A 59,625-nucleotide genomic window follows, 5' to 3' on the forward strand; every position below is an offset into this window, starting at 1 on the left:
AGAGTTCTGTGCGACCTGGAGTCCGTGTGGGGCGTGGTGCTGGAGGCCGTAGCGTGCGGTGGGACCATATCCGCTTTGACCCTGGTCATGATTCTGTTAGCCAAGCTGAAAACGGTAACGGAACCGGAGAAACGGTGTGGCGTTGGTCCCCTCCTCCTCCTATTGGGCGGAACGGTTGGTCTCTTCTGCCTATCACTGGTGTTCTTGGTGGGACGTGACGAAGTGCTCTGCATAGTGCGGCGTGGTCTGTGGGGGGCGCTGTTCGCCATGTGTTTCTCGTGTTTGCTAGTGCAGGGAGTGCGACTGAAGAAGCTAGCCGGAGGAAGGCGGAGCCTAGCGGGGAGTTCTCTCGCGGGATTGGCTGTCGCACTCACCATGGTTCAAGGCATCATCGCTGGAGAGTGGCTGCTGCTTACGGTGGTCCGCGAGGGACACGCCGCCTGCGATTACCTGCCTTTAGACTTCGTGTTGGTGTGTAGCTACGCTCTAGTGTTGTTACTAGCCGCCACTGTGTTGTCGTTAGCCGTCGTGTTGTGCGGCGGGAGCAACCGAGAGGAGTCGAGCAGGAAGTGGATGAAGTGGAGGTGTAACGCCGTCTGGCTTTTTCTCTCATGTCTCTCTTCGCTTCTACTCTGGGTCGCCTGGCTCGGTCTCTATCTCTACGGCAACGCTGGCATCATGACCGCTGCCAAGGATTGGGATGAGCCGGCATTGGCGGTTGCCTTGGTGACCGAGGGTTGGATACTGTTGTTGTTTCACGCTATCCCAGAAACGCACCTGTGTTTGCGTCCGTCTGGTCAGAGGAACGCAGACTCCGGGCAGAACTACTACGACACCCCTCAGCCCCCGGCCGCGCAAAGTTACCATGACGACGAGCGGCCAGCCAATCCCAGAGCTCCGTTCACAGAGAGTCAGGCGTACACTGTAGAGGAGCACAGCGCAGGTGGGTCGTTAAACAAAAACATGTGCAACGTTATGGGGAGGTTAGGTTTTAGACAGCAACATAGTGTCGGCCCAGATCCGGGCCTCATCTATGTTGCTGTGTGAGATTAGAGAATATAGGTTCTCTTTAGGTTGTTACAAAAACCTACCTGCAACGTTCTGGGAAGGTTAGGTTTTGGTTACAAAAAAGAAGCTACAAAGAATGTTTCTAGAACGTTATTATTTGGTTCTCAAAAAAATAACCAAATGGCAAGTTTGGCAATATGGGAATGTTAGGGAGAAACATGCAAAACTTTTAAAGCTCATTTAATTGCCCATATGTTTAAATAATTAATATTTTTTCTTTCAGCTTTATGCTGTATGGACAGATTAGTGTTATTTCACAGATTTCTTATCGTTTTTTTTTTTGTTTGTTTTATATAATAATATACATATTTAATATATATTGTTGTGGTTTTCACAGTTCTGCAGGCTGGAGGTTATCATAACGGACTGATCCGGCCCGCAATACCCTTCAGGAGTCACGTTTACCAGCCCACTGAGATGACACTGCTCATGAATGCAGGACCGGTGAGATACAATACTATACATTAACAATACGTTTAGATACTGAATGAGTGTCTCAGTCTCACACACACGACTCACCTCCCGCTCTGTGTTTCAGATCCCAACCGCCCCTCCAAACTTCACAGGGAGGCATCTGTGGTGAGACCGGCTAACATGGCAATAATGTCCTCACAGGGTCAAAAGGCACTTTATTAAGGTTCCATGTTAATAATTTGGGAACGCTCCACTAATAAAAAGACCTAAAGTAAAGCTGTTTTAATTTAACGGGCATTTTCAACATGGGAGCAGGCTAATTTTGCACATGATCTCTTTTAAGTGCTTAATACAAAATACAGGAAGCATTACATATTTGATATCACACTGATGATCTCTGTTTAGATTAAATGAATCAGACAAATCATGAGCTGATGAGGACCTGTCAGAATTTACATAAAAAGATAAGTCCGTACGAAACGCCATTCACAAGCCCATTTTACTTACATAATGCGACATTTCTGAGCGTAAGAGAATAATTGTTTATATGAATGAATGATTTTAATCATTGTGAATTGATTGGCTGTTTAAAAGTGTCACTATATGGCAAGTGATTGGAACATGTTCTAAGCATGTTTTGCTAATGTTCTCATTAAGTTATGAAAACGTTTTTTTTTTCTTTCTGAATGTTAGCTGAACGTTCAAAGCGTCCAGGTTTTAAATGTTCACTTTTTCTTGGGAATATAATTTTTGAATATTCTCCGAACATTCTGAAACAAGTAGCAGCATTTAAAAAATATTATTTTTGTACTAACATTTTGAGAACATTATTAAAGACCAGATAACACTGAACGAATATTCTATAGAGAGCAAAGGTTGGGTTCTGGAAGTTAAAACTTCATTCATTTTCTCCATAGGGAAATTGATTTTTAACGATAACTTATAAATGTGCAAAGACATCCTTACTGTGAGCTGTGAGGTTGTTAATAAATGGTGTTTGTTTCTGTTGAAGATGTCAGCCCACATTATTTCAGCTTATTTTAAAAATAATCGTGTTTAACAGTGGAACTCCTGGTGAAAAACTACATTACCCATAATGCTGTTCAAAAAAGTCAAAACAAGCAACAGGCGCCAAAATAGCTCTTTAGCTCGGCCCACTACCATGAAGCGCTGCTAATGTGCTTTTATATTTGTATAGATATATGCATATTTTGCAATAAAACTTAAAATATATTGTTTATATACAATCAACATTTGTAAACGAGAAGTTTTAAATTTCTCCTTTGTTTTTAATTAAATCATATTTCATGGGATTGTAGTTCTTGACCTCACCAAAGCTGTTAAGTAGGCTACACAGTCTTTTGCTTCATATCGAAGTTTGTAGTGTTGTGATTCACCCTATAGCTGACGCTTTATCAAATACTTTTTTTAAATCCCAATGGGAGAAATAAATGGAAAAAATACTTCCGGAACTAGCGGGCGCTGTTGCACTCAATTACCATTACTGGAATAACATTTGTTCATAACTTTGAGAGAACCTTGCCAGAACGTTCTGAGAACGTTCCTTTAGCTGGGTGGGGATTTGTGATGTCAGTCAATAAGGCCTGTTTACAAAGAATAACATGCACAAAATTGTGTATTAAGGAAGTAAATAGGGGTTTTCATGTGATTTCATGTTGACTTTACAGAGAGATTGTGTGAGAGAGAATGAAAATTGTATTATCTCATTAATTTCTAGCCTTAGCAAATCTTCTGCCTGCATTCCACTGTAAATAATCAAAATCTCTAACTTTGAAATTTATTAAAATGTATTTAATTTACTTAAACTGTTTTGTATAAATTGTCCAATTGTTAAACCTTTTTAAAATGTTTATCTTTATGTTTGTTTTGATATCACATCAGCGTTTGGTGTTTTTTCCCCCAAACTTTGCACGCTTGATTGCCAGTCTTCATGATGCAGTTGATGCTATTCATCTATGAATTTTACGCCGTGTTTGATCTTGTAAGGCAATACTGTGTTCTTTGGAGTAATGAATGTGTATGAATGCTGCAGTCTCACAGAATGAGACACTTTCAACAGGGTCGGTGGAAAAGGGAAATTCGCTCTTTATTATGCTCATGATGTTCAGATCTATCGCACAGAATGGTTGTATTTTCCCCTATATTTGATGTCTCTATATTTGAAATAAATTATAATAAACATTCCTACCGTGTTTTCAAATCGCCTCCTATCACTGTTCGCAAACTGCGTTGTGCGCATGCGCACACGCGTTCTTCTGCTCTTGTTTAAAAATGGCGGTTGGCAAAACATTTTCTAGCGGACGCGTTCAGTTGCTGTTACCAAGGAAGTGGACGAGCGATTTCTTCCGGATTAAGAGTCAAAAGGAAAGCTTTCCCACGTGTGGCGAATGTGTAAGTAATAAAACACACATGTAACTCAAATAATACAGTGCGTTAAACGAGTAATAATATTAACCTGCTGTTAGCGAAGCGCTCGCTCGCTGCATGTACTTATGCACGTCATTTAACTGCGTTTTAGCGATACAAGTTGTTTGAATAATGTTGTTATAATAAGATGCTTCTGTATTTTACAAATTAAAAGATATAAAAAAAATAAATAACCCAGCAGTCATGGCATACAGATATCAACCTAATATCATTTTTATGTTTTTCCTTCTCGACACAAACAGCCTAGAGCTGAATAACGTTAAGTTAATGAAAATACATTCACGCTAAATAATTAAAGGGTTAACTTAGTTCACGCCAAAATGAAAATTATACCATAATACACTCACCCTCAAGCCATCCTAGGTGTAAATGAGTTTCTTCTTTCAGCCAAACATAGTCAATCGGAGTTATATTTAAAAAATATCCTGGCTCTTCCCATCTTATAATGGGAGTGAATGGGACATTAGATTTTGAAGCCCACAAAGCATATCCATCCATCATAAAATATATCCATATGGCTCCAGGGGGTTAATAAAGGCCTTATGAAGCAAAGTGATGCATTTTTGTGAGAAAAATATCCATATTTATAACTTCATAATCACTGGCTAGTTCCGGTGCAAGAGTGACCTAAAAATAGTTTACTTCTTATAACTTATGAATATACATTTGAATGTTACTTATAAATATGAATGTCATTTATCTGTCCCAAATAATGTTGTGTTTTCCTGCGTTTGCAGATGGTGAAGGCTTATTCAGAATCCGAAATCTGAGAAAAATCAACAAACAGAACCAATGAAAAGCAACTCAAGGATGCAAAAAGGAAGAACAACAAAGAGAAGAGGTTTTTGAGAAATCCGCTGACGGTTTCATTCATCTCAGGAGAACATGGCTGTTGATGGGGCGACCAAAGAGAAGAAGAAAAAGCCGAAAATAAAGGTGAAGGAAGAAGTCGTCGTTCAGGATGCGGGAAACACAAATGTGATGCAGTGTCACGATGTGTCCGTTCAGACTGTTGTGAAAAAAGAACCGCTGAACGTAAACGCCAGAGATGAGGAGAAGAGGAGGAAGAAGAAGAAAAAGAAAGTGAAGGAGGAGGTGGAAGCAAATAGCCCCGTGACGGTGTGTCACGATGTGTCCGTCCAGACTACCGTCAAAGCTGAACGCTCAGAAATCACTATCAGTGATGCTCCTGAAAAGACCATCAAGAAGAAAAAGAGGAAGATGGAGGAGGAGGTGCCAGAACCGGAAGGGGAAGAGGAAGAGGATGGAGAGCATTTAGTGTCCAAGAAAAAGAAAGCCAAGAAAAAAGGATATGAAGATGAGGTGGACGGTATTAAAAATAAAAAGACGAAAAAGGAGGTGGAGGTCAAAGAAGAAGAAGAGGTTGACATAGGACACGGTGTAGAGACGGTGAAAAAGAAAAAGAATAAAAAAAGAAAACCATACACAGAATTGGAGGACGGAGAAACAAAGAAGAAAAGTAAAAAGATTAAGAAGAAACCTTCTGCAGAAGAAGAGCCGGATGTCGGCATCAGCTCAAAGAAAAAGCCGGAGAAGAAGAGCAAAAAGAAGAAGAAGAATTTAAAATGCGCGGATGAAGGTGAGAGTCTTCCTCACGCGAACGGAGGACCCGTCAGCTCGCCGGATAAGAAGACGAAAAAGAACGTCAAGCTGAAGGCTGATGATGTCATCGAGATGATGGAGGCGGAGCCGGCGGGAAAGGAGGAGAGGAAAGAAGTGCAGAACAAGACGCCGAAAAAAATTAAAAAGGAGGACATTAAAGAAGAGCGCCGTGAAGCGCTGAGGGCAAGTAAAGCGGTGAGTCTCGTTGAGTTTTATTCGGAGGCTCGTGATTGGCTGTTGACAATGTGACATCACTGTCATGATAATTACGTTTACTTTTAGTGTGGATATTTAACTTTTGTGGTACTTTCACTCATTTCAGTGTTATTATGTGTATACTTATATAGTATTTAATCATATTTTTTAATATTTTTTTTATTTTTATATTTTCAGTTTTCATTTTAGTCTTTTTCAGGTACCATTTATTTTATTTTTCAAGTAACAAAAATCTTTTGTTACGCTTTAAGTTTCAGTTTCAATTTTAGTTAACTATAGTAACCCTGCTTCATATCAATGTATTTTAGTATTATTTATATACTAATATAGCACAGTAGTCAACATTTGAAGTGGATCAAAACCTTTCATCAAAGTTATACATGAATTTTGAAAAATACACGTTCATGTCTTTGGACAACTTTGATGAACTTTTTTGACCCACTTCAAATGTTGTCTACTGTATATTAATATTTGAATATTTTTTTTTATTTACATTTTTCTTGTAATTTTGTTAAGTATTTTTGCCCTGCTTTAATCATTTTTATTTGTTGTTTGTATATATATATTTATTTATCTTTAATTTATTACTTAAACTTTTAACAGTTGTTAAAAAATATTTTTAATAGTTATAGTTGACAATAAAAACACTGCTTCATATTAGGGTCAATATCCAGGTTAACATCAAAAGAATAACAGGATTTATTTACACTGTGATATTTTCTCTATGGCAATCAATAAAATTAATATTTATTTATTTTATATAATATTTCTATTGTTAAAAAATCACACTGTCCTATAAATAAGCTATTTTATTTATGCAAAGTATAATGTCATATCTTATTTTATGATGCATAACTTGGACATTTTAAGGTTTTTTCTGTACACTGAAAGAAGAAACGCTCCAAGAAAGCAAGAAAATCCACAGCAAATCAGATCAGAAGTCATTTAATATCCCGCTATGGGGAAGCAGGAATTTCCCTCATGTCTGATAAAGAAAGTGTACTGCGTTTAAAACACTGGCTAGTAGTTTTATCTGACATTAAAGTGCATCACACAGTCATTTCTCCATCTGCACTCAGAGGGATATCGTGTTCCTGTCGGCAAAGCCTGGAAATCAGGACGAAGTTTCAATAGATCAGGTAAAGCGCCACATCACCAATTATGTTTTACATATGATATTCCTCATGTTGAGATGTGATTAAAACACTGTTTTATTCCCCAGGCGCGCCGTCTCGCCCTACAGATGGACATCGACAAGGAGTCGCAGCCGAAGCCGGTCAGTTTCCACATGCGTTGAGTATATATTTCAGTCCTGAAGCAGCTTTGCAATCAGTACTAATGTGAATGTGAATTGTTTTGATCTGTCTGTAGACTCTGGGCCAGTGGGGCACGGCACAGTTCGACAGCCCCGACAGACAGACCAAGTTCCTGCGCTTGATGGGCGGCTTTAAGAAGAGCAGCCAACCCGTCGCGGGATCCCCCGGCTCGGCCAACATGGCGCTGGGGAAAGAAGGCCAGCAGACTTTGCAGCAAGGCCTTCTGGGACAGTTTGAGCGCGCTCAGAGCCACCACATGGACTTCAAAATGAAAGGAGCCGGATTGGGGTTCGCAGCGCCGTCCAATAAGAAGTTTGCGATCGATGCTAACGCAAGGAAATCAGTGCGATTCGACGACTGAGGGAGAGTTCGCCTGAAAGTGAACGCTCTGTCAACATTTATGAGAATCAATTACTCTTGTGCTGGGATGTGTCAGGAATCATATAAGGCACTTCTGCCAAGCTGAAAAAAAAAAAAAACTACAGAAAAATATGATATATTTTTTAAAATGTATGGAAGCTTGTTTCCACCATGGAATAGAAAAGAAGGTACTTGCGACTTTTGATCTCACAATTCGGACTTTTTTTGTTGTTGTTGCAATGGCGAAAATATCTCGTAATTCTGACTTTTTGGGGGTTTTTTGCTGCAATGGCGAAAATATCTCGTAATTCTGACTTTTTTCCTCAGAAATGCGAGATTTAGTCAGAATTGCGAGTTATAAAGTGTAATTCTGAGGATTTTTCTAAAATTATTATTACACTTTATAACTCGCAATTCTGACTACATCTCGCATTTCTGACGAAAAAATTCTGAATTACGAGATATTTTCGCCATTGCAACTAATAAAAAAGTCAGAATTGTGAGATCAAAAGTCGCAATTAACTTTTTATATTTTTTCTCAGTATTTTGAGTTTAGATTCCACAAATCTAAACTTGCAATTATCTTTTACATTTTTTTTATTCCGTGACGGAAACAAGCTTCCATAGAAATGACAGGATGTTGAGTAAATGATGGCAGAATGTTAATTTCTAGGCAAACTGCTTCCTTTAATGTATGAATCCACATGGGTTTATAAAATACTTGTGTATTTGACAGATTGAAATCTTTTTTTATTTTTATTTTTTGGTCCTAAGAGATGTTGTACTCAGGTGAAATATCAGGAGACGCATTTGAGTTCATCATGGGATTTTGCCATGAAAGTGATACTAAAAGAGAAGGACAGCAGGAAAGGCTGAATAAAGACACTGGATTAGAGCTGTCATGGTGGTTATGTGATGGTTATCATTATTGGCATTGCATTATTGATGTTTTTGAGGTTTATGAGCAGTGTTTGTTATGCTGCTTTTGTCATTTCGCTGAGACTTTTGACTTGCGTTGCATTCAAGGTATATATGCAAGATCTTAAAGTCTGGGGTCTGTAAGATTTTATGATCATCATGGCTGCATTTATTTGATCAGTAAAAACAGTAATATTGTGAAATATTATTGCAATTTCAAAGAACTGTTTTCTATGTGACTACATGTTCAAATGTACGGTAATTAATTTCTGAGATCAAAGCTGAATTTTCAGCATCATTACTGCAGTCTTCAGTGTCACATGATCCTTCAGAAATCACTCTAATATGATGATTTGATGCTGAAGAAACATTTCTGATTATTATTCATGTTGAAAGCAGTTGTGCTGCTTCAGATTTTTGTGGAAACTTTGATGAATAGAAAGTTCAAAAGAACAGCATTTATTTGAAATAGAACATTATAAATGTCTATCACTTTTGATCCAGTTAAATCATCCCTACTGAATCCAAGAATTAATTTCTTTAGAAAACGTTAATCTTAAAGACCCCAAACTTTTTAATAGTAGTGCATTTCTATCAGTTCTTGCAATCCTGGGATTCAAACACAAGTAAATCCTCCAGTGTCTGTGTTGAGTCTATAGCAAACTACAATGAAACATTAAGGCAAAATTGAGCAGAGCTTGTGTTGTTAAACACTTTATTTTTTTTCTTCTTTTAAACACATGACCTCTAAAAACAGTTACAGACAAAAGGACAGAATAAGGAAAAGGTATCAGATAAGACATTTCCAGATATTCTGAATAAAAGCAGCAAGAGGTAAAAGTAAATTCATCTCTGAGTGACTATTTTTGTGGTTCATGTGCTTTTAAGAGTTAGACAACCGAATGTTATTGCTCTATAAACTTCAAATCTCATTGTGAAAGACTGAAAAATCTGTTGCAGAGACTGTGATTGTGACATTTGCACAGTTCCAGTTCTCTACTGCTGGTTTTCATCAAATGGCCTGGATGAGACAAAGAACATACTTCCATAGTTTATGTTGTTGATTTCTGTCAACATCCACACCAGCATGTAACAGATTCGGCCAATGACAGACTCAACACTAACCTTTAATCCTATGCAGTTTGGTTTAATATAAACATGAAGCTATTAAGAGTGAATCTCAAAAACCTCGCTAGAACATCAAGGTCATATTTCACCCACAATTACAGAGGAAAAATATATATTTTGCCTATTTTATATGCATTGCGTTTCTGCATTTTCTTGATCCACATTTCACAACATTCTCATTACCATAAAATGTCGTTCATGTGTCTCTCTCTATATATATATATACACATACAGTATGTTTACATCATGTAATATTTGTTGTACTATCTTCAATCAATGCTGATGTAAAAAGTACTTTCATTGCAGTAATGAGAATTATTTTTGAGAATAAAATGAATTACAAAAATAAAGCTAAACTTTCACATGCATTACAGTAATGAGAAATTGTAACTAAATGTGCTTTATTGTCAAGAAAATACAACAAATTGCAAAAAAATGTTGGCCTCTGTGGGTTTACCTTACACAAAAAATTATTTCTTATTTTCTTCTTTTTGATTTTGCACTTAAAATGTGACCCAGCAACATTGTTTACTTCAGATTCACTCATAATTTGTTCAATGTTTAAAAAAGCTGAATAATATGACATTCCCGCTCATGTTTCAGAGCTTCCAAAAGCATTGCAAGATTGATCATTGAATATGTGATATCAGAATCCAAGTGTGTCAGAGCACCTAGAGCGTCATGAATGCCAGAATACTGCTTAGTAATGCAACTACACTCGGATTATGGTCATGTGATCGGCTGTCGACGGGTTCTTTGCATTGACAGGCAGAGTGGAATGTGACAGGAGATTAAACCATCAAGATTCACACCTAGAATTCCGAACATACACGAGAGTTCCGTGAGAGAAGGGGGCGTGTCTTTGAAGCTGTGTGTTCCAGTGGGTGTGGTCTAGGGTTCCGGTGGGCGTGGCTTAGGCCTGCAGGTACTCCGGCTGTACCCGCGCGACCTTGCGAAACTCTTTGGCGTGTGTGCGAGGACACTGCATCTCACACCAGCTGATGGGCACCATCTGAGCCCCTGCGGGAAGAGATTTCACACGGCATGAGTGACACGAGCGAGGGCAGCACTTCATTAAAGGGATAGTTCACCCAAAAATTAAAATTAGCTCATGATTTATTTGGTCGCAAGTCATCCTAGGTGTATATGACTCAAAACTTTAAAATACAATCGGAGTTATATTAAAAAAATGTGGTCCTGGTTCTTCCAAGCTTTATAATGGCAGTGAATGGCCGTTTCTGTTTTGAAGTCCAAAAGTGTCAATTAAAGTGCATCTATCCCTGATTAAAGTGCTCCACACTGCTCTGGGGGGTTAATAAAGGCCTCCTGAAGCGAAGCAATGCATTTGTGTAAGAAAATATTTATATTTAAAACTTTATAAAATAAAATAACTAGATTCCGGCCAAACAACATACGGATTCCACTTAAGCCTAAAGCACAACTTACGCGAGTAATGCGTCACACTGATATTTACGCTACGCCATGACGTCACAAGTTGCGTAAGTTGTGCTTTTGGCGTAAGTAGACTACGTTTGGCCGTAAGCTAGAATTTTACTTTGTAAAGTGTTAAATATGGATATTTTTCTTACACAAACACATCACTTCGCTTCAGGAGGTCTTTATTAACCCCCCGGAGCAGTGTGGAGCACTTTTATCATGGATAGATGCACTTTGATGGACACTTTTGGACTTTAAAACAGAAACAGCAATTCACTGCCATTATAAAGCATTTTTTAATATAACTCTGAATGTATTCGCCTGAAAGAAGAAACTCATATACACCTGGGATGACTTGAGGGTGAGGCTAATTTTCATTTTTGGGTGAACTATCCCTTTAAAGCGCACTACTGTTGGAACGCTCCCTCACCCGCCTCGCTGTGGGCCACGACGACGCCCAGCTCGTTCTCCGCCGTGGTCAGCAGGTAGTTCGACTGCACGTCGCCCAAAGAGATCTGACAGCCGAGGTCAAGGGTCACGAGCAACATTCAGGGTACTAGAGTTTCATTTTTCATATAGCATAAAGGATACCACTTTTGCAAGGACAATGTCGCCTGGCCTGAAGCTTTTGTACGTCTCCACCTGAAAATAAGAGCCGCAATTCAGCACATATACACGACATTTTACTGAAAACAATCATTTACCACGAACTCACTTTATCTTTCTCTGTCGCTCTCACGTCTTCTCTTCTGGTGAAATCAAAAATGAACAGAATTTTAGTTTTTTATACTATTATTGGTAATAACATGAATGACACTTAAAACTGTTAATGGATATAAATGTAAGTCTTGATTGAAGAATGAAATGTTCATACCTGATAGTGCCTCTGAACCGGTCTTTTAGCGGCGTTGACCCCACATACAAGATGTGGACTTTAGCAAATCGTGGGTTGATACTCGTCACCTGCAAAGAGTGACAATCACACGTCCGATGTGAATTTTAACATAATACATCATGGAGTAAATGACAAAGAAACAAAGAATTTTTAGTTCTTAACCTTTATTAAACCTCAAATAATAAACATGAATTTTCATTTTTAAACACACCCATGATAAATCAAGCAGAATACATTCAAAGACAAATGAATAAAAATATAAACTTGGAGCAACTTTTACAAATCTACATTCGTATACAAAAAACTGACCTAAAATCTAAATATTATTGCACAAAAATTTAACCACTTTGCTTTGAATAAAAACACCAAATCTAAATCCATTTCTCTCTTCTGCTGAACACAAAAGAAGATATTTTGAAGAACGTCGTCTAAACAGTTTTGGATCCCATTGACTTTTTTATCCATACAATTGAAGTCAATGGGGATCAAAACTGTTTTGTTATTAACAATCATCAAAATATAGTTTGTGTTTCAGCAGAGGAAAGAACATCATACCGGTTTGGAAAGACATGAGAAGTAAATTACTCATAGCATTTTCATTTTTATAAGCATCATCAATGATGTCATGTTTAGTCCAGGACACTCACCTTACAGGTGACGATGGCACCGACGTCAGGCAAGAGTTGTGCTTCTGTCTCCCTAACCACTGAGATCACCGGGAGCTATAAAAGAAGAGGTTGGAAGAAAACGTCATGGTTACATTATCAAGAAGCAGGAACGTTTAAGTTTTACAAACGAGTAAAATTGTTGCGTTCAAAGTCAAACCAAAATCTCCACGAAAGTGAACTGACCTCCTCGCCCTCGTTCTTTCTCAGCACGTATCCCGCGAGCGTAGCGAAGATATATCCGTGCCGCAGATCCGTGCCGGTACCGGGAATACAGTCCTCTGTGCTGCAGAGCCTTTCACCTGCGTGAAGAGCACAAAACAGCCATCAAACTTCACATCATCTACAGGAGGGCGGGGCAACCTGTCACTCACATGAGATCAACCAATAGCAAACCACAACCGTCCAATCAATTCCCAATGGACAAAATTAAGCCCCGTCCTTCATTTGCTCTTGTTTGAGAAGCAGTTTCACTCGGATATACGACATAGGGAAGAAAAGTCCCCATGTGGTGAAAATAAAGCTTTTAATGTTGTTTATGTTTATGTGGTGTTTTTAATATGCTTTAAGACAAACCATGTGCAAATTCACAAGTCGACACCATTGCTGAGTATTTTCTCTTTAAAACCGCAGTGAACCAAAGACAGTCTCAAAAACACAGTTTGAAATCGCTGGTGTTTCTGACGTCACAAACTACCTTGTAACCAATCAGATCAACGTGTGATCGTCAACAAATGTGAGTGAGTGGAGGCGGGTCTAATTTGCATAAACGAGGCAAGGCAAGGCCAAGGGTGTGGTTACATTCCAGATATTTTAAGGCATGAAGACATTTTTTCCAAGAAAAAAAAACGTTTAAATGTGTCATTTTGGTGATCAAATATGAGTTTTACGATATGGGGGAATTTAAAACTGGATCTCTCGGACTTGAAGCATTTTAGGGAATCCAAGTGATTTAAGCAACCCGCGTCGTTCGTGTAGAGGCACATATGTATGTGTGTGTGTGTGTGTGTGTGTGTGTTTCAGAGCAGGTGTGTATGACAGCAACGCTCGCGCCCCGGGCGGGGGTGGGCAGGGCTCGCCAAACGAGTCTTTAAACCCTGCAAACAGCTCCAGAGACACGCTTATTTACATCACATCAACTATACAGTATGGTTAACCAACAGTTAAACCAACATCAGCTGTTTTTGACATAAGTTGACTGAAGCTGAACATACCTATATGCGTTTATAACGTCATCATTATGCTGCGCGTGCTGATGATTCAGCCCTACAGAAACGCACGCTGACCGTAATGCAAGTGAGAGATTAACTGTCCTAAACTTTTACCAACCACATCAAAGTTTACAAAATGTCATTATGTGTACAAGCCAAGCCTTGCAGCGATTATGTCGATAAAACCAAAGGAAAGTGCAAATAGTATGATAATAACAGCGACCCACCTGGAACACACAGCTTCATGGGCGACATGTTTTCAAGAAGCGAGAGACGCATTTTGATTGGCTATTAGTCAGTGGGCAACTCGTGCTCTGATTGGCCACTGCATCATATGCGGTTCAAGTAAACCGCCATATTTGTTGTGGCTGTAAATGCACTTTACCTATTTGTATTAACTATAACCGTTAACAAAATACCCAACTCTTTAACTTTTAAAATCTAAAATTCATTATATATTGAAAAAGTATATTTCTTAATAATTCAACGTCATGTCAAAAATTGTAACATTCACTCAAACCAGAACAGTAATTAAAAATGTACTTAATTGTAATTAAAAGACGATTTCCACTTATTTTAAAATATTCTCCATATCGCTACACTTTACACTTAAAGGATTAAAAAGAAAAGAAAAGAATGTAATAGCATTATTTCTGGTTCAGTAAGCCAACATTTATTAGGGATTGCACATCAACTCACACTACTGTACATAGAACTCTTGTCTTTCAGTCAAGCAAAATAATTTCAACATTTGTTGTACAAGTGAAATGTAAAGGAACGGACAACATGAGCATTTCTTTTCTGGGGAACAATGTTCATTATTTACGTCATGGAGAATGTTTGCAGGGTCAAAATGCTTTATACTTTGACATGGACATCACACATCAGCAGGATTTCAAAATTCAGTGACATTTACCACAGTGAGGAAAAAAAAGACCATAAACATTCCCAAAAAAGCCCACAGGAATATAATCTGCTGTGATTCACCAACAAAAAAAAATCGACTCTAGATGTAGGAGAATCCTAAAAACGAACCGTGTTACAGAGATCTTCTTGTGTTGGATATTTCAGGAGCGTGTCTGTGGGCGAGCAGAGATCTAGAGCAGCGGGACAATGCATGAATCACAGGAAGATGGGGAAAACGCAGCACTTCTGCAGCCCAACCAACCATTAATATATGCTGTCGCCTGGCAACAGTCATCAAAGCGATGCCATCGCAGACAAACACGTGTGCCATCTTCTGAAATGTGCGGTCGTGGATTTTCAGTGCAGAGACTATAAACACACTGTGGCCCAGTTTCACTGCATATACACACATTCAAGCAGTAACGGTTGAACTTTATTAGCATGGTCCCGATTGAGAGCATTAGGAAATAAATGATTGGTCACTGGTTTGGTTCTAGGCTCATGGTAAAACACTGATTGTGGGAAATAAGAGACCGAATACGGGACGTCTCGGACTACTTCTTGGCTTTGCCCTGAGCGGCGACGGCCTCCATGGCTTTGCGCACGGTCTCTTCATCTCCCAGGAACTGCATGGGCTTCACGGGCTTCAGGTTCTTGTCCAGCTCATAAAGGATGGGGATTCCCGTGGGAAGGTTCAGCTCCATAATCGCCTCCTCTGACATTCCTGGAACAAACACATCAGAAGCATCCAATCAAACAGATGCAGATATAAAACACTGATGGTTGACAGGTGTTTCCGTGTTTAATTTATTATTTTTTTTTTTATGGGCATTTTACCTTTATAAAGGCATTTTTAAACCTAATTAAGTGTATGCATCATATTTTGTGTCAAATTCTTACATTTAATCAATACATTCAGTTAATAATAAGACACAATAGGGCTGTTACCAATCAAATTAAATCAGTATCAACAAAACACAGAAGCTGCATCTAAAGTGACATTTAGATGCCTTTACACCGACTGTTCAGAAGGACATGAATGCATTTAACCTGCACTTACAAATGTTTTGATGTGTTAAACATAAAACATTGAATATTGATATTAGAAAAGATACTCTAAAAGTGAAATTAAAACCGCCAGTAGGTGGCAGCAAGTCACTGTTAATGAGTTTCAACCAATTCATTCAAACGGCTAATTCATTCAGGAACAACACATCTGACTGTCTTAAAGCTACACTGTGTAGGATTTTCTCCCATCTAGTGGTGAAATTGTTTATGACTACCAACTGAATATTACTTTCTAGCCCCTCCCATTCCGAGGGGCGTTTAACTCCTACGGGGGCCGTATTATTTCAAATCTGCCGGCAGTCGCGAGTAATCTCCCTCTCGCATTCGTCACGGTGCCACTGAGTGTAAAAACGTGAAAGGCGAAGCTTGAATTTCCAGGTATGTCCCTCTATGGCACATGTATTTTCAAGATGGAGGCGCAACATGGCTGCCGCCATTCGAGCGACTCGCTCGTTTGTATTCTAAATGGCAGATTCTACACTTACGAGAATACTTGATTAGTTGGTATAAGTAATTACACATTAATGAGCACATATCATTTTGAAAGAACAAAGTGTTTTTTGCTAAGAATCAACTTAAATTACACAGTGAAGCTTTAATGAGTGTCATTGAATCAAACATTTAATTGATTCATTCATTCAGCGAGGAAACACCGCTGTGTGTTGCTTAACGGAAATTGGGGGGGAAATAAAACAGAATTTTGGGGCGAAAAAAGAGATTTTAAAGAGCCATACGCATAAACCCCCATCAGACTCCTCTTGGTCAGGGTGTTTTTAGGGTGTATATAGTGTGTGGTGAAATATCAGGGTATCTGAGAGGGTTCCTCACCCTCCAGGTGCTTGACGATGCCTCGCAGGCTGTTTCCGTGGGCAGCGATGAGAACCCTCTTGCCCTCCTTGATTTGAGGAACGATTTCCTCGTTCCAGAAGGGCAGAGCTCGAGCGATAGTGTCCTTCAGGCTCTCGCACGAGGGCAGCTGGTCCTCCGTCAGGTCCCCGTAGCGCCGGTCCTGCAGAGACGTGACACTCACAGCTGTTATACTCGCACCAAAATTGCATTTACGTGATCAAAAATACAGTAAAAACAGTAACACTGTAAAATAACTTTTCTATGTAAATAAATATATGTTAAAATGTAATATATTCCTGTGATCAAAGCTGAATTTTCTGCATCAGTCTTCAGTGTCACATGATCCTTCAGAATCATTCTAATATGACGATTTGATGCTTAAGAAACATTTATGATTTTTAGCAATGTTGAAAACAGTTTAACATATTTTTGTGGAAAACGTGATACATTTACTTTCAGGATCTTTTAATGAACAAAGTTCAAAAGAACACCATTTATTTGAAATAGAAAACTTTCGTAACATTATAAATGTCTTTACTGCCACTTTTGATCAATTTAATACATCCTTGCTGAATAAAAGTATTGATTTCTTTTAGTCTTGCTGACAGTTCTGTACACACACTGCGCAACAGATTTCTCACCTTGCTGATGGCCTGGTAGAAGTCGTGGTCGGGGTCCATGGGTGGCGGTGGGATGTCGAAGGAGCGCCTCCAGATCTTCACCTGCGCCTCGCCGTGTTTGGCCGCCGTCTCGGACTTGTTGAGGCCCGTGAGGCCGCCGTAGTGGCGCTCGTTCAGACGCCAGGTGCGGTTCACCGGCAGCCACATCTGATCGATGCCGTCCAGCACCAGCCACAGCGTGCGGATCGCTCGCTTCAGCACGGACGTGTAGCAGATGTCAAACTCATAACCCGCGTCTGGAAGATGGCGGTTATGTTATTCAGGTTGTGTATCAGATATAGATGAGGTCATAATGCCATTAAAAAATATATTATTTTGAAATTAAATCTACATATTGATAATTTAGTTAACGTGTGAGAGCTAATGAGGTTCATTCTGGTGTTACCGGCACGTTTGAGCTTCAGCAAGAACCAATGAGGTTCATCCGCTCGATTCATATGGATTTAGCTTAGAAATCTAGACACCCTAGCGGCAGCAAAATGTATTTTGCAGCCAGTGTGATCTAGCAACCCTCCGTTGATGTTCGAGCTGGAAAAATCAAACTCAGGTCAGGCCAATCACATTGTGTATAGAGTAGGCGGGGCGGGCTTAACATAATGACGACAGAGTTGCGGCGGTTCCCTGCTACTTGAAAACAAATAATGACGGCTGCTAATGCTGGAGAACATCTTTCGAATCGGCTTTGGCCGCGACTCTGAAGGACTTGGAGTTAAGTTTTTCTTTGAGAAGAGAGCAAAGAACAGCACTTAAGTCATATTTAAAAAAGGAAGATGTGTTGGAGTTTTGCCGACTGGATACGGCAAAAGTTTAATATCCCAACTAGCCTTCTTCGTTGCTCTGATTGGTTGTAGCGCTATCCTATTGCGTGAAGAGGGAATTTGAAAGACAACCATATATCCCGCCCCTCGGATTGAACCGTGCCAATGGTCAGTTGCCAGACCTAACATCTTGATGTAGGTCTGGCTTGCCAGGCTAATATGGATTAGTTTTACGATCTCTTTATGAACTTTTTTTAAGCGTCAAAGTGGTAGTTACGTAGCTGTCATTGGAGGGACAGAAATCTCTCAGATTTCATTTCAAATATCTTAATTTGTGTTCTGAAGATGAACAAAAGTCTCGCAGGTTCGGAACGACATGAGGGAGAGTAATTAATGACAGAATTTTCTTTTTAGGGTGAACTATAATCATAAGGATTTGCGGGTGAAATCTTTTGAATTGGGCCAATAAGCAAGCACTACAACATCCTCGCAACCACCAAGCAACGGTTTGACAACATAAGATTCATGCTACAAATAAACTACAGTTGTCAAAAATGAAATGAGGAGGAGCAACAGAAGCTTAACTAATCATGCATTAACAATAATAATACATCATGAGAGAGGAGGTGCATCTCTGCGGGCCTGTGATCTCTGCAGGGCCCTCCACGAATGCAGTGCAGATAAACATAAGAAGATCAGTTTAATACACGGACACCAGATCACCTTTCAGGGCCTGTCCGCCCCTCCTGGCCTCCTCCTCTCCGGTCTCGCTCAGATCGGCATCGAACCAGCCGCAGAATCGGTTCTCCTGGTTCCAGCAACTCTCGCCGTGGCGGATCAGCACCAGCTTGTACGCGGCCATGTCGCGCGGTCTGCAGGCAAACGCTCTCAAACGCAGCGGGAATGTTCGCAAGTAACGGAGACACGGCCCCGGGACACGGATGAGAGATGCGGGCACGGTGAGCGGAAATATCGCACCGATGCTTTTGGAGGTCGTCGCTTGTGAAAGTGAGAAACGCTTCCTGATGCGCGCGACCTATCAGGGGGAAGAGCATGCGCGTGCACGCACGTCACTACGCGACCTTGAGAGCGATTATCATCATCATAATTCTATATTGGACATAATACACATCTTTGTTAAAATAAAAATAGTTTTACGACTATGTGGAAGTGAAATAATATAATATTTCAATGGGATACGTTTTTATACATAAATTATTATTATAAATTATTATTGATATGATCGTGGAAGCTCTATACATCAAATTAAATGTATTTTCACTTTATATATTTTATATGATTTTTTTTTTTAAATGCTGTAGTGCAGGGATTTTCAGTTTTTGATGGACCCCCAAATATAATAATCCTGGTGTGAGTGACACCCATCCTAAATTAAAAAGTCTATAGTTTCATGTATAAACCTAATTTATACTATGAAAAATAAACATTATGTGTAAAATATGATTTGGAAAATTTCTATTAATTTCAATTATCAAATTTTTCTACGAACTATTACAGTGCTGTAGACTACAACGTTAAATCAACTATTAATTATTTAATTGATTTATCTTTTTAGTTTAATCATATTTTTATTATTTATTTATTTTTACATTGTCTTTCTCTAAACTTTTCCACATATCTAGCACTTCCTTTAGTATTATTGTATTAGCAAATAAAATCTAAAGAAAATTTGCAATATTATTAAATATGATCCTGAAAGAAAAGTGATACATCCTTTTCCTTTTTTGTTTGTTTCATCGCTTAAAAAAAAACATCTATAAACCACAGTCAGTGTTTTAAATACTTTATTAAGTGGCCTACAGTATAGCTGACTTGACAGATGCACATGAAAGATCATACAAATAAATACATATATATATATATATATATATATAACATTTAACGCAGGGTTCACCAATCTCGGTCCTGGAGGGCCGCTGTCCTGCAGAGTTTAGCTCCAACACACCTGTTTGAAAGTTTCTAGTATGCCTAGTGAGACCTTGATTAGCTGGTTCAGGTGTGTTTAATTGGGGTTGGAGCTAAACTCTGCAGGACAGCGGCCCTCCAGGACCGAGATTGGTGAACCCTGATTTAACGTGTCGTTCTTTGATGTATTCTGATTGGCCGTCGTCTTCGCTGCCGTGTGGGTCTTGTCCTGCGGAATCCGTGAAGCTGCTCCCGGTACTCGCGCTGACGCATGGGCACGTAACCGCAGGGGTCACACAGATCCTGAGACAGAGAGACACCGGGACTGTCATGCTGCACACACTGTAGCTTTACATGCATCCAAGGTCAAAACACTTAACTTTTGTCATTATATAATACATTACAAGCATCACCTCATTTCTCAAAGAGTCTAAAATAGTTTGTTCAAAGATTCAGTCTCTCAAAACCCCTCCTTTCTGATGGCTCAGTCTGTTGTGATTGGTCTACTCTGCTCTGATTGGTCAGATGACCCAGTCTGTTGTGATTGGTCTACTCTGCTCTGATTGGTCAGATGACCCAGTCTGTTGTGATTGGTCTACTCTGCTCTGATTGGTCAGATGACCCAGTCTGTTGTGATTGGTCTACTCTGCTCTGATTGGTCAGATGACCTAGTCTGTTGTGATTGGTCTACTCTGCTCTGATTGGTCAGATGACCCAGTCTGTTGTGATTGGTCTACTCTGCTCTGATTGGTCAGATGACCCAGTCTGTTGTGATTGGTCTACTCTGCTCTGATTGGTCAGATGACCCAGTCTGTTGTGAAATGGTCTACTCTGCTCTGATTGGTCAGATGGCTCAGTCTGTTGTGATTGGTCTACTCAGCTCTGATTGGTCAGATGACCCAGTCTGTTGTGATTGGTCTACTCTGCTCTGATTGGTCAGATGACCCAGTCTGTTGTGATTGGTCTACTCTGCTCTGATTGGTCAGATGACCCAGTCTGTTGTGATTGGTCTACTCTGCTCTGATTGGTCAGATGACCCAGTCTGTTGTGAAATGGTCTACTCTGCTCTGATTGGTCAGATGACCCAGTCTGTTGTGAAATGGTCTACTCTGCTCTGATTGGTCAGATGGCTCAGTCTGTTGTGATTGGTCTACTCAGCTCTGATTGGTCAGATGACCCAGTCTGTTGTGATTGGTCTACTCTGCTCTGATTGGTCAGATGACCCAGTCTGTTGTGATTGGTCTACTCTGCTCTGATTGGTCAGATGACCCAGTCTGTTGTGAAATGGTCTACTCTGCTCTGATTGGTCAGATAGCTCAGTCTGTTGTGATTGGTCTACTCTGCTCTGATTGGTCAGATGGCCCAGTCTGTTGTGAAATGGTCTACTCTGCTCTGATTGGTCAGATGGCTCAGTCTGTTGTGATTGGTCTACTCAGCTCTGATTGGTCAGATGACCCAGTCTGTTGTGATTGGTCTACTCAGCTCTGATTGGTCAGATGACCCAGTCTGTTGTGTTATTTTAAAAATTTTTACACTGTCTATCTCTAAACCTTTCCACGAACCCCTAAGCACCTTATATTTCGCTAATGTGAGTGCACCTTAAGACAGTGAGACACTGTGTTGTTGTACTGTACCGGATAGGAGGCATGGAAGTGTTTGTAACCCCCCAGCAGCAGGTAGAGCTCAGGATAGTGCAGGTTCGGATACACCTGAGCATTAACACACCTGTCCAGCCTCCTCAGATACTGACACCTGTTGAACGGGTAAAAAAGCTTGAGTAACCATGAACACACTCAGTGAGTGTGTGTGTGTGTGTGTGTAGAGTGTGTTTCTCACAGATGTGGTCCTCGTTCCGATGAGAACTCGCAGTGGAACACTATCAGTTTCCGTGGCGAAGACCCCTCGTCCTCTGGTCGTGAGTCGGACGGATGATCCTGATGAACCGCCTGCTGGATCTGGGACTCCGTGTACAGGTTCACTGCGCCCTGTATGAGTGCAGTACAGTCTAAAGCCCAATTTATACTCCCTCGGGTTTCACATGCTCCCTCTGCATGAGTAATTGCGTGTCAACGCGGACAATGACGCAGAAGTATACATGAAAACCGACGCGTAACCTACAGCATAGAGGATATGGCGTCAGTCCGACTCAGAAGTATAAATTAGGCTTAAGGCCCTGTGTCCACCAAAGCGTTTTTTCATGCTTCCAATTGTTTTCAATGGGAGCGCCACGTTTTTAAAATGCCAGGAGCGTAACAAGGCACTAAGCATCTATTTCACGCTGAAGTGTTTTTTACCGGTCACCGAGAGTTGAATAATCTTCAACTTTGGGTAAAACGCATCGATCATCACTGTCACTTTTTACCCAGCCGTCCAATCAAAGTGGAGGAGGGGCGGGACTAATACCACACTGACCAACCGCCACATTCTGCTTGTACAACATCAACAGATGTTTTCTGTTTCAGGAACAAAATCATTTAAAACAAGAGCCAGATCAAATACTTTGCATTGTATCGATATTTTTTTACAGAAACAATACAGAAACAAACTATCTGTGTAAGGAGATACTATAACACTATAACACAGATATTCAGTATCATAGCAACCAAAGCGTCTCAACTGGAAAAAACAGTGGACACACGGCCTAAAGGTCACGATAGGAAGATCTGTCGGCACAAACATTAGTTCGATAAAACACTCAATATTTTAAGGTACCTTAATGTGTCCTCCTTGGTACTCGTAGGGGTAACGACAGTCGACGATGAGGAAGTCCTCCACTGCAGGACCAAACTGACCTCTGATCAGAGACGCCACCTACAGGTCAGGAGCAGACAATACATCTCGTACATCATTAAAATAAACCCATAAAATAACTGGGTAAGGAACTTATATTTAAGTCTCTCAAAGCTACTTTGTGATTAAGAAAAATAATTAATATGAAACTGAATTAAAGTGTGAATATTTTACCAGCTTTTTATCCACCCTAGCTTCGAGAACAGTCATGATTTCTTACGGTTTGTGCGCTGACACAGTGAAGCTGCTGATGGCCGGCTCTCTCAACAGGAAGCAGGTGTTGCTATGGAAATAATAGCGTCAAGACACAAGACACGACTGACTGGGAATGAGTCACTCTAAAAATGCTAAATATTCACCCTCTGAAGGCATGAAAATTAGTAATCAATAACTTACCGGTGTTTAAAAGATTGAGGTCTCTAAGATTTTTAATGTTTTTGTCTCTTTTGTTCACCAAGGCTGCATTTATATGATCAAAAATACAGTAATATTGTGAAATATTATTAAAAATATTATTCACTATGTGAATATATTTTAAAATGTAATTTATTCCTGTGATCAAAGCTGAATTTTCAGCATCATTACTCCAGTCTTCAGTGTCACATGATCCTTCAGAAATCACTCTAATATGATGATTTGATGATTATTATCCACTATATTTTTTGTGGATTTTTTTTCAGGATTGATTTAATACGTAAATCTTTCGTAACATTATAAATGTCTTCACTGCAACTTTTGACCAATTTAATGTGCTCTTGCTGAATAAAATAATTAATTTCTTAAAAACAATCTTACTGACCCCACTCGTCATCACTTTGAAATATCATATCGGTTTTGCAGAACCGACCTTACTGAAGTCCCCAATGAGTGTGAGGTCAGCGACGTCATCCTGAGTGACGTGTGTGAGCGGGGTGTCCCGCCGTGACCTCAGCTGACTGAACCTCTCAACGGCCTGCAGATGAACAGGGATAGATAGCAGCCTATATAGCAGAATATAATATCATATAGCATGCCAGCCAAAATGATTGACAGGCAGAGAGTGTTTGTGATGTGCATGTTCTGCTCGCTCACCGTTGGGTCGAGCGCGTGCGTCTGGCGCGGGACACTGGCGTCCTCTTCTGGGTCACTGCGGCACTGCCTCCAGCTTCTGCCCGCTGCTTCTGCCTCTTCTCTGGAGGAGAATCTGCTGGACAGACGCACTCGCAGACGCTTCTGATGGACAAATGTTCATGCCTTCACTTTCAGTGCAGGGGAGATTGCAGTAAAACACGCCCTATATATGAGTGTGACCCAGTTTGTGACCCACAACAATACAGTACAAAGTACCATGTCAACATCACACCTGCCAAGATACACACATTATTTTGCACCGCGAAAGTAAGTTTTCTGTGAATCATGTGCTAGACTTTGGATTCATAAGCCGCTAGGGAAAAAGCTAGAAAAAAAGTGCAGTAAAGGGGCAAAATATTTGTGCTACACAACAATGTGTATGGAAGCATAGAAAAAGTCATTGCATACCAATGACACAAAAAAAATCTAATTATTAAAAAGTCGAAATTATGTGATTAAAAACTCGAAATTATGGCATAGGCCCACTATAGGTAGTTAAAAAAAGTTTGTCATAATTATTAATTTTGACTTTTTGTGTCATTATTATATCATAGTTTCAACTTTGAATGTCAATTATGACTTGTAATAATGACTTTGAATGTTATAATTTTGACTTTTTATGTCATCATTTCGATTTAGAATTTCATAATTTCGACTTTTTATGTAATTATTATGACTGGTAGGTCATAATTTTGACTTTTTGTCATAATTGAATAACACCATTACAACTTAGTATGTCATAAATATGACTTTGAATGTCATAATATCGTGGTATGTCATTATTTTGGACTTTTTTGCTCACGATTTCGACTTAGTATGTCATAATTATCATACCATTACCAATCACGAGTTATGATTACGATAATTAATTAAAATAATCTGATGAAAAAATACCAGTTTGCAATGTTTTTGTTCAGTTTTAATAACTGGAAGCCTATGACATCTGTAGCCTTGCACATTTAAGTTACAAATAAGGTGAATAATTAGGTGCATATTACATTTGCATGCATAATTCAAAGGACATTTTGGTTGCATGAATAATAAGTGGGCTAATGTGAGTGAGAGTGTATGGAAGCGTTACTGACAAAGGCTCGCTCAGTCTCTTTGTCGGCAGGAGAATCGTGACGGTCCCTCCACTGACACACGGGCTGAATCATGAGATCAAAATAATGTCAAAATAAAAATAATTCATTCCTTTCCATTTACTGTGTTTGATTGCTGTGTGTGTGTCCTACCGTGTGTGAAGAGGACTCGGGTGACAGGCTTCTGCCAAGACAAACATCACAGATCATCACAGACTATTCATCAACTGCATTATTAATATGAGCTCATGCTTATTTTACCTTGCTCGTCGTCTCCTCACTGCAGAGACTGAGAGAAAATTCACAGTCAATTAAACTGAAATTCAGAACTTTGATCTAGTAATTCTTGAAATGAATATATACGTAAAGAATATGTGCATGCAAATATGCAAATGTATGTTTTCTGTCAGTTTTATCAATTTCCATGACTTTTCCATAAAAATGATCGAATATCCTTATGCTTTTCAACACTTTCAAATCTGGATCTTAAGCAGAAACATTTGAAGAGAAGTGACTAGGCTGTACAAGAAAATACTCAGACTAGTAAAGATAAAACTATTAGATCTGTCAGTTATGCAAAAACAAGGAGCTGGAAGAGCTTGAGTTTAAAGTGTCCTCAGAGGAGAGTTAATTAAGCAGCGTGTGTGTGTGTGTGTGTGTGTGCGCGTGTGTGAGAGGCTCTTGTCCAGACCTGTCGGCGTCTCTCTGTCCCTGGAGAGAGTGTTGCGCGGCGGACTAGTGCATTCAGGCGTCAAAACAAGCTTTCTCCAGGGGGCCGAGCTCTTTGGACTCAGACTTACAGAAAATGGGCATCAAATATAAGTTTTAACATACAACTAACAGTTTGGATAATATGTCATTATCCAAATCATCTAGAAAACGTAAAAATAAACATGTATAAATGCTGAATAAATGATCCCTAATGCTGCCAAACATCCTCAAGTGCACTGTTTAAGTGTCTTGTAAAGAGCAGAGGTCTCTCACCTGTTCAGTTGTTATCTAAATTACAAAATGTTTTTAAGGTTTAATTTTATGGATTTTATATTATTATTAATTATATTCATAATTATACATTTTGTGTTCATAAATATTATTTGTATTATTATTATTATCATTGGACAATCATGTAGTAATATAAACAATATGATGAAGTAAATGTTCACAAAACATATCAATAATAATTAATTAAAAAATAAAAATCATTTAGAAAACCTAAAAATAAAAATGTATAAATGCTGCTGAATAAATGATCCATTATCTCAGTATCAAGAGACAGTGCAGTGTTAGAACTCTCACCCGTCCTGGCACTGGAGGTTCTGCAGGCCGAAGGAGAGCTCGCTGACCGGGGAACAGTCTTCAGCTGTCGGACCCCTCACTGACTCCATTGAGCTGATCAGAGTTGCGAAACTAACCTATGGAAGTTTTTTTTTCCCCAAACAAATTTAAAATGCACATTCAAATGCTTAAAAATATTAAATAATAAATCAAAGTCTCAAAACAACTGCTCAAATGTTAAACCAGCAGACTCACTGAAATATCAACTGTGCATCATGAAGTAAAAGCCTCATCATGTCTCCTCCCCGTGGAAACCCGTGTTGCTACAACACGCTCATTTGACGCGAGTCGCGTCGCGTCGCGTCCCCGCGCGTGATAATTCGGTAATTTACAGATTTCGTGGTAATTTACAGATTTCATTAGTGGAACGGAAGACCGTTCTTAAAGGAACAGTTCACCCCAAAAATGAAAATTCCGTCATCTACTCACCCTCATGACATTTCAATCCCGTAACACATCTTCTTTCATGGAACACAAAAATATCGAGCTGAATTGATGGACTACCATAAAAACTGACTATTTAACAGTAGTCCCCATCCACTTCCATTAGAAGAGCGCAGCCTCTGTGTTCAGCTCATTCAATTGCGCTCCATAAAATAATAATAATAATCTGAGTTTAGCACGGAATAAGAGTGATTAAATGTTTACAAATACAGTCTATAGATCACAAAGACTTTTTAAAACATTCTCTGGTTTAAAATAAGCTTTTATCTAAGTCTTCCAGGAAGCACATTCAGATATTCCTTAGCAACATTATAAATTGATGCAGCGTGCAGGCTGGCTTAAACGTTTCCAATGTTTATATTAACAGATTCTTATTTCCATGTTTTTTGTTTTTTATTATTTATTTCATGTTTTTGTGGTCATAATTTAATATATAAAACATTGATTTCAAAACACATTTTTCTGCTGTTATAATTAAGTTTAGTTTAGTTCCTTTATTGTCCACAAGTGGAAATTTGTCTTTGGCTTTACTTTACACCACACACAAGGACACCATAACATAACACAACATAACAATAGTCATAAAAAATATAAAACAATAACATTCCCATATGTACACAATCTATGCATACATATCCACCCCTACTCATATTCATATCTCCTCAAAATGTCCAATTCTAACGCTAACTGTTGAGTGATGTTGTGCTTTGTCACATGTTCGATGTGGGTGGTGCAATTCTGACCAATCACAGTGCGCATATGGAAAAACAAGAGCGTTCTCGAGCACTGATTGGCCAGTGTCACTGCGATGACGCAACGTCTCCGCCTCTATCCGGAAGCGGGCTGTCATGTGACTTGTTTGTTGGCGATTTGCTGTACGAAGCCGCATCATTTCATTACAGCAACAAACAAACGCTTGTCCCCGGTAATTCCCCCATTCCCCCCATCTCCTTCTCCGAGATGGACGAAACGAGCCCGCTAGTCTCTCCGCTACGCGATTCTAACGATTTCAGCTACGGTCCCACCGAGCCGACGAGTCCCCGGGGTGGATTTGGAGGCACTCCGGGCTCAGTGGTGCGTCTGCCGGCAGGGAGTCCCGGACGGAGCCGCGAGCGACAGCCGCTCCTGGACCGCGATCGAGGTGCGTCGCCGCGGGACCCGCACAGGAACGAGTTCCCGGAGGACCCGGAGTTTAGAGAGATTATCCGGAAGGCAGAGCGGGCCATCGAGGAGGGCATCTACCCGGAGCGCATCTATCAGGGCTCCAGCGGCAGCTACTTCGTCAAAGATTCAACAGGGGTGAGAGGTCATCATATCTGTAATCGTTACATGTAATCAGTTTCATGCGCATTATTCACGAGCTGAGCGTGTTGTGTGTGTGTAGCTGTGTATTGATGAGATCACAGTAACAGCTGTGTCATCAGGTCAGGCCTCGAGTGATGCAAAACACTGAAGTTTGAGCTTTTACAGGACGTTCCTTCAACTGCAGGCACTCTCATGTGTGTTTATCAAATTAATGTGATATTGAAAATCTGAAGCTTTTCACACCTTCATCCTTGTTTCAGACCCAGATATGCAATCGTTAATTATAAAAATGATGAATGAGACATGTGATGTGTGGAGATAAAAACTGGTAAAATGGAGGTAAGGGTCGCTGGACACATGAATGATACAGGAGAACAGCGTTATCAGGGCTGTAGTTCAACATTAGACTGTTTTTGGGCATGATGCCTCTGTTGGCAGCTCACTAGGTCTTTGATCGATAAAATAAAGGCTTACCAGCACTTTCTCTTTGAAGCTCTCTCTCTCTCTCTCTCTCTCTCTCTCTCTCTCTCTCTCTCTCTCTCTCTCTCTCTCTCTCTCTCTCTCTTCAGTGGAAGGACAGAGCAGTGCTTTATTATCATAGAGGCAGATACGCACTACTACTTTTACATGAAACCTGAATACAGGTTTAACAGCTCTCATAAAAGACACAGATCAGCTTGATCAGGAAGATACTATAAGATTCTTTTCTTTCTATAATATTCCATTTATTAACATTCGTTAACTACATTAGTTAAAAATGAACTAACAATGAAGACATTTGTTGACCTCTTGGTGCTGTTTTTTTATTGCCTTTTGTCCATATCACAAATGTGAGTAATCATCATAAATTAGGTATCATTTGAAAGCTTTAAACACTCAAAATTCAACATGGGAAAACCATTTTGAAATTGTTCATTTAGTTACCATGGAAACGGTACTTTAAATCTTTTTAGCGGCTCCTCCCCTAGTGGGCGGAGTCATGTTTTCTATTTTTTCCAGTTTTTTCTAATCCTGACAAATCACATATTGTCGGAAAGGTCTGAGACTCAAGGTTCCATATTTGGTGACTGTTTTGTGATAGAAGTGATATTGTGACAGAAATGTATTATTTTGTTACAGGAGAACGCATCAAATAAACATTCAATGGATTGTGGGTTTCACCCGCTGGCTATTTTTGGTATTACGCCTAAACAAAATCTCATGGGAACTTTAATTTTTGTGATATCGACTTCAAAATTTGGAACACAACTTGGTTAGACATGTGGCTTTGATTTTATAGCAAATATATTTAATACATTTAAAATAAAATAATTTTGTTTAGTACAATACATTTGCCCTTCAGTAAACTTTAATTTTTTCATTTCGCTTTCACTTCAGCAATATTGTCTTCTTTAAAAAGAGACCAACCTAATTCTGTATTCCAAAGCTTTATGAATTACTAACATTTAAGTTTGGATTGTGCATTTTTGCATCTATCCTCACAGTTTTACAGTATTAAAAATCAAAAAGTTGTATCTGTTAATATTATTAAATGGACCTGAGCTAACATGAATTAACAATGAACAATTCTATGTTTATTAACTAACGTTAACAAAGATTAATGTATGTTAGTAAATGCATTAATTAGTGGGTCCTTATTGTAAAGTTTCCATGTTTATTTGCTTACAGAGAAGACTTGAGTGTCAGTAAGTCTTGAGCTGAAGTACAATCAAGTTAAATATTACATGACCTGAATATTTTTATTGGTCATTGTTGTCAGTCGAGCTGTAACTTTCTAAATGCAAAGAGTGTTTAGAAATAATGACAGATGTGTGCACTGTCATTTTAGTATTATTTTAAACTTATGGTATTTAGAATGTTTTCATTAACTTTTTAATTTTATTTTAATTTGTTATATGTGCCTTAGTCATTTTTATTAGTTTTTTTAATATTTCTATTTAGCTAAAAAATATTTTTTTTATTTAAGCTTATTTTATTTTATTTAAATTTTTTATTTCAGCTTAATTTTTTTTATTAATTTTAGTACTTAAAATGGACTAAACTTATTTTATAAAATGATTCAATGACTCTTATTGGATCAAAAATGATTTTTAATAGTTTTACATTAACAATAACAACCCTGAGATCTAGTATTACAGCAGAGAGAAGTGTTTTAAAGGGGTTTATTTTCAAATGTGTTTTAAAAAGGCAGAACTGGGAAGGATTATTTAGTAATGATGGGTATTTCATCAGTAAATAGACAGTTCCTCACTTCTTTAAATGAAACGCTGGAAATACCATGAGAGAGTCATAGTTTAAGTCCTGGTTTAAGACTTGTCACATGCATTAAACCGCCTAATTTCTGCCGTATGACTTCTGCGATTATGGCTTTGCAGTGTGTGTTAGACGAGTATGAGGCTTTCTTTCATTCAGCCACAGAATCACAAAGCGTCAAAACTCTGGGCTTTGGACCCGGTTTGCACTTTGATTCGCTTCACAACACTAGATTCGACGAGTGTTCAAAGTTCAAAAAGAGTTCTATTGATTATATTTATCACACACCGACTGATTGTTTTATTGTGCCTGTTCAGAACTGAGTGAATGTTAATCCTTATAGAAAAGATGAGTTGAACAAAGAGTTTCACTCCATCAAGATGAAGAGGAATCGAGATTTACTATGTTTTCTGTGGTAGATCTCTGGCCGATTGTGTTATTCTGTTTAATTTAAGTGTAGTTTAAAGAGTCGAATGTTTCATCTGAAAATACAAAGGGAAAAGGTTGTGAGCTTTCAGTCAGAAGTGACCAAAAAACATTTCTATTTGCACACAAGCTGCAAACAAACAAAATTTTCATTTATGAAGTAATTTGGGAGAGTTTTTGAACCTGGCCGTAATCATTTTAGGGCATGATTATTAGTCATGATGAGTTTAGTTATTCAGACTGAGTTGTGCTAAACGGTGTGGCCTGTAGGGGGGAGAAGTGAGTTGATCTGATGTTTTCTTGCGAGCTGGTGACTAACTTTTAAGACTAGTCTTAGCAGTTTATGCAACCGGCCCCAGATCTTGAACGGGGAAGGGCTGGTGTTCGACCTCTCGGCAGTGATCACGCCTGCGAGCTTCGTCTGAGTCTCTGAGCACATGACCACATGCACAGTCAGGCGGTGCGCCGGGCCAGATTCTCATTCACTTCAAATTAAATCAGAGATGAGTCACGGAGACCAGATGAAGTCTTTGTTAAAGGTCACTTTTAGATGTGGAAATCACTAATGTGTCTGAAAACAAGGAGGAATGAGTAACTGTTGAGTTAACTTTGTTAGGAGTATAAGCTTGCATGTCTGTAAGATTTTTAATGTTTTTGAAAGAGTATCAGCTGCTCACCAAGGCTTCATTTATTTGATGAAATATACTGTAAAACCAGTAATATTGTGAAATATTATTACAATTTAAAATATCTGTTTTCTATGGGAGCATGTGTTAAAATGTAATATATTCCTGTGATCAAAGCTGAATTTTCAGCATCATTACTCCAGTCTTCAGTGTCACATGATCCTTCAGAAATCACTCTAATATGACAAAAGAACAGCATTTATTTGAAATAGAATATTTTGTGACAGTATAAATGCCTTTACCATAACAGTTGATAATTCTTGCTGAATAAAACTATTAATTACTTTTAAAAAAAAACATACTTATGCCAAACTTTTGAACGATAGTGTGCAAATGGTTGCCTTCCAGTTGCAGTGTTTCAACCTCAAAAGAATTTACACGTTTCTGGAAAGCATCTGTGATTGCTGAAAACGTAGCTCACTTGGTTTAGCATGAAGTTGTAAATGTGATTTTATTTTTATTTTTTTTTCTCCTCAGGCCCTGTTTACTCCTGGTATTAAGATGTGTTTTGGTCGATCGGTTATAAGTAGACGAGGGAGACACATTCACGTTCACACCTGGTGTTTTAATCTGTCTCTTTTGTCCACTTTCAGCCACTTCTGTCCTGATTTCTTCGAGGGGTGGGTAAATAGTTTAGTTTAAAGCCGATCGTTTAAGGCCCAATCCCAATCCCATTATACCCCTTCACCTTCCTCTTGCCCCTTGAAACAGAGTGGCAAGGCGTTGGGGTGAAAATATTCCCCTAAGACATGGGACGTTACATGTCATTATACGTAGTCGCTAGCGCCTACGTCACAGGAGATGCGCCGAAGTTTATCACAAACTTCCAAGATGCCGTCGTCAGCTGTAGTCATCTCAGTTGCGATTTTTTTTTTTGTAAACGTTTCTTTGAAGAACATGACCATAAATATGAACGCAAGATTGGATGTAACATAAAGCAAATTATTATTTGTCGTTAAAATACTTATTAATGCCAAAAATTCGTACATTTATCTCCTTTTTCGCTTGAGCAGCCGTGTTGCATCTGTAGCCGGTGTATGCTGGGACATTTCTCATACCCCTTAGTTTGAAGTGTGGTCCTGAAAAATCTTCGTTTGAAGGGCTATCTGGCCCTTTCCCCTCCCCCTCCAACCAAAAGAGAATCGAGACGACCCTATCACTTCACGTGAACGCGCAAAACAGAGGGGTAGGGGAAAGGGAAGGAGTAAGGTGTAGAATTGGGATTGGGCCTAAACCCCGCCTGACTAGAGCTCTTCCCATAACGTTCATGCATTAGATCAGTAGACGGAGAGAAGACGGTGTTTTGTGTCTGTTTGAACACATTCGACCACATGAGCGTTTACACTACTAAAGCAATCCGGTCGAATGTGTTTTCAACTTCCTCTGGAAGTGGTGGAAAGTGGACAAGCTCAAAACATTTTAGACCCCGTTTACACCTTTAGCATCGTCCACTTGTGATCCGATTGACCAAAACACATGTTAATACCAGGTGTAAACAGGCCTTGGATGTGAGATATAAAGTGTACGGTAGCATTGAAGGGATTTGTCTCTCGAGTTTAAATGTTTTTTCACCGACAAGCTAAAGAGGAACATGTGAAAGACAGTGTTTCATGTGTGGTGTTGCTTCAGAAAACCTGACCTAAAATATATTCTTTTTCGCCCAACAGAAGGTCATCGGAGTCTACAAACCAAAGAATGAGGAACCGTACGGCCAGCTGAACCCCAAATGGACCAAATGGCTGCAGAAGCTCTGCTGTCCGTGCTGTTTCGGCCGGGACTGTCTGGTGCTGAATCAGGGTTACCTGTCGGAGGCCGGCGCCAGTTTAGTGGACCAGAAACTAGAGCTCAACATTGTGCCGCGCACCAAGGTATGACGACAACACCCACACATGAGCATCTTCACTGAAACCAAAACCACGGTGAACGAGGACGTGAGAACTTTAGTCGTGATGGTTTTGTGCTTGTTGGTTAACCTCTTTCATTTCCTGTTGTTGGCACGCATGAAAACAAACTAGTCAACCGCAGGCTAAACATAACGGTTATCTCACACACACTCACACACCAGCGCTATTGCTGAGTGTTGACAGAGAAGAGAAGAGATGTCCTAGGGTGTACAGTCAAACCAAAAAATATTCAGACACCAGATATCATTTTTGATTATTTTTTTTTACTAGTGTGTGCAGGACACTATAATTAATTTAATGTAAGCGAGGATAGCACAATAAAGTAAACTGTGACATCATACCCAAATGTTTGGGACCAAATATTATTCAGACACTTTGACCTGACCATGTTTTGCTGTGTGTGTTTTTTTTTTTTTTTATTGCTAATGTGACTTTAGTACACCACAGACTGAACTAAATGAAGCATTGCCTGGTAATTTGTTGACCTAAACTGGTATTATATAATTGTGTAGTTAAATTTAACAGCTGACAGATATTCAACATAATTCATGTGTGAGACAGTCTAAAGCCGGGTGCACACTGTGCGATTTATTATCATCCTTTACGATTGTTGCTTGTCAGACTGTAAATGATCATCGCTGTAAGCCATTGTCAGTCGTCATTGATGTCAGACTGTACGACAGTCAAGAGTTTTACATCATCAAAGAATGACACGTTCGGTGACAGTGAGCTGCATTACACGCAGGATTGAAATGGTGGCTACAAAGAAATCTTTAACGTTAGTTTTGGTCACGGCCTGTCTTGAAAAACGAAGACAATTTGTCGGTCATCGTAGGAGAGTCACACTGCAGGACTGTGAGTCAAATCTTCTGACACTGCCAGAATTTCATCCGAGGTACAATTTGTTCGCAGCGGTCATTAATCGGCTGTCGGGGAACATGTCAAACTAACGTTCACCCGGCTTAAGAAGGAAGGAAGGAAGGCCAAAACCAACTGATTTGATAACTGAGTTCTTGTCATATTTCATTACCATTTTCTAAACTATAGCGAATAAACTGTGATGATGTAAGAAATGTTGAAGGTGTCTGAATAAATTTTGGTTTAACTGTGTAATGTATAATCACACTTTGCATGTTTGGATGATTAAAGTGAACCCTGGTGCGATTGCTCTGTTAGTGCGGTTTATTTGAATAAGTGTGAACGCTGCCATCTAAACCCTGGTGCACCAAACAAGCGGAGCGAGACGCTGAGAAGACGAGTCTCAGTCCACTTCCAAACGAACTGGTGCGGTTCGAATGAAATATGAAAGCAACATGGACCAAAGACATGTAAACGAACCAAAAACATGATGTCACAAGATGCGACCCTAAAAAGGACAGAATGCTCAAGCATACGTGTTTTTTTCTTGTTATAGTTGCGATGTTGCTCATCACAGTTCGGTAGAGGCGTCAGAACCGCGTCTCCTCACAGCAGATCTCCATAAAGGCCAAAATTAGCTATATAGACCAAAACCACTTTTGCACCAGGCTGTAAACATGTTTTTTTCTGCTTTAAAGTTGGGCATTTTAACATGGGGGTTTATGGGATTGACTCTCTTTTGCAGCCTGTCTCTAGTGGCCAGTCGATGAACTGCAGTTTGTCACCTCCGTGTTGGATTCAAGTGAGAGACCAGGGCTGCGTTCAGCCCCGACAAAACGTTGCACAATGTTTTTAAACAGAAACGGTGATGCGTTGAACACACTGTTCTGATGACGCTAGAGTTGCAACTATGGCAGCTGAGAAGGCCATTCTTTGTGTTCTTTGTGAAGAATTTTCTGAGCCTGATGAAGTCGGTATAAATATGTGTTTAATACTACAAAATATGCCCGAAGTTACAGTTACTGCACTTGCCGCCCAGAACAAAAGAGAACATCCCAATCGAGTGAAGGGATTGCTGAAACTGAAATGGAAGCGCACATCTTACCTAATTCAGACTAAAACACATCTATTTAGCCTCACATACTGACTTTATTTGTAGGCTACTGTTTTAATACCCTGCATTTTCTTTCTCATTTTTAGGAAAAGCACTTAATTACCATTGTTTATTTCTATACCAAATGTCATACACTTGCAATGAATCTAAAAATATAAACAACTACATCATTATGTTGATATCCTATATTTTTACAATAAAACACGACAAACATGTCTTCTAATATCCTCAGTTGTTGCGTATACCGAGCTGCATCGAACACATTTGTAAATTACTTTCCTTGAACCCATTGTGCGAGTTCACTTTAATACCGCGTGCTTTATATACATGTTGCTGCTGATTGGACTGCAGTTCTGACACACCCACCAAACAAGAGAAGACGTATCTCAAACCCTGTTGCACACCGGTGCACGCCGTTTCCAGGAAACATGACGTTCAACCTGGAAACCGTAGCAAAACGTTGCGCTCCGTTTTGAACTTGAACGTGCCCCGGGTGGTTGATCTGGACCAAGCGAACTGAACTACAAGTGTGAACACACCCCATATAAAGCGTTTTCTGTTTTCTCTTTCTCTTAGGTGGTGTATTTAGCAAGCGAGACCTTTAATTACAGTGCCATTGATCGAGTAAAGTCCAGAGGAAAGAGGTTAGCTTTAGAAAAAGTGCCCAAGGTGGGCCAACGCTTCCACCGGATTGGCCTGCCACCTAAGGTAAGCTTCATAACAGCGCCAACTTTCTGCCTGGAGGAAGATGACACATTTTTGGCTCTTGTAGGTTTATACAGTTATTTTAACACCATTGTGTGATGCTAGTTTCTGTTGGCTGTTGTAGGTTTGTGAACTGGTTTCTATTGGCTTTTGCAGGTGGGTTCATTCCAGCTCTTCGTAGAGGGGTATAAAGACGCAGATTTCTGGCTGCGGCGGTTCGAGGCCGAGCCTTTACCCGAAAACACTAATCGCCAACTCCAGCTACAGTTTGAGAGACTGGTGGTGCTGGATTACATAATCAGAAACACAGGTAACCTCGGGCAAAGGCCAAACAAAAAGACAAAAGCACATTTTAACCTTCTGGTGCTCTTTGGTCATTTTTTCGAATTATATACTTCATTGGAATGGTACGAAAATTGGTAAAGGTTTTGGCACTAGCTTTGTGAACACACAATTTTTTCATGGACATGATTCGAAAAGGTTAAATGGTCCTTAATAAACTTGTCACACTTGTGCTCCTCGCGGACCGCATTGGAAATGAATGGCAGACCATTTTTATTTAGTGGAAACTTTTGGTACTGCAGCCAAACCAAATCTTACTGAAAGAGTTATACGGCTTAAATTTAGAAATACAACTTGTTTAGATGTATGGCTTTGATTTTCTTGAGTTAAAGTATTTTTGAAAATATATATTTCATATACAAATTGAAAAAAAAAGAAATATTATGCATAACAATACACGTACAATTCTGTCACTTTTTTAAGTTTACTTTTTTTAACTCTTTTTCACATCAGCAATAATCAAACTTAAGTCTGTGCTCTAAAAAGCATTCAAGTTAAACATTTAATTTTTAGGTCTATGCTCAAAACCTGAATAAAAGGATTTTAAATACAGCATAAATATAATTAAGTATAAAAAATCCCCTAAAAATATTAAATAAAACACGCGAAGAGCACCAGAGGATGTATTGTCTTTATTTTAACACGCATTGTTTGTGTTTGTGTGATCTGTAGACCGAGGAAATGACAACTGGCTCATAAAATATGACTATCCGATGGATACGTCAAGCAACAGGGTGAGTGACCAGCTGCTATTTTAGATATTTATGGGAGATTTTCCATCCCTTTCTTGTGTTTTCATGTTCGTATTTGTGTTTATCACCCAGGACAGTGATTGGGTGTTAGTGAAGGACCCCATCATTAAACTGGCAGCCATTGACAATGGTCTGGCCTTCCCTCTCAAACACCCGGATTCATGGAGAGCCTGTAAGCCAATCATAATCCACCTCACAAACACATGATCATCCACTGGCCAATCACATTGTAATATTCCTGATAAGTATTAAAGGGTTAGTTCACCCAAAAATGAAAATTACGTCATTAATGATTCACCATCATGTCGTTCCAAGGTCTTACGGGCTTGGAACGACATGATGGTGAGTCATTAATGATGTCATTTTCATTTTTGGATGAACTAACCCTTTAAATACCAACTTCATCACTGCAACTTGAGGTGTTTTCATTGATTTGTTGTAGTTCAGTGTTTTTATTGTAAGTGTTTTCCTGTAGATCCGTTTTACTGGGCGTGGCTGCCACAGGCTAAAGTTGCCTTTTCCCAAGAGATCCGAGATTTAGTTCTTCCCAAATTTTCTGACCCAAACTTCATCAAAGACCTTGAGGAAGATCTTTACGAGCTTTTTAAGGCAAGGCATTACATTTACCTGAGGACTTGCCGATGTGTTTGTATGCTTTATTAAATTAATGCTCAGAATTGACTTTATACTTGCATTAACTTTGACAGAAAGATCCGGGTTTTGACCGAGGACAGTTCAAGAAGCAGGTCTCAGTCATGAGGGGGCAGGTGAGTCTTTAACATCTTTTTAGTTGCGTTTAAAGACACTGAAACCACTAATCTGCTATATAGTAGCATTATGTTATATTATATGGTAGGGCTGGGGAATAAATCAGTATTGATATTCATTGAGAAATATTAATCCACAATATCGATGATAAACTTTTTGAGTAATATGTTATATTTAGCCTACATCTTTGAGAGTGTGACGTCAAATACGCACTGAAACTCAAAAGTCTTCATGACAACCCGCCAAAATAAAAGTTTGGTTTATCTTGAAATTATGTCATCACTATTATAAAATGTCACATTAAAATAGGGTGTAACCTTTTATAAAATATTAATTCTATCAGACAGCATTTTGATGATTAATTGATTGGTGGAAAAAAATATTGTGATAATATTTTTAGCCAATCCGCTTTGCCCTATTATACGGCCATAATACATAATTTAAACATTGAAAATGTCCTTTCACTGAAATTTGCAAGAAGGGAGAGGATTCATGTGAACTCGAATATGGTTCAAAAACTATTCACAAAGAAAATGAGCTTAAACTGGGCGAGCAGCTCATTCTCGACATTTCTTTCAATGCACTTCTCTGTCTGAGACGTTCCCGCTCATGTCCTGTTCCTCTAGATCCTGAATCTGAGCCAGGCGCTGCGGGAAGGCAAGACGCCGCTCCAGCTGGTCCAGATGCCGCCGGTCATCGTGGAGACGGCACGAGCGCCACAGCGGGCCAACAGCGAGTCCTACACGCAGAGCTTCCAAAGCAGAAGACCCTTCTTCACCTGGTGGTGATCCGGGCTTTTATCTGTGTGTGTGTGTATGTGTGTGTGCAACCTGATTTTAGTTGCATTTTTGTTTTTCATTGCTATTTTGGGAACAAATGAAAGTGGGAAAAGATCCAGTAATTGACGAGAAGCCTTTTCCACACACATAATCCTGAAGGAGAGCATTGCCTTGTGGACTGTTACACCGTATGAACACGGTTCAGAATGACTTGCATGTCAGTAAGACAGTGAAGGAGAAACTTTCTGCCGTAGTGAAACCTCGACGCTCGACGACTGGAACTACTGCTCAACTCTCACTCATGTTTTTTCTTGCCTTTGTGTTAGTTTTGTTTTTTCCCTCACAATCATTGAAAAGCCACACACTTTATCCTCTGCTTTTTTTCCATTAGCATTATATTTTTCTACATTTTTTTTTTTTTTTTGTACGTGCACGTGTCTATCTGGAGGCGGAGTCTCCTCGGAGCTCGACTGAGCATGTGCAGAAACACTGGAACGTTCCATTCTCACGGTGACATCATCCTTCTTTGTCTTCATAGTTTGATTTCGTTTAAAAAATCAGAAGATACTATAATTTTTTAAAAAGTGTATTCACAGGTGTCAAAAAAACTGACCTTAAAACGTGACAATGGACTGTATAATTTGTATGTAATGTATTTAATGAAAGATGCTAAAAGCTATAACAGTGCGATACTCAATAAAAGAACGGACTCGAGTTTCATTTCAAAAACTATTTAATTGGAAGTTCCAGCTTAGTGACAAAGAGAAGAAATAACTCTTGTTCTTGTGCATGTTGTAGTGTTCAGGGTTTTGGCTACATGTTTTCATCTGTATTGCTTCTAAATGTCTGTCGAAGTGACAGAAGAAGACATTAAATATTCAGCACTAATGATTAGTGTCCAGCATACCTCTATATACTAATGCATCATTTACATATTTACCACAGGCTAAAACAACTAATGACTCGAAGAGAACTAATCTGCCGCAGCAAATGCAAATACATTCTTCTATATTTTTAGATATCGAACATTAAATACCACTGGAAGGCAGAACACTCCCTGAAAAAAGGGACTACTGAGAAACTAGTGTTTTGGAAGAAACAATACAAGCATATATCATTAAATAATAGAAATCCAACACTCTTCGGCCCCATACATTCATATAAGTGGTAAATAAAAGCTGATAGGGGCTCTGGAAGCTTCGATGAGACTGCATTTAAAGAGAGAGTTCACCAAAAATTGAACTTTTGTCATTTACTCGCCCATGTTGTTCCATACCAGTACGGTTTCTGTCTTCAATATAATTCCAATGAGCACAAACACAATGACAGTGGATGGGCATGGACACAAAACATTAGGGATGCACAATATATCGGTTTTGGCCGATATGTTCATTTTTAATGTTATAGTTATTGGCGCGATAAGAAAATTAGACCAATATATTATAGCCAATAAATAATGTGTATTATGTCCTTCAGCTGAGACACTTCAGATGCGCACTGTTCAACATAAAGGTTTTGAATTGCTTGAAATATGACTGAAATCACTTCATAAAAGGAAAATATAGTTAAATGCAACGTGCAGCACAAGTCTGACAAATCGTCTACATGAAATCATAATGAGAACATTATAATCGTGTGCTTGGGACATGGCTGTTAATGGTGAGACTTTTGTTTTTGTAATCAGGCACTCAAAAATTATATAAAAATTTGGATTTAGATTTATCGGCCAATATATCGGTTATCGGCTTTCAAATATAAAGGCCAACATTTTCATATCGGTGCATCCCTTAAAAAAAAAAAGACCAAAAAGGCAGTTTAAAATAGTCTATATGATTCATGCAGTATATTACAAATCTCCTGCAGTCACATGACTTGACTCATGATGCATGAGCTGTATTTATAACCAGTTTTGTGGTGGTTCTGGAGCTCAACACCGTTCACTCACATGTAGAAAAGAGCAGCATGAATATCTGTTGTGGTTTGGAACAACATGAGCATGAGTATAAATAATCATTTCTGAGTGAACTAACCCTCTAATAGTGTTGTGCGACTGGGTCCGAGGATGTGAGAATGGCACAAACCCGTCAAGAGTTCATTAAGGTACAGCAGGACTGGAATCCTGCGGGATTATTGTTAGTGTCAGGTGCTGTAGTGTTGATCGTTGCTCGATTAAGACTAGTGTTTGATTGAGGCGGCAGCTTCAAGTAAATCTGCGCTGACGGGGAGTCTCTCAGGCTGTAATCTGATTGAATGCGTTCGGTAATCCCACACTGCTCCACTTCCCGCTGTCGGCATCAGTGCCGGATCCGGTGCAGGTAGCGCTCGGGATCTTTCTCCTGAACGGCGTTCCAGCTCCATCGAGGGCCACCCGAGGGCCCCTGAGTCTCTTCCTCGGGGAAGTCAGCTTGGTCACATGATCCAGCAGCTTCAGAAGAGCTCTGTCCTCCACAGGCTCCCAAAGCAGACGCATCATCGTTGTCATTGTTGTCTTTATCTTCTCCAGTTGTGACTTCAGACGTCTGTCCCAGTGAGCACTCGTTGATCCTTATGGATGATCAAATAATAATGCATCAACTTATTAGATGCAGATCATTGTATTATATACCAATGCTACATTTTCTAAATGTCATAATCATTTGTTAACAAACAAGTATTCATTACTTCAACGAGCTCATTGTTTCTGCCTTAAATTATTACATTGTTTAAATTAATACATTTTTAGCTAACTGTGATTTTTGTATATGTACATTTCTGAAATGCATAACTTAGACAGTTTCCTCTGATAACAGATCACTCTGAATTGTAATATGCACTTTCTGTAAAGCTGCTTTGAAACGATGTGTATTGTGAAAAGCGCTATACAAATAAATGTGAATTGAATTGAATTATATGATTACACTATCCTCATCTAATGTTGACAGGTGTGTGACCCATGCTAGATTTTCTAGTCTGATTACAGGGTCTTTAGTGTGCCTGGTTTGAGTGGCTGATCTCATGACCTACATTTGTTCAGATTAGCATGTTTCCATTAACACACACACACACACACACACACACACACAGGCAGTGAAGCTGGTGTCAGAATTGAGCTTTATATAGACATTTAAGTAAATCTACGAGGATGAACCCTGCAAAATCATGTCCAAGTCACATATTACCCCAAAACCAAGTGAAAAAAAGTGTGTTTTTGCAACTTATTTGTGACACTTAAGAACATTTTCACACAATTTTTAAATTGTTCACGTAATTCTCATTGTTCTGAAGTATAAGTTTTAGTTTTACTGTATTAAAATGCTGTAAACTAAAATACAGCAATAGAATGATTTTTTTTAATACAATCAGCGTAAAGGCAATAAACAAAAGGCAATATATATACTTACTAATATATAAATAACTTACTAATACAAATAATGTAGCATTATTATTTTTGTAGTAATGAGAAGTAATGAGAATGAGGTTTGTTTGTTTTTTAAATACATTACCAATATAAATAACATCAATATTTTTTTCCATTTCAAGTAATGAAAAAAAGTTGTTTTATTTTTATAAATAATATATATTATTTAAAAATAAAAAAATATATTACATAAAAAAAAACTATCAGTATTCTCGCATTGGAAGTAATGAGAATTATTTTTGTATTGTTTTTAAGAGAAATTCTCCTAAAGTAAGCTTCATTTGCTTTATATTGCAGAATATGTCATCTCATTGGTTATCATTTGATTTTAGGGAATAATGTGACCTGATCATGTTTGTGAGATTCACTCAAAAAAAAGAGATGCTTTTATTGACAGTTTAAGTTGCATTTCAGCTGCTAATGAAACTAAATGTGCCTTCCTGAAGAAATCGCAATTTGATATACGAGCATTACAATGATTCAAAGTGACAGTTTAACAAAACTTAACAAAAACATTAGTTTGTAGATCATTTTAGTTTGAGTGTGTATGCCTGAGGACTAAATTAAATACTTACATTACTCAGAAAAATGCTTCAATGAATACTATTTCTAATTTTAAAGTGACCAGATGTTTCAGTGTCTCTCACCTGAGGTGCCCGAACGCTCGGACCCATCTCGTTCCCGTCGTGTCTTTATGAGACTCCACCCGGAGGCCGCTTCTGTTCCTCGCTCGGACCCTGAGTCCCACCAGCGCCTGAGCCAGACCCGTCTCCACCTCCGCCATCCCTCCATCCTCCGCCTCCTCCTCCCGGTCCCCCCCGTCCTCTCCGGCCGCTGCTCTCCGGTTCCCCCACACCATGCGGGCTCTCTGCTCCGCGTCCGGGTCGCCCGCCGCCTGGAAGAGCCGCTTCAGCTGCCGCAGGTTCACGCCCTGGAAGATGTTGGCCGTGCCGGACTTACGGTTCCGACGCTCGGAGGCCGGCGGGCGGGCAAACGTGGGCTGGGACGGGCCTGCGAGAGCCGGGGCAGAGGCCACATCCTCCATCTGTGGGGCAAGAGGGTCATGAGGGGTGTGAAGCACTTCTGAGAAGCCCACATGCAACTATTGTATGAACTACAGTAGTCAACATTTGAAGTGGATCAAAAAAGTTTATCAGAGTTGTCCTAAGACATGAACAGATATTCTTCACAATTCATGTATAACTTTGATGAAAGGTTTTGATCCACTTCTAAAATGAGGGAACAAATTCTTAATTCGTGGGACAAAAAATATATATTTATTTATTTATGACTAAAAGAGCTTTATGGCAAGAAACTACAGGTAAAACAATTGTTATTTCATGAATTGGTTAATTTTGAGATTTTGGTTTAATTTTGAGATTTTGGTTTAATTTTGAGATGTTATTTTTACGGGGATCTTTTATAACATGTTCTGGACTAGTGGAACGAAAACATGCAAAATACACTTTTAAGTGTTTATGTTATGACACTTTTATCTATTTGCGTCTGTAGATTTCAATTACAATGTATATTCAAGGTAATTTTCCAATTCAGCAGCACTTACAGTGATATGCATAAGTTTAGACACCCATGCTAAAGTTGACTAAAAAGAGGAATAAAAAATCATATTTTGGAAACTGAACTTAATGCCTTAATTTAAAAAATTAGGAAAAATCCAACCTTTAAGGACACCAATTTTCTTTGTGAATGAATAATGTATCGTAAATAAATAAATGTTTTTCCTTAAAATACAGGGTGCATAAGTTTGGACACCCCTATGTTAAATTCCCATAGAGGCAGGCAGATTTTTATTTTTAAGTATTTTTAAAAAAAAAATTTTTAGGATACTATGCATCCTGATAAAGTTCCCTTGGCCTTTGGAATTAAAATAGCCCCACATCATCACATAGCCTTCACCATACCTAGAGATTGGCATGGTTTTATATCAGTTAGCCTAAAAGCTAGTTTGATTTGCATTGAGAGATGATCTTATGGAAAGTACTCCATGCCAATCTCTAGGTATGGTGAAGGCTATGTGATGATGTGGGGCTATGTTATTTCCAAAGGCCAAGGGAACTTTATCAGGATGCATAGTATCCTGGATCCATGAAGTAACTGGCCTTTAAAAATAAAAATCTGCCTGCCTCTATGGGAATTTAACATAGGGGTGTCCAAACTTATGCACCATGTATTTTAAGGAAGAACATTTATTTATTTACGATACATTATTCATTCACAAGGAAAATTGGTGTCCTTAAAGGTTGGATTTTTCCTTTTTTAAGTTCAATTTCCAAAAGATGATTTTTTATTCCTCTTTTTAGTCAACTTTAGCATGGGTGTCTAAACTTATGCATAGCACTGTACAAACCAAACCTTACATATTCCTATCTATATTTGAAGGTTTTTACAGGGGGGTTTCTTTATATAACATTTTATTCCTAAAAACATGGTGTGTATTTTGTGTATTTTTCTGGCTGTTCATGTGTAAAAAAAGTTACAGTAATAATTTTGAACCTTTCTGTTCTGGAAATGTATGCAAATCAGCGCATATTTAATTAGATCATCTCATTTGCATATTTTTTTACATTACGTTTCAAAATACTGTTAAATTGTCTTAATGTTCAGTGATTATTTAACTTGGAAAGCATGGTGAAATCTAGTTTTGTTTTGTTTTTTCCCCTATTTAGCTGCGGTGTCTTGCCTTAAGTTGGTACGTCACTGGAAAAAGAGTATTTAAACCGCACCGCAGGTTCAGACATTAGCCTACTGACCTCCACTGACAAAGGCTATTAGCTGCCATTCAGTCGCCAGGGCCCATTATTAAAGCAGTCTAAGCAGGGAAAACAAGTCTATGTCACTTTGTCACTAAAAAACCCTGTTCATTGGTAAAACATCAAGTCAGAAGTCAAGTAACCTTTATTTTATATAGCGCTTTATACAATACAGATTGCTTCAAAAAGCAGCTTTACAGTGATAACAGGAGAATGATTCAATGATGCAAACAGTTCATTTCAGCTGAACAGCAGCTCTATAAGAAAACAGTAGCAGAATGGAGAAAAACACCTTGGGAGAAACCAGGCTCATTCTCTGGCCAACGAACGAACACAGAATACAAGGATCGCTTCAGTGCTCTTCAATGTAGAAAGAGGTCTTGGTCACATGATTATGTAGTTGCCATTTGCTAGCAGCGGGTAACTTGCAAAGCTAACCAGCCAAACCTATGCTCCCCTGGTCTGAACAATAGTAGGCTAGGCTATACAGTGTCTATGGTCAGAACAGAATATTGTGTATTGTTAACGGCAAAGTGTTACAAATTATTGTGAAACAGTATAATATTAATACTATTAATTGCATAATGCAGCGCTAAATTGGCAGTCCCATCAAATTGAGAAAGAATTGTTACATGTCATGGCTCACATTACTTTAATGTGAGCGCACTGCATTATGGGATGCATCTGCACAGGTATGTTGTTGTTCACTGCACACTTGAAGGTCATCTGGATAGTATGTACTTGTAGAAAATAGTAAAAGTATTAATATGCTATTTACATAAACCGTTATTGCTCAAAGATGAACAGGAATGTCTGGTTAACTTGTAACCATTTGGTCTTGGCAGAAAAGGACTCGTATGCGTTTTGTTGACGCGTAACAAACGATGATGTTACGTCACCCGACGTCATCTAAAATGTAAACGAACTTAGAAGGCTCGAGCGATGTAGGCTACATATTGTTTTGAATGTACCCTCTGGATTCGTTTCTCAAATGTCTCGGGAAAATAATGATTTAATGCACGATTAGATAACTGGTTTGGTTGATTTGCTTCGGTGACTGGAATTTGCCACAGTCACAAAGCGCGTTGAAGTTTGCAGTGCGATGAGTCACGTGACGACATTACAGTGACGCACGAGCGCACGAACATCCGCAGTGACAGCTGCGCGAGGACAGACAACAGAAGCGCTAATCAAAACACATCCACTGACATTATAGCAAATAACAAAGCATATGTTCAAGATTAAACGCTTTGTTATTAGTGACGACATGAAGGATCACAAAGCGCACGATCGCGTTAATCGTATTTCTAGGTGGGAATTCGGTTCTGCTTTGCTGCTCTCTAGGAAAAACAAATGAAATAAATATTAACGACACAATTATGCAGAAATCTACTCACCTTTTCTCTCTGAACTAGTGTCTTTGTGTCATTTGCATGTTGTATCTTTGGAATTGCTCTGTGTAAAGCAGCAGAATGCTGTAGTAAACAGCCTGACTGTGTGTCTCTGTCTGAGTCAAGCGAGCGGAACGGACAGAAAAGTTTAACGCTCTGACTCGTCACATACTGTACCGCTCTGACCAATGAGAAGACTGGAATAGAGGATTGATCCCGCCTCCAAGTCTCTTCCAGCCAATCACACAACACTCCTGTGTGTGTGTGTGTGTGTGTGTGTGTGTGTGTGTGTGTGTGTGTGTGTGTGTGTGTGTGTGTGTGTGTGTGTGTGTGTGTGTCACTGAGAAAGGTGTCCTTGACGTCAGTGCTGCCACAAACTTACCAACATGCGAAACTGTCTCGAGAAAGAGAGAGAGAGAAAACTCGGTTACTTCATTCTAGTGTACATAAATATCTAGGCTATAAAAATCTTTAAAAGGCATAGAGTCTTAGAGTCTGTCACTATGGATATTGTTTTAATAATTTCCCAACAGAAGATCCTGTATTTAACTATGCATCAGTAAGTTGTTGTACTTTTCCATTACGTAACATCAGCTTCCTGAAGCAAAATATTAAAGATGTAAATTGCTATAAGCATAAATAAATTGCTATGAACATAAATGGCTATTTTGTCTTTTGCATTTCCGTCAACAGAGGGAGACACAGGCCAGTGTTGCTTTCGTCAGAGAAGTCATATAGCAGAAATAGTTGGAATAGTAGATCAAACTCCTCACACGTGAGAAAACTGGATCTCAGTGGGAATAATATAGAGCATGCCAGTGTGAAGAGTCTCTCTGATTTAAAAGATAATTATAAATTCTAGACACTGCTGTAAGTATTGATTCATATCATATAATAGTGTCAGTTGAACTAGATGTGTCAGTGTCAGCATGTACCATAATGCACATTTGTGTTTTATTTTACTGAGATATTAAATGATGGTGAATATGGGACCACTGCAGACTGCCCTGGTAAACTCTACATTATGGGGATAAAATGTCTCCATAAAGATGTTAAAGGTCCCGTTCTTCGTGATCCCATGTTTCAAACTTTAGTTAGTGTGTAATGTTGTTGTTAGAGTATAAATAATATCTGTAAAATTATAAAGCTCAAAGTTCAATGCCAAGCGAGATATTTTATTTAACAGAAGTTGACTACAAAAAACGGCTGGATTGGACTACACCCCTCTAATTCCTGCTTTAATGACGTCACTAGAACCGTGTTTTGACTAACCTCCGCCCAAAGGAACACAGGCGTATTGATGGCGAAATGTCAACAGACGTGGTTGATGTTTATCTATAATCAGATACCGCAAAAGTTTAATTCGAAGTTGTTAGTTTGCTCTGTCCATTTCACCACGGACTGTTTTTCTAACCTGGGATAATATCAAGCAGGCTTCTCTCAGCGTTTCATACTGATGAAGGGGACTATTTCAACTATATTCCAGCAAGCGGTAAGTAGTGATTTACTATGGAAGTAGCGATCACTCTTCACATCGTTCGTTTCTCTTAGTAGGATGAAAATAATCTTACTTAAACTGTGATTAATATACAGAAAGCGATCACAGAACAATCCCTTTCCAATCGCCCAAGCTGCTGTCGGTGACACAGCGCGAGTTTATCTGGACACTTGCCAAAACTCGTTATGAAATCAATGACGCTGTTACACTGCACAACGAAGCTCTTACTGTATTTATATACCTCATGTTTGCATTGGTGAAATCATTAGTGAGAGTGCAGAAACTGCATTGCAATGATAAGATCTTTCACGCGATCAACAGACTGTCATCTGCTCAATGCTCATTATCACTGCAACCTTTTATGTGATGGGAATAGATCTAAATACTTAAACTTCTCACGATTCGTTAATCCCGATAGCTGTAATAGTAAAAGTTTTCCAGATAGTTCCACATGTAATGCCAGATATTTCATATGCAAGCATGTCAGCCAATCACAGCAGAGGGTGTTTACACTGAAGTCTCACAGCAGACACGCCCCTTCAAACAGAGTGTTCAAACCAGGGAATGAAATCAGGCTAGAAAATATATTTTATACTTCTAAATTATAAAAAATTTTGATCTAAAAAACATACTAACATTATAAGGGCACCCCTGGAAACATGATAAAATAATAAAAATAATCCATGGAATGGGACCTTTAATATCCAAAATCCTTGTCTGTGTGGGGACATTTTTTGGTTATTATTGTCAATTTTATACTAAGTGAGTTTTTTTTTTTGTAAAAAATTCAGAAAGTTGTGTGTGATGGGTAGGTTTAGGGGTAGTGTTGGTGAAATGGGAGATAAATATATACAGTATGTACAGAATAAAAATCATTGTCTTTATAGAAAGTTCCCATAAAACATGAAAACAACGTGTGTGTGTGTGTGTGTGTGTGTGTGTGTGTGTGTGTGTGTGTGAAGAATTATTGTGTGTGTGTGTGTGTGTGTGTGTGTGTGTGTGTGTGTGTGTGTGTGTGTGAAATTCAATTATTCAAATATTCTTCCCTTTCCTGTAGCCTGCTGGTGATGAGGTTAAAACTCTTATTTGTTGATTGGGATATTTATAAAATTAGTGGGTGTTCTTAAAAATTGTATTTGTATGTATTATTTGCACGATGTCCAAACGCATGTTCACTACTCCTGCTTGTGATTCTTGATCTGGCCTGCAGAGGACAGCACGAAGTTGAGGAATCTTTAAGTCTTTCAAACTCCAGCAATACAAACGCAGGATTGTTGTTCCATGTTCGTCATCTTTTATTAATGAGGGGAATTATTAATGAGGGGAATCTCTCTTCATCAGCTCTATTTGATGTAGCCAGAGCCCGTCTACAGAGGAGAGCCTACCCACTCCCTATTAAGTCCTGTTGTACCCAATTTTGGTTGTAGTACCACCAGAGTTCCACTGGGGGCGATCGCCCATGAGTGCAGAATGAATGGAAGACTATGGGGCTAGACGGCTAAATTTGTCTCTTTCACCCGATTGCCGTTGAGAAATCTCAGATCTGATTGTAGGTTTTGCAAGTTCAACATGGGTTATAGGTCGAAAGTTGAATGAACGAGTACTTATGTCCTTTCGATTTCTTACAGGTTGAGTTGTTGTTGCCCATAACACGCTAGCATTTTGCTAATGCTCGTCCTGTGAGCGCCCTCATATGGAATCAGAGTGGAACTGCAACCAGTTCAGAAGCTGGAAGTTTACAGAGAGTGAAATCATATCTTAATTTGTGTTCCGAATATGAACGAAGGTCTTACGGGGTTGGAACAACATGAGGGTGAGTAATTGTTATGTGGTTGTAGGAGAGATGAACCCAATCGCAGACGGTATGCAATACACAGATTTATTAAGACAAAACAGGGAAAACAAAGCCCACGATGGGGCAAAACAAGGCTGGTGGGCAAAAACAAAGACAAACTACTCTAGACTAAGATTAAACTGATAACTAGACAAACTAACAACAGCTACAAGATCAGGACTTTACAAGACACAAAACATGGGCCTGTCATGATCCTGCCTCAAGACCAGTGAAAATCAGAGACAAGGCAGAATCATGACAGAACCCCTCCCTTAAGGAGCGGCTTCCAGACGCTCCCTAAGGGAACACTAAACACGTGACATGACGGACTGAGACATGGACACAAACCAACAACGGCAAACATGAATAAACAATAGCAGGGTTGGGGTGAAAAATCAAAAACAAGACAAGGCAGAGGAGGTGGAGACAACAGAGTTCATGGGGGAATGTCCAGGGTGGGTGGATGGGACTGTGGTCTTGGGTGGACAGGATGATGGTTGAGGGCGAGGGGTCCGGGCAGACTTGGATGGGGAAACACGAGGAACAGTCTTAGGAGAAACAGACCGGGGTGAAGTGGTGACAGGGGTGTCCGGGGAAACAAACAGAGGTCGGGTGACAGCTGGTACGGGGCTGGACACATTAGCTGGGACAGGGCTGGACACATTAGCTGGGACAGGGCTGGACACAGACATCCTCCTGTCAGCTGGGGCGGGACTGGACACATCTGCTGGGACGGGACTGGACACATCTGCTGGGACAGTGCAAGCGGTGGCTGACTTAGGAACAGCGCTCTGAGTGGCTGGCCTCAGATCAACACTGGCTGCAGCTGACTCAGGAACCGGATCTCTTGCAGCTGTGGATTCCGGACTAGAGGACTTGACAGGACAGACAGGGACATCAAGGATCTTGACAAGAGCGGTAAGATAGTCAGACACGGCTCGAGCAGCTAAGACGACAGGCATTGTCTTAGGGGCAGAAACAGCTTGAAGAATCTCTTTAGCTGCTAAGTCGGCCACAACTCTCTCAGCAGATCCGGGGATAGCGCTTGCAGGGGCGGGCTCTGGAACAGCGCTTGCAGGGGCGGGCTCTGGAACAGCGCTTGCAGGGGCGGGCTCTGGAACAGCGCTTGCAGGGGCGGGCTCTGGAACAGCGCTTGCAGGGGCGGGCTCTGGAACAGCGCTTGCAGGGGCGGGCTCTGGAACAGCGCTTGCAGGGGCGGGCTCTGGAACAGCGCTTGCAGGGGCGGGCTCTGGAACAGCGCTTGCAGGGGCGGGCTCTGGAACAGCGCTTGCAGGGGCGGGCTCTGGAACAGCGCTTGCAGGGGCGGGCTCTGGAACAGCGCTTGCAGGGGCGGGCTCTGGAACAGCGCTTGCAGGGGCGGGCTCTGGAACAGCGCTTGCAGGGGCGGGCTCTGGAACAGCGCTTGCAGGGGCGGGCTCTGGAACAGCGCTTGCAGGGGCGGGCTCTGGAACAGCGCTTGCAGGGGCGGGCTCTGGAACAGCGCTTGCAGGGGCGGGCTCTGGAACAGCGCTTGCAGGGGCGGGCTCTGGAACAGCGCTTGCAGGGGCGGGCTCTGGAACAGCGCTTGCAGGGGCGGGCTCTGGAACAGCGCTTGCAGGGGCGGGCTCTGGAACAGCGCTTGCAGGGGCGGGCTCTGGAACAGCGCTTGCAGGGGCGGGCTCTGGAACAGCGCTTGCAGGGGCGGGCTCTGGAACAGCGCTTGCAGGGGCGGGCTCTGGAACAGCGCAAGGGGCAGCCTGAGATGAACTAGAGGCTCCCCTTCTCCTCTTTCTCCTTGGTCGCGGAGCGGAATCCGTAGCTGGACTAGCGACCAGTTGAAGAATCTCGTTGGGGTCTGTAGCAGGAGTTGGGAAGACAACCCCAGGAAGGGTAGACTCCGTCGAAGAGGACTCTGAGGCAGATTCCCACGATAAGCGTCTTCCTCGCTTTCCGCAGAGGCTGACAGACGCGGTGGGTGTCTCGGGCTTAGAAGAGGAGTGAGCTTGGTCCCCCAGCGAAGCAACAGCGAGAATGCAACCCTCCGGGATCCCGGGCAGCATACCAGGGGAAGACGACAAGGAGGAACCCTGCGATGACCTCCGTGATAAGCAGAGCACCATATCCCGGAACGAGCGGCGGACCAGCTTCTCCCGCTCTGCCAGTGGAGGGGGATCATTGAGACCCGCGATGAGGTAACGATTAAGGAGATCGTCAGGTAAGAAAAACCTCCTCTTTTCTACGACTTGAGCATACTCCCTCAATGGCAGTTCTCCCTGAGGAGGAAACGGGAGCTTGCCCTTTGAGTCAGAAACGGCTCTGAGCCACCAATCTTCCAGAAGAGCCAAAGGTTGATCAACAGGGGAAGACAAACTGTCTGCAGGGTTCTGCTTTGGTCGGTTCGTTCTGTTATGTGGTTGTAGGAGAGATGAACCCAATCGCAGACGGTATGCAATACACACAGATTTATTAAGACAAAACAGGGAAAACAAAACCCACGATGGGGCAAAACAAGGCTGGTGGGCAAAAACAAAGACAAACTACACTAGACTAAGATTAAACTGATAACTAGACAATAAACTAACAACAGCTACAAGATCAGGACTTTACAAGACAGAGTTCTTCACAGGGTACTCACAGGAAGGTTTACACACACTGAGAATCACATAAAGTATGGCAATGAACCGACACAAGACAGCAAACACAAGGGGATTAAATAGGGAGAAACTAATGAGGGAAACAGGTGACGGCGATGATACAATAATGATAACAAGATGAGATAACAAGGGGGCGGGGTTACATGAGGAGACAACGCAAGCACACAACCAAACAAATGGCCATGTGCTTACACAAAACATGGGCCTGTCATGATCCTGCCTCAAGACCAGGGAAAATCAGAGACAAGAAGGCAGAATCATGACAGTAATTACTGACAGAATTTTCATTTTTGAGTGAACTAACCCTTTAAGTTGCATTTTTCAAAAAGATTGTGAGCTGGACTTGAGCTGAAAGAGGGGGGTTTCAATACCCTTTAAAATATCTTAATTAACATTGCACATATATGGATGTGCATTTGCTGTAAAGTCTCCAACAGCATAATAAATATAAATGGAATAATTTAGTCGCCCGAAGTTTATTACTAAAGTCATGAATTTAAGACTGATTTACATTCATGTTCATCTTAATGCACAGACCAGATCCTCCAGACCCCAGCTGTGTGTCCATGAAGAGTGATTGGTCAATGGATCCTCCACGTAACTTTAGCGGACACACTGATCCTAGGTTTAGGTGAGTGCTTTAATAAACATTTATCTTACCAAGAAAATTGTTCATTATTAACACTGTAAAGGGACTAAAGTGCCTGTATGTAATGCAATTTCAGTGCAATTGCTAATACAATGCTATATAAGATATGTATTGCAACATTACGATGTCCAGAAATCAGTTTCAATTGTACATTGAGTTTAATGTATCAACATAGAACTCATGTTTAATGTGATAGCTTCATTTTTATGTCTACTATAATACAATATTTTGTTAGTCTCGATATTCTTCACATCAGTGAATAAATACATAGATCTGCTATCAACATTTGTATTCCCTAGTGGCCTGCCCAGCAAACATTGGTCCGACGGCAACGTCGTGTCCCTGGCCAAAAATAGTCGCGGTATGACGGCATAAATCGGTAAAAATATGTAACACAGAACATTTCCTAAAAATGCATTCAGATACATGTGTGCATGTCTACAGTTATCTGAGGTTGCATGTATAATTGTTATTTTGACTTTTAGCTACGTGTAGTTCAATATATACCATGTTGTGTTTCGGGTGAGAGAGGACGTCACCATGGCGACGTCTTTTACATGTGCATTTATAGTCCATCATGACCCTCTATGAAATCAATTGTGATAAAGCTGTGCTTAATCCTTGCGTGGTTAATACTGCAATAATTAATTAAATTATTTTATAATTATAATAATAATATTATAATATATATTAAATATAATATATATAATAATTATACTGCAAAATTTTTTATTAAATTAAAGTTTTAATAAGTTTTGTGAATACGTCCACTGACGTCCTTTACACGTCTCGGGTGAGAGGACGTCACCTGGCGACGTCTTTTACACGTGCATTTATAGTCCATCATGACCCTCCATCATGGAATCCTTGTGAAATATGCAAAAGCTGTGCTTAATCCTTGCATGGTTAATACTGCAAAAATTAATTTAATTGCCCAAGTAGTTTTTAAGAGGTGTGAAGACGTCCACTGACGTCCTTTACACGTCAAGGCTGTGAATACACGTCCACTGACGTCCTTTACACATCTAGTCAAGCAAGACAGAACCCCCCCCCCCCCCCCCCCCCCCCAGGAATTATCTTTATGAAATACACGAATTGTATACAAAGTAAATATATTTACTTTATCTTGTTTAAATAAATTATAATCTCACAGTTCCCAGTGTGGTTAAGTGAATGCAAAGCCTCTGCATTTTAGTCATTATTTCAACCTGATACGTTGTGTTTTTTTTTGTTTTTTTTAATGGAATGTATGCATGTAAAACAGAAATATATCTGGTCACCATTTATGTCTGAGTTGGATGTAATTGCCAAAACTGTGCTGCCAAGATGTAACAAAAGATCTCCCGACATTACCAAATCCCGCGATAGGTTAGATTATCTCACGAGATGTTAACGCGTTTTCCCCATAGACTCACTCCGGAACACTGAAGTTTGAACAACCACGAAGAGAGGAGGAATTGAGGCCCATATTATTAGAAATCTACTGTTGGGTACGTACATTTTGTATTATTAGATTCACGTGCTAGAGTTTTACTTGTTTGACATGAATGAACCGAAAGAAATGATGCCCACATTGTCAACTGAAATTGGCTAACGTTAACTGAGTTTGGCTAAAATTAGCTAGTAGGCTAAAAGTTGCTTTGAACTTATACAACGGTATACCATAGTATAAAGTATGTTTAATGATACAGTCAAAGTTATTACTGTAAATTATTAATGTAGCCTTTTGAGAGTTTCTTTCAGAAAGTAAATTATCTGAAGTAGAATGAAATGTTTAGCTGGATTTGAACATGTATGTTTTCAGTAACTGCTTTAAAAATATTTTGTAATTTTAGAATTGCTAAACATGTCTATTCAGGGGACATCACAGCCCACCTGTCTTTATCAGAAATGTCCTGTTCACTTTCTCACTGTTACACACCTAGTTAAGGGTCTTCTCAAGGGCACCACAGTGGTATTGAAGAGGCAGGGGACAAATGCTGTTTTGAATTTAGCTGAAGACCATAAAAATATTTTGAAAATAAGTGCATGTCATTTACCTCAAATTTTTAATTTTCATTTATTTTAAAAATAAATATATTCTCTTCCCTTAGATGCTGTGAAGAGGTGGAGCCCACATGCTACAGACACTGAAATTGATGCAGCAATGGCAGAACACCTGAAACACACTCCAGGAAGAGCTGGGGGGGGTGGTGGATACAAAAAATGAGCCAAACAATGTGTTTAAGGGATAGTTCACCCAAAAATGAAAATTGTCATCATTTACTCAACCTCATGTTTCAAACCTGTATACCTTTCTATGCTAAACACAAAGATGTTTAGAAGAATGTTTGTAACCAAGCAGATGTCGCTTCCCATTAATAATAATTTTTTCTTCAACAATGGTAGTCAGTGGATGCTCTATTTGCTTGGTTACAAACATTCTTCAAAATATCTTCTTTTGTGTTCAGCAGAAGAAAGAAACTCATACAGGTTTGGAATTTGGTGAGTAAATTACATAATTTTCATTTTTGGGTGAACTATCTTTATATAATAATTCAGTATTTTGCAATTGTTATTTTAGTTTGGTTAACAAATCGAGAGCTTAGAATTATAAGGTTCTATCTCCGTTTATTGTAGTTTATTGAGCATCAAAGTTTTTAAACTCGGTTTATGTTTTGTGAGATGGAACCTTTTACTTTATTAATAACTACTAACAATTATTTTTTTTTTTTACAAAAATAACACCACACAGGCATTAATAAACACCTAATGGATCAGATTGTCAAAAACTCAATTTCAACCAAAAGTGGAGATAGAACCTTATAATTCTAAGCTCACGAAATGTTAAACATTGAAAAAATATCAATATCAATTGATCAATTGGCTGTTCAATATCAATAAAATGTTGTGCTTAATCAGAACATGCTTCTTTTTTGCTTATGTCCACAAATAATGTGTTATTGTTTTTTATGTCCACGTGATTAAAACGTTTTATTGACGTTCAGGTCTGACTGGACCAATTTTGGACCTTTTTAGAACCTTTGTCAAGATGTGTAGGCTAAACCTCAAGACTTGATTGTCTTTCACGATGTTACACAATAGGTGTGTGATTATTTTATATGCAGGCTTATATATACACTTAAATTATGCAGCAACACATTTAAACACATATGACGACGCATTTAGACGTCCAGGGACGCGCAGAAGAGACGTGGAATTCACGGCCAGAAATGACGTCGGTTCAACTTCCATTTTGGAACTATTTTTCAACCATGACGGGACGTCTCGGACGGACGTCTTTTCAACGGTCATTAAACGTCCAAATGTTTGCTGGGATGTCAAGAAACCTCACTTCCTTCAAGCCTAATGTCACTTATCTCAATGTCTCCAACTTGAAAGATCAAGAGAAATGTGTGGCTCAGGCTTGCCTCACAATGGGACAAGCCTATAACAGTAATGTACTCTGTCCACATTTCTCACACAATCCCATTGGATGTTTAGATATTAGATGTAATTCAAACCTGTATGTCCCATCCTTAATCTTGTAATTATATTTTCCTCCCTCCTGTGTCCCCCATTCTACCTTTTGCCTCTTTCTTTTGAATTGCATTTAAATGTCTCCCTTTAGTCTCATTATCCCAATACTGTTGCCACTTTTTACTCATTTTTTTCTTTTATTTCTGATTTTATTTCTCTTATACGTATGTGGTAGCTCAATTTCTACCATTTCATCATCTACTGCTTGCTTAGCTAATTTATCTGCTTCTTCATTCCCTTTAATTCGCACATGGGCTGGATCCCTCATAAACTGTACTTCTATCCTATACCTTGTTTTAACTCAAAGAGATTTTGAAGGATTTCCATTACTATGTATTGCCTTGATTCTGACTTTTGGTTATCAACACTGACCATTGCTGAATATGAATCTGAACATATGACCGCATTTTGTATTTCTATTGCAAGCAGAATAGCCGTCAGTTCACCTGTATTTACTGACAGTTGATCATGTATTCAAGCTTTTCTCTTTATCTGTAACTTTGGACCATTGACTGCCACTCCTACTCTCCATCCTTTTTTGGAAGCATCTGTGTATATCTATTTCCGTACTTAAGCCCTAAATATTCCTTTGTTCTCATTTCTTCCATCTCAATACTTCCTTCTGTTTGTCTTATCTTCAGTAAAGTTAAATCTACTATTGGCTGAGGAAGAATCCATAAAGGGTAATGTGGGTAGGCTACACCACTCTTATACACATCTATATTTACTTTATACACATCTATATTATTCTTTCCTTGTTCCCAACATATTCCTTGTATATTCTTTGTTGGATGTACCTCATCATGACTTTTATTATTTGACCAATATACTGCCATTAACTTTTGGCTTCTATTATCAAACAGCATTTCATTTATCTCTACTATCATTGCTGCAATAGGTGTTGTTGGATATGCCCCCACTGTAAAGTTCCTTGATTTTCCACTAGATGGCGTTATTTCTACCCAGATTATTTATCCTTAGTTTAAATGGTTGTAATGCTCTCACCTGTGTTGAATCATACCTAATGATAAACCCTATTTAAGGCCTCACGGCCTTTTGTTCTTGTTCAGTCCTCATGTTAGCCAAAGTGTTGTCATTCCTAAGAATTTTTGGGTTTGAGATTTTTTTCCCTGCCTTCTGTTTTGTTCTTTGATTACCTGCATTTCCCAAACTTTATTATAGAACTCTAACATTACTTTCAACGATTCCTCGCTTAACTGCTAAATCGTATAATAGCTGATTTCATCTTGACCAGGAGCAGTTTCTCTCATTCTCATCAGAGCTCGTTTTAGTTCCGGCATTCAAATGGGACATCCATTATATCATCTCTTTCTTCTCTTTTTTCCAATAGATGAGGATGTTCTTTTAATATTTCCTCCCTTTTTCTCTTAAATTCTTCATTCAGATTTTCCATACTGTTTACTTTTATAAATGTATTACAAAACATTTCTGCTTTATCGCTGTTTTCTACTGCCATAACTTCCCCTTCATTTAACATGGGATATTATATCTCCTTCCATATTCCATTCATCCTTCTGATCATATTCCATACCTCTTCTATTGATGTACTTTTCCCTATTCTGTCACAGAAATCTCTCCAATGTTGCCTTTTGCCCTTACCACAACTTTTACTTTTGCTTGTTCTCTCTTATATTCCATTAGATCTTCATAGTTTTGCCTTATACCTTCGCTCTCCTTTTCCTTCTAATAGCTTCATCACACTCCTTATTCCACCATGGTACCATTTTAATCTTTCTTCTTCCTTTGCTTTTAGGAATATTACTAACTGCTGCATTTTTCATGACCCCTATAATTTTCTCACTTATACTGTAGCTTCTCTATCATCACCATTTCTTACATTTATGTCTAAACTATCCTCCACCATTTTCACATACTTAGTCCAGTTAGCTTTCTCATATTTGTTTCTCTTTCATCTCTCTCTACACTCTTATTTATACACATTTCTATCAAAATAGGAAAGTGATCACTGTACATTTCCGTAATACCTTCCAGTTAATTATTCCCCCTAACTTACTATTTGTTAGAGTTCGAACTAACACCGCTTCTTGACTTGTTCGCATCTATTCGTGTACCTCTATCATTCAGACAGATCAAATTCATCTCATCCATTAATTTTTCAGTAAACTGCCCGTTTCTATCAATCACACTTCCTCCCCACATATTACTATGGGCATTGAAATCCACACCAGATCACCATCTCTCTCTATACTTTGCCCTTCTATCTTCATCTCTTCATAACACGCCCACCATCCATTTCCCTCTTCCCGATCTCTTTTCACAGATACATTTACATTTATGCGTTTGGCAGACGCTTTTATCCAAAGCGACCTACGTTGCATTTCACATTTACATTCTTATCAATATCCTTTTATTACAAAATCAAATTTAGGTTTCAGCCAAGACGCTTGTACACATATCACATCTGTTTTTTCCTCCATCTGATTTAGATAACCCTTAAATTCCACCAAACTTCTAGCATTGCATTGTGATATTACTAACATCAAGATTATTGTCCCATGTCCCATGATACTAGGCTGTATTTTTTAAGTTCGACCATCTCTAACCATCTCCCATGTTATCCTTTTGTTATCTTCTCTGCGGCTCTCACTATTATCTGTATCTTTTCTGTTCTTCTTTCAGTCTGGTGCTGAACAATTTATGACCTCTGCCATGAATAACACAAAACTCTTTTTACTTCCTATCATTGTGTCATCTGATATATTGCTTCTCTTTTCCTCATTTCTGAGATCAAACTCCTCACACCTGAGACAATCTCAGTGGGAATAATCTGGTACATGATGCAAGTGTGAAGAGTCTCTCTGATTTAAAAGATAAATAATTATACATTATAAACTCAAGACACTGCTGTAAGTAAGGATGCATTTAATATAATAATGACATTTGAAGTAAAAGTGTCAGCAGTAATGACCCATAATGCACATTTGTGTGTTTTATTTTACTGAGATATTAAATTGTTTTGAATTTGGGGCCAAAGAGACATTATCATCAAAACTGAATGGTAGGGCTAGTGTAAGTGAATATAATATACAGTTTGTACAGTATAAAAATCATTACACCTGAGAGTGTTCACAAAGATAGCGAACCAGCCGTGTGTGCGCGTGTCTGTAATATTTCTATTAAGTGACTTTATATGAATTAAAAACATTTTTGTGTGGAAGATCTATTCAAATATGCATCCCTTACATACTGGTGTTGAGGGTCAAACTTTTATTTTGTTGATTGGGATACTCAAAAAATTTGTGGATGTTGTATTTGCACTAGGCTATATTATGGGTGTTTGATGAACGCATGTTCCTGCTTGTGATTCTTGATCAGACCAGTAGAGGACAGC

General features: G+C 39.4%; 7 protein-coding genes across 7 annotated transcripts in view; 3 read left to right on the forward strand and 4 right to left on the reverse strand.

Annotated features, from left to right (window-relative positions):
- The window catches only part of gprc5bb (G protein-coupled receptor, class C, group 5, member Bb), a gene marked incomplete at both ends in the record, with an annotated part of 1,777 nt that extends 126 nt beyond the window's left edge, over positions 1-1,651 (forward strand). The window contains 3 exons of the mRNA XM_081360728.1: positions 1-943; positions 1,406-1,512; positions 1,607-1,651. The exon at positions 1-943 is cut by the window's left edge and continues 126 nt beyond it. Coding sequence (XP_081216854.1) covers positions 1-943; positions 1,406-1,512; positions 1,607-1,651 — 1,095 coding nt within the window. The remainder of the gene's footprint in view (positions 944-1,405; positions 1,513-1,606) is intronic.
- A 2,023-nt stretch (positions 1,652-3,674) lies between these two features.
- Positions 3,675-8,241, forward strand: knop1 (lysine-rich nucleolar protein 1). The gene is made up of 5 exons (XM_081362162.1): positions 3,675-3,894; positions 4,668-5,748; positions 6,849-6,908; positions 6,992-7,045; positions 7,141-8,241. The coding sequence occupies exons 2-5, from the start codon at positions 4,816-4,818 to the stop codon at positions 7,444-7,446; spliced, it is 1,353 nt and encodes a 450-aa protein (XP_081218288.1). The 5' UTR covers positions 3,675-3,894; positions 4,668-4,815; the 3' UTR covers positions 7,447-8,241.
- exosc1 (exosome component 1) lies at positions 8,211-13,969 on the reverse strand. Its single transcript, XM_081362163.1, has 8 exons — positions 13,927-13,969; positions 12,675-12,790; positions 12,471-12,545; positions 11,803-11,891; positions 11,644-11,677; positions 11,520-11,570; positions 11,359-11,443; positions 8,211-10,511 (listed from the first exon to the last, which is right to left on the reverse strand). Exons 1-8 carry the CDS (start codon positions 13,952-13,954, stop codon positions 10,405-10,407), a joined length of 585 nt encoding a protein of 194 aa, XP_081218289.1. The 5' UTR covers positions 13,955-13,969; the 3' UTR covers positions 8,211-10,404.
- Positions 13,970-14,342: 373 nt separating this feature from the next.
- Positions 14,343-19,051, reverse strand: pgam1b (phosphoglycerate mutase 1b). Its single transcript, XM_081361011.1, has 4 exons — positions 18,684-19,051; positions 17,164-17,438; positions 16,502-16,682; positions 14,343-15,329 (listed from the first exon to the last, which is right to left on the reverse strand). Exons 1-4 carry the CDS (start codon positions 18,820-18,822, stop codon positions 15,160-15,162), a joined length of 765 nt encoding a protein of 254 aa, XP_081217137.1. The 5' UTR covers positions 18,823-19,051; the 3' UTR covers positions 14,343-15,159.
- Positions 19,052-20,051: 1,000 nt separating this feature from the next.
- On the reverse strand, positions 20,052-26,253 carry cdc25d (cell division cycle 25 homolog d; the record flags this gene model as incomplete). Its single annotated transcript, XM_081360729.1, has 12 exons — positions 20,052-20,189; positions 21,521-21,638; positions 21,723-21,871; positions 22,599-22,697; positions 22,897-22,959; positions 23,524-23,628; positions 23,748-23,888; positions 24,872-24,934; positions 25,022-25,052; positions 25,130-25,157; positions 25,560-25,663; positions 26,165-26,253. The coding sequence occupies 12 exons, from the start codon at positions 26,251-26,253 to the stop codon at positions 20,052-20,054; spliced, it is 1,128 nt and encodes a 375-aa protein (XP_081216855.1).
- Positions 26,254-27,449: 1,196 nt separating this feature from the next.
- pi4k2a (phosphatidylinositol 4-kinase type 2 alpha) lies at positions 27,450-39,326 on the forward strand. Its single transcript, XM_081362012.1, has 9 exons — positions 27,450-27,946; positions 32,985-33,185; positions 35,770-35,901; positions 36,055-36,208; positions 36,913-36,974; positions 37,065-37,164; positions 37,468-37,601; positions 37,700-37,759; positions 38,387-39,326. The coding sequence occupies exons 1-9, from the start codon at positions 27,608-27,610 to the stop codon at positions 38,546-38,548; spliced, it is 1,344 nt and encodes a 447-aa protein (XP_081218138.1). The 5' UTR covers positions 27,450-27,607; the 3' UTR covers positions 38,549-39,326.
- avpi1 (arginine vasopressin induced 1) lies at positions 39,255-46,258 on the reverse strand. Its single transcript, XM_081362013.1, has 3 exons — positions 46,105-46,258; positions 42,584-42,981; positions 39,255-41,083 (listed from the first exon to the last, which is right to left on the reverse strand). Exons 2-3 carry the CDS (start codon positions 42,979-42,981, stop codon positions 40,834-40,836), a joined length of 648 nt encoding a protein of 215 aa, XP_081218139.1. The 5' UTR covers positions 46,105-46,258; the 3' UTR covers positions 39,255-40,833.
- Positions 46,259-59,625: the final 13,367 nt, after the last annotated feature.

This window comes from Scardinius erythrophthalmus, assembly GCF_964197995.2.
Source record: "Scardinius erythrophthalmus genome assembly, chromosome: 3".
Taxonomy (NCBI): Eukaryota; Metazoa; Chordata; class Actinopteri; order Cypriniformes; family Leuciscidae; genus Scardinius; species Scardinius erythrophthalmus.

What these genes read in the sequence shown, in the direction of transcription:
- knop1 (XM_081362162.1), top strand. Translation starts at nt 4,816, where the DNA reads ATGGCTGTTGATGGGGCGACCAAAGAGAAGAAGAAAAAGCCGAAAATA. An exon ending in ACGAAGTTTCAATAGATCAG is followed by an intron (nt 6,909 to 6,991) that starts GTAAAGCGCCAC and finishes TTTATTCCCCAG; the next exon opens with GCGCGCCGTCTCGCCCTACA. An exon ending in AGGAGTCGCAGCCGAAGCCG is followed by an intron (nt 7,046 to 7,140) that starts GTCAGTTTCCAC and finishes ATCTGTCTGTAG; the next exon opens with ACTCTGGGCCAGTGGGGCAC.
- exosc1 (XM_081362163.1), bottom strand. Translation starts at nt 13,954, where the DNA reads ATGTCGCCCATGAAGCTGTGTGTTCCAG. An exon ending in CGGTTCAGAGGCACTATCAG is followed by an intron (nt 11,678 to 11,802) that starts GTATGAACATTT and finishes TGATTTCACCAG; the next exon opens with AAGAGAAGACGTGAGAGCGA. An exon ending in CGTGGCCCACAGCGAGGCGG is followed by an intron (nt 10,512 to 11,358) that starts GTGAGGGAGCGT and finishes CTCTTCCCGCAG; the next exon opens with GGGCTCAGATGGTGCCCATC.
- pgam1b (XM_081361011.1), bottom strand. Translation starts at nt 18,822, where the DNA reads ATGGCCGCGTACAAGCTGGTGCTGATCCGCCACGGCGAGAGTTGCTGG. An exon ending in GGGCGGACAGGCCCTGAAAG is followed by an intron (nt 17,439 to 18,683) that starts GTGATCTGGTGT and finishes GCCATCTTCCAG; the next exon opens with ACGCGGGTTATGAGTTTGAC. An exon ending in CATCGTCAAGCACCTGGAGG is followed by an intron (nt 15,330 to 16,501) that starts GTGAGGAACCCT and finishes TGTTTGTTCCAG; the next exon opens with GAATGTCAGAGGAGGCGATT.
- pi4k2a (XM_081362012.1), top strand. Translation starts at nt 27,608, where the DNA reads ATGGACGAAACGAGCCCGCTAGTCTCTCCGCTACGCGATTCTAACGAT. An exon ending in ACATTGTGCCGCGCACCAAG is followed by an intron (nt 33,186 to 35,769) that starts GTATGACGACAA and finishes TCTTTCTCTTAG; the next exon opens with GTGGTGTATTTAGCAAGCGA. An exon ending in TTACATAATCAGAAACACAG is followed by an intron (nt 36,209 to 36,912) that starts GTAACCTCGGGC and finishes TGTGATCTGTAG; the next exon opens with ACCGAGGAAATGACAACTGG.
- avpi1 (XM_081362013.1), bottom strand. Translation starts at nt 42,981, where the DNA reads ATGGAGGATGTGGCCTCTGCCCCGGCTCTCGCAGGCCCGTCCCAGCCC. An exon ending in CGAGCGTTCGGGCACCTCAG is followed by an intron (nt 41,084 to 42,583) that starts GTGAGAGACACT and finishes ATCATCCATAAG; the next exon opens with GATCAACGAGTGCTCACTGG.